This window comes from Rhineura floridana, chromosome 3 (genome assembly GCF_030035675.1).
Source record: "Rhineura floridana isolate rRhiFlo1 chromosome 3, rRhiFlo1.hap2, whole genome shotgun sequence".
NCBI lineage: Eukaryota > Metazoa > Chordata > Lepidosauria > Squamata > Rhineuridae > Rhineura > Rhineura floridana.
In genome coordinates, this window is record NC_084482.1 from 213,467,670 (window position 1) to 213,534,816 (window position 67,147).

Here is a 67,147-nt window from a genome sequence, read left to right on the forward strand (position 1 = left end):
ACATTTGTCCATTTTTAAAAAAAAAATGCAGCTAAAAGCAGACAATGTAAGCTGATATTGGGAGCTGGAGGGTCACAGGTTCCCTATTCTTGCCCGTTCATACTTACCTGGGAGTAAGTGCCATTGAAGTAAATGGAGCTTAAATCTGAGCACACATAAGATTGCAGCATACTCCAAAACACAGGAGCATAGCTCTGTGTGGAATCTGACTCTGGGTCCAGCTCGGTATTGTCCACACTGACTGGCAGCATCTCTCCAGGTGTTCACACCTAGTTTTATTTATTTATTTATTTATTACATTTACATACCGCCCCATACCCGAAGCTCTCTGGGCAGTTTACAGCAATTAAAAACATTAAAAGCAAATATACATGTTTTTAGACACCAAAAACAAAAACACAATTTTTTAAAAAAAGAAAAAGAATTTAAAACACATGCTAAAATGCCTGGGAGAAGAAGAAAGTCTTGATCTGGTGCCGGAAAGATAATGGTGTTGGTGCCAGGCACACCTTGTCAGACAGATCATTTTATAATTTGGGGGCCGCCACTAAGAAGGCCCTCTCCCTTGTTGCCAGCCTCCAAGCTTCCCTCAGAGTAGGCACCTGGAAGAGGGCCTTGGATGTTGAGTGTAGCGTACAGGTGGGTTAGTGTCGGGAGAGGCGTTCCATCAGGTATTGTGGTCCTAAGCCGTGTAAGGTTCTCTCCCATCCTTACCTGAAGATGCTATGGATTGAACCTGGAACCTTCTGCATGCAAATTAGATACTGCTGTGCCACAGGACTCCCCGCTCAAAACTTTATCTTATATTAAAATGAGGCACACACTAGTTTAGCCTCAATAGTGACTGATTGTTTGATGTTTCAATATCATTGGGTATTCCCATCATGTTGAATCAATGGTGTAGGGGTGATATGTTTGAACCAGTGTCAAACATGGGTCAGCCCGGGATAAGCATCTAGGCATCTACAGAAGCTTTGAAATGAACTGTTGCACAGCTTAGCACTGGGAAACATTTCAGAAATCACCTTTGATTGCTAATATATATCATATTTCATTTGTGCTTCAATTAAAAATTAAACTGGGCCCTTTGTGTGTTATTTCAGGTTCCTCTCCATTCGTCCAAGATGGCCCTTTGTGAAAACAGCATCTGCAACTCTGCCCTCTGCAGGATCAACCCATCCTGTGTCTCGCAACTCCTGCCTTCAGAAGTGGTGATCCAGCCTCCACCCTTTGTGGTGACCATACCAGGCCCTGTCCTCTCTGCCAGCTGCGAGCCGGTCACTGTGGGACAAAATGTTCCATGTGCTACTGGATGTGGAGGATATTCCACTTACAAGGGATCTAGATCTAGTTATGGATGTGGGTATGGATATGGGAAAAGACACCATTATGGGTCTTCTTACCCCTGTTCTTATCCTCGTTATTTCCGAAGGTGCAGCTGCAGTAGCTGTGGACCATGCTAAATGGCTGAGGATTCTGGGAAAACCACAAATGAAAGCACAGGCCCATCTCTTAGCTTCCAGGCAATAATGTCAGAAAGAGTGCGCAACTCTCTACACTCCTGAAGTCTATGATAGCTGGAGAGGGCTTCCCATCTTCTGAAATGTCATCCCACATAAGCCCACATTTCTTTAAGTCTGTGCTTATCATTTCCAAGTTTACACCATACGTTTGAGTTTTTCTGCAATCTTGTGAGATGAGTTGCACCGTCTTTCATATTTTCTGTTTCTTTTTTGGGGGGGTCAGTAACCCTGTGTCCCCGCCCCACAACTCATTCCCTTCATTTCTCAACATGCAATTCGCCCTGTTGGAAATTTTCAGTTCACCTAATTACATTGGGTCTTATTACCCATTAAAGCTTCGCCTTTGCCTTTGAATATTGGTCTTCTGGAGTTCTTGTTGCAGCAGTTATCTCCCCTGACCTCCAATATTTAATAGGGGGGGGACCTTTGTCAACCAGAGGGCCACATTACCTTCTGGGCAACCTTACTGGTGGGGGACATGCTAGTGGTGGGTGGAGCCAGAAGCCAAAATGTGTGAAGCAATACATATAAGTTTTACATCCCGCTTTCTATCCTCCACCCAGGCAAGCCAGAGGCAGGATCAGAGGGAAAGGACCACATCCCAGCCTATCCAAAGCATTCAAGGAGGGTACAAAGCACGGTCTGTGAGGTGTGTGGCCTGGGGAAAGGTTGTATGGCTGCATATGGGGTGTGGCCTGGGGGGGAGTCCCAGAGGTCCATATAGATAATGCCCAGGTGGACATATTTGGGCCCCAGACCTGAGGATCCCCTCCTTTGCTTCATCAGATGAAAATAGATTTGTGTTGTTGGAACATTGTTAATTCTCACTGCCAAGGATGCTTGGGGAGATCTACTCTCTTCCATTTTCATTGGCCTGTCCTCCATGGTGACCATGATCTACCTCCACTGTTGAAGTGGTGACCTATGATAAGGCAATTATTGTTTTGGCAGATCTTTCTCAGAGGACAACCAGAACATAAGGGTAGTCTGGCTGCTGGATCGGGCCAGTGGCCTATCTTGCCCAGCATCCTGTTCTCACAGTGGCCAACCAGATGCCTCTGAGAAGCCCACAAGGACAGCATGAACAGGATACCTCTATATACTAGTTGCTAGAGATCACAAGTGAGGAGTGTTGCTGTTGTGTTCATTGCCTCCTTATGGGCTTCTCAGAAACATCTGGTTGGCCACTGTGAGACCAGGATGCTGCTGGACAAGATGGACCCCTGGCCTGATCCAGGAGCCAGGCTATTTCCTATGTTCTGGTTGATCTTCTGAGAAAGATCTACCAAAACAATAGTTGCCTTGTAATAGGTTACAACTTCAAACTTTCCAACTTTTTTATTTTTTTTATAACTTTCCCCAGGCACCTGGTTGGCCACTGTGAGAACAGGATGCTGGACTAGATGGGCCACTGGCCTGATCCAGCAGGCTCTTCTTATGTTCTTATGTTCTTATGCCTCAGCTGAAGCGTGTGGAATGGCAAGCTCTGCACTTGAAGCTGTATCCAAAATTGCATTCCAATAGCTGGTGCAAGATTATTTTGCCCCATTTCAAGCAAGTCCTGCCTCCCATTGCAACCCTATATGGCATGCCCCATTATATCTGGTTGACCCAACCCTCTGGATATGTTACAGGGTGGTGTTTGAAGGGTGTGTGCGTCAGGGTGCTGCAGGAGAGAAGAAGGGCAAAGAACAGAGTCACTGTGGCTGGTAGCCATTGATATTAGCTCCCATCAACAGCCCACAGAAAGATGTTGTGATGACCACCAACTTGAATGGCTTTTAAAGAGAATAATGCAAGCTCATGTAGGACAAGGTTATGAATGGCCATTAGCCACAATGGCTATGTTCTATTTCCACTGTCAGAAGCCATATACCTCTGAATTAGGGATGTTGGAAAATTCCAACAAAAATGGAAAAGGAATCAGAAACTGCTGCCGCTTGTGTGTTCCTCTGCAGTCAGAAATGGAATGGATTGGTCAGGAATGGAAATCAGTCAAGTGAATATGATTATTTGTTCACGTCATTGCTGTTTTTTAAGTCCACAAATGACACATCAATTAATTACTTTTTAAAAACATCTTACTGGCATTTCCTTCTCACTTGGATGGATGTAACTTAAGTAAGTTACATAAATAGGTAAGTCACATAACTTTTGTGACTTATGTTAAGTAGAGGGATGATTAATGTAGCATTTGGTGGAAACCAAACCGCAGCGGAATGGAAATAATGTGGATTGTGATGAATGCAAGTCAGAATGGAAGCCACTGCTTTCTTACACACCTACTCAGAATGCAAGTTGCTGGGAATCACAACTGGGGAGAGTTACTCTTGTGCTCAGGTCCTGATTGCAGGCTTCCCATTGGGGCATCTGCCTGGCCACCGTGAGAACAGGATGCTGGACTAGATGGGTCTTTGGTCTGATCCAGCCATAGGGCTCTCCTTATACTCTTAAGGATCACGGGCTCATATCTGAGTGGAACATTATGGTCTCCCAAGACACAAATTGCAAACTTCACCTGCAATCCTAACCACCCATCAGATATGGAGAAGGTTCTCATGGAACATAAGAAATCTATGGATGTGAACTGGCACCAGAGGAACATGCTGTAGCCATAGTATTCAACAGTAGGTGGTTTTATACGGTGACTCGGGCTCCTTTGGGGCTATGGGATGAGCTCTTAATGAAATCCCAGCTGCTGTTTTGCCTCCATGAGGAAGTCTTCATGCCACTCTTTCCCACAGACTTTTACAAAAATCTCTTGCAATCCTTTTTTAATAGGCATATAGTTACACCCTGGAGTGGCCTCTCATTTGACGGATTTTTTCATTATTATCTTTAATGGCCCTCCCAGCATCCTTTTTCGTGGTTCTCTCAGAATCATGGGAGCAATGAAGAGCTTGGCCTTATTTTAGTTTAACGAGGATAGCTTGACAGACATATCCCAGTTCAAACATCGCCAAGAGCTGTACAGATAGAGGTGCAATACGCAGGTAATGAATTGGTTAGGTAAATAAATTAGAAAGCTCATAATTAATCAGATGACTTTTTTTTTTAAAAAAAGGTTTAATTATATATATATTAAAGCACCTGACCACCATCCACTGGACAGAGAAGGAACTGCCATAGGTTGAAGTCTGACCAGAGGAGTGAGGCGTAGGGTCCATAGGATTGTGTTGATTTCCCTCTCAGTGGGCAAAGAGAGTCATCCTCCTTCAGACAGGGGCGTCGAAGGCCTCCCTACAGAAGCGGATAAGTCAGTTTCTCTGTTTCTCTGCTGTTAGTGCTCCAAGGAAGGCGAAAGGGGAAGGGGGCACTCTGGAGGAATATGGGGGGACAGGTTGGGGAGGTTTGGGCTCCACTGGATCAAAAGCCCTACAATGCCTCCAACATGCCTCCCCCCCCCCCAGCAAGGGGGAATTATACTGAGCCTAAGGCTGGCATTGGTATTTTTTAAAGAGTCTGTTAAAAGAAGGGGGAAGAAAGACTGATATCCTCTCCACCCGTGTGCCTGAGCACACACACACACACACACGCACACACACACACACCTTTCTGCTGGCAGCATGAGCCCAACTGGTTGCTGGATATGGTAGTTCATCTGCCACTGTTCCTCCCTTCTTTGCCTGGTAGGAATGCTCGTCCGTAAACATAACTCTGATATAGCACAACAATTCAGGAAATCAGAAGAATAACAAGGATATCAGAGCTGGAACAGAAATGGCATCATTCCATCCAGGTTCATAATAGCATAATTCCATCCACACCCATCCCTACTCACAACAGAGTGGCAGAAACATCCTCCGGCAGCTAAAACCACACCTTGGCCACCATGAAAATCAAGAGTATAAAATACAAATATTAAAAAGGTTTAGATGGCATTAAAATGATGCTAGGAGGTGTGAAATAAGGAAGACCTCACCTGGTACCAAAAGGAGTAGATGCCAAGCAACCCTCTCTAGAACTGATGGGAGTTGCAGTTCACAACCTGTGGCCTATTGCTGAAAAGGTGTTTAGATGTTCATGAATTGTCTAAAAATCATATCTATCTATGTATGTACGTATATGCACACATATGAAAATGCACACAGATTTAATCCAGTAGCTGATTAATTCATGTGATTCATTTATCAATTCTGTAACGACCTTAGCTTAATTGAACAATTTATGTAGCGGTGTAATTGATGGTAAATTGTTGTTGTTGCTGTTGCTGTTGTTGTTGTTGTTAGTAGTAGTAGTATGCTTTTTTCACATAAATGTTCCCAAAGACACTCACAAAATAACAGCAAAGGAACACATATCAATTCATTGTTCTAGTAGCCTAGCACAAATGTATTTCAAAACATTTTCCTAATAAACACATTTTTGCAAGCCATTTCTCTTAACAGAATGAATTTTTGTATGTTATTTTCATGAATATCTTCATTTTGATGCACATCTCCTAATACCTTGTTCTTCAACCTTGGGTCCCCACATGTTGTTGGACTATAACTCCCATCATCATTGTGCATTGGCTAAATTGTCTGGGATTGATGGGAGTTGTAGTCCAACAATATCCAGCGACCCAAGGTGGAAGAACAATATTCATTGTTGTAAACACAGTTTTTGTATGCAGCTTTGACTAATGCACACATTTTTGCAAGCAATTTCTTCTAATAAAATGCATTTTTGTATGTTATTTACACTGATATAATCATTTCTATGCACACTTCCCCCTAATATATGGATTTTTGTGAACATTGCTTGGTTGGAGAACTGAATTGCAAAATTCGGATAAGTGAGGATTTCAAAGGATGGCTGTGTTTCGGTTCTCATAGTTTTTTTCAAAAAGTGTGAATTTAATAGATTTGGCTTTAAATGCAGACTGAATCAAATTTGTCCTCTATCCCTAGATACAACCCATTAGGATTATTAATAGATACCCAACATTAGGTATACTCAGAATGTTGTTGTTGTTGTTATGTGCCTTCAAGTCGATTACGACTTATGGCGACCCTGTGAATCAGCAACCTCCAAGAGCATCTGTCATGAACCACCCTGTTCAGATCTTGTAAGTGCAGGTCGGTGGCTTCCTTTATGGAATCAATCCATCTCTTGTTTGGCCTTCCTCCTTTTCTACTCCCTGCTGTTTTCCCCAGCATTATCATCTTTTCTAGTGAATCACGTCTTCTCATTATGGGTCCAAAGTATGATAACCTCCATTTCATCATTTTAGCTTCTAGTGACGGTTCTGGTTTAATTTGTTCTAACACCCAATTATTTGTCTTTTTCGCAGTCCATGGTATGCACAAAGCTCTCCTCCAGCACCACATTTCAAATGAATACTTAGAATAGATCCATTGAAATCAACAGACTTGTGTTACTTAATTTCATTTACTGCAACAACAACAGACATTATTTAGATGTGAGTCTTGCCTTTCCTTCTAGCTGATAGGTCTGTCTCTAACCCTGCATTTTGAAATGCAAAGATTTTTATTTTAGGCTAACAAAAAAGAAACAATGAGCTTCTTCAGAGGCCAGATGGGAGCAGGTGTCCTGAATGAGCCACAAATGTTTTAACCACCCATCACTTAGGCTTCCAACCTGGTTTGCGTAACAATTAAAGTAATCACAGCTCATTGCTTTATGCGTAATTGGCACTGATGAGTGTTTATGAACAACCAGGATTAAAAAATAATAATCCCCAAACAAAACAACGCAATTATCTTGGAAACTTTCCACTGCCTTCTTACCACAATGGCCAAAACATATACACACACAATCAAAACCCCAAATGCATTGTATTAATTTTATGGAATCCGGATGTTGCTGGGTGGAGAGTTATTTAGCAGAGGTAGCCTAGGGAGATAGTAGTCTATCAATGGCTATGAGGCATGCTCTACCTCCACTGCTGGAGGCAGTGTGTCTCTGAGTACTGGTTGCTGTGTATCACACGTTGGGAGAGCTGCTGTTGCAGTCAAATCCTGCTTGTGGGCTTTCCAGAGACATCTAGCTGACCACTGTAAGATCAGTATTCTTCTTATGGGTACCAGTGAGGGAGGAGTCTTGCCTTCAGGCCCTGCTTGTGGGTTTCCTGGAGGAATCTGGTTGGCCACTGTGAGAACAAGATGCTGGATTAGAAGGTTCCTTTGGCCTGATGCAGGAGACTTTTCTTATGTACTTATTGGGGAGATATGCAACAGGGCACTTGGTGCTGGGACCACCATAGTCCCAAACTCACATAAATCAGATCCCAGTGCTGAATTAGCTGCGATCTTAGGTTCAGTCCCTTCGATATCTACTTTCTGGTGATGCCTTTTAAGAACATAAGGAGAGACGCATCTCATCCATCCATCCATCCATCCATCCACCCACCCACCCACCCACTTCCACTTCCACTTCCACTTCCTATGTTGTGTGGGATGGACCTCCTGATTGGGATGGACCTCCTGATTGGAGGGTATCTGCAGGAGGCCCTCACCTGCAGAGCACAGTGATCGACTGGGTATATAAGGGATAAGATGGTCTTTATTTGCAAGACCGTCTTACCCTAAATGTGGCTGCCCAAGCACTTTGCTCTGCAGAACAGGAGCTGTTAACAGGTGCTGCATAATACTCATTCTGCACTTATAAGAAATTGCTCTTTTAGTGCGGCGTCACCTACTTTTTGGAACTCCCTGCCTACTGGCCTCAGGCGGACACCTTTGCTGCATTCCTTTTGGTGCCTACTTAAAACTTTTCTGTTTGCGCAAGCCTTTCCAGGCATATAGATGTTGCTCTGTTTTAAAGCATTTTAGTGAGCAGCTGTAAGTTGGTTGGCCCAGCAAATTTCTCCAGAATCCCCAGTAGTGACTCCAGATGACTGTTGGATATTGCAAAAAAACAAAATCCAAAGGGAATGTGGTGCATGCTCCGCAGGTGAAGTTCTGAGGGTGAGAGCAACAATATTAGCTGAAATGAAGCTCTCAATTGGTCTTTATTCATTTAAGCTAGCACTGCTTCTTGGGGGTGGGGTGGGGTGGGGTGGGGTGGGGGTATCTGTGCATCATCGCTCTTTGCTGACACCACATCTCTCTGCTTTTAATGCGCCTCCATTTGACTGCTCCTGCAAGGCAAAGCTACACCCAAGAGAGTGAGTGTCAGTCAGGGCTTTTTGCAATGAGTCTTATAAACATCTTTATTGCTGTTATACAGGCCAAAAAAATAAAAAAGGATGTCATTAATGCAGTTTCTTCCCCCTGAAGTCATACACCCTCATCTTGACAAATGGCAACACCTCTCAAACCCGCTCATATCCATTTGCATGATTGCTGTGAAATTTAAATCCCTTTATGATTAACGGCGTCGGCATCTGAGACTCTTTAATTGTTTGGCAGCCCTAATAAGTTGATCCTTGTTTTATTTTTGTAAATAAGTTGTTTTATTTGTCAACCTCTCTGCTGTGATATCTAGTTGTTGGCAAGTTTAATGCTTCTCGAACCAGAAGTTTGGGGGGCTGAGAGTAGGGATGGGTGAGAATTTTGATTCAGTTTGCATTTCAAGCAAAATTTATCAAATTCACACTTTCTGAAACAATATGAGAACCGAAACACAGCCATCCTTTGAAATTCACATTTATTCGAATTTTGGGATACAGTTCGCCAACTAAACAACATTTACAAAAATGCATATATTAGGGGAATGTGTGCATACAAATGAATATATGAGTGAAAATAACATGCAAAAAGGCATGATGTGACGAGAAATGGCTTGCAAAAGTGTGTACCTTTCTCAAAACTGCCTACAAAAATGTGTGTCTTTGGAGAAATCTGCACTAAAATGGTGAATTGTCAGGATTTTTTTTTTTTTAAGCAGATTGCTGCAGAAATGTGGAGAACTGAATTTAACATTAGAAAAGTGAGAAACTGAGAGAACTGGAATTGACAGATCTTTTCATCTCTAGTCGAGTGAGGGGTTAGGCTTTAAGTTGGATTCCTGCATTGAGCAGGGGTTGGACTCGATGGCCTTATAGGCCCCTTCCAACGCTATGATACTGTGATTCCCATCAGTCCCAGCCACTGTCACAGAGCTACAATTCCCTGAGTGGTTTAACATGCCATCCCTTTCCCCAGGGTAATCTGGGAATTGTAGTCCTGGGAGGGGTCTAGGGGACTTTTCTCAGCACCCTTCACAAACAACCCTCCCCAGGATTCTTTGGGAGAAGCCATGACTGTTTAAAGCAGTACAATACTGCTTTTAATGCATGGGATGGATGTAGCCCTAAATAGGATAAAATTAGCTGTGAAGACCATCCCTAATCTAAATTCTTTCCCCTTCTCTCTTTCCCTCCTCAGGTGTAACTATGCTTAGAAGGAAATGGACTGCCTTCAAGTCCATCCCGACTTATGGCGACCCTATGAACAGGGTTTTCATGGTAAGCGGCATTCAGAGGGGGTTTCCCATCGCCTTCCTCTGAGGTGGAGAGGCAGTGACTGGCCCAAGGTCACCCAGTGAGCTTTGTGGCTGTGTCGGGATTCAAACCCTGGTCTTCCAGGTCGTAGTCCAGTACCTTAACCACTACAACACACTGGCTCATTGATATCAATTTCCACATTCTCCCATTTCTTATCAGATGTGCCACTTAGAAACGGGAAATGATGCTAATGCCTTTAAAAAATACCTATTTTTAGCTTCCTTTGACATGCCTATAGACAGGTTTGCTTTGCATTTGCCCAAGCAGGCTTTCCAATATTCTCCTTGACATTTACTGTAGGCAGCATTCACTTGCTTGTTCAACATTGCCTGAGTGACATTGAAACACCAGCAATCTTCTCAGGCTGGAGGGGAAGGATTAGACACATTCCTTGGCATGGCAATCAAAGTTCTTAATGTGTTTTTTTTTCTCCTAATGCAAGAATGACCCATTACTGTGTATATATATATATATTGTTTGTTTTATCTTTTATGTACACCGCCCAGAGAGCCTTTTTGGCTTAGGGCGGTATATAAATTAAATTAAATAAATAAAATAAATAAAATCTTCAAACTGCAGGGTGGAACATTCCTGGGCAGGAGAGATAGTCTAATGGGTGCAAAAAAAAAAAAAAATTGAAAGGAAGGCAAACAGAATTGAGAACCATTTGATACATGATGCATCAGCATGTTTTCCCTCACCCTTAAAGATGTAATTAAGGTAAGATGCATGGAACACCAGAGAAAACTGTATAAAAGGGTTGCAACCCGGTGCATTTTCAACAACAGCTCTTTCTCCTTCCTTCTGCTTCTGAAGCACTTCTCCACAGACAACCAGGTGAGCCAGATTTGATGCCATCTCCCTGCAAATGCTCTGAAATTGTATTCTCTGTGTTGGTGATGTTACTCTCTTTCTCTCCCCGCTTAAGACTTTACCATTCATTTCCCCTTTTAACTCTTTTTCCCCATGAGACGTGTTTTCCCCTCCCCTGAGCTAATGCAGCCTAGCTTAGAACACCAGATGACCACTGCTGGATCAGACCATGGGGCTATCTAATCTAGCATGCTGCTTCCCACAACTTTTAAAAATACAGAAGACCTCTTGGTTGCCAGGACCAGCCTCCAAGAGGTCTTTTGCATCTTGAAAAGTTGTGCAGGGAGGAGGGAGAATTCCACCTTGTGGTTTTTTCCCATTACAGCGTTGCAAGGACACCTGCACTTGGCTGACTTTCTCTTCTCCTAAAGATACAGGATCAGTCTCAGGCCTTGAACCTTGCAACCCTAGTAAGGACCACCTTTCTGGGTCAGAGAAAAGTCCAGCATCCTGTTTTTGGCTGGGCTAGCTTAGATGCCCACAGCCAGGGGCTGAAAGCGAAGACCTTTCTTGTTCTTGTTCTGCAGTGACTCGTATTTGAAGGTAGGCTGAACATGGAATCTCATAGAGGCCTCACAATGGAAAGTCACTGAGAACTGTGAAGAGGCAGAGCTATAACTCAGAACCACTGGTTCAAATATTATTTGTCTAAATCCTGTCTTTTCTGACCATTGGCAATGCTGGTTGGGGCTGATGGGAATTGTAGTCCAACAACTCCAGGGGGGCTACAACTTCTCCCACCTTGTAATATTTATTATTTTGTATTGTTTGTATGATGTTCTATGTTTTATGGTATATTTTATTGTATATTTGGTATGTTTCTTTGTTTTTTTCTATGAACTGCCATTTATCTTAGTGTCTATTCATAAAAACACACTTTAAGTTGTTTTTATGATGATGTAAGCAGTTTTTGATGATGATGCAAGCAGTTCCCAGGTCCCTTCTTTGTTGCAAGATTCTGGGGGGGTGAATGGTGTTTGGGTCCTGGCCAAGAGCCAGGATGGATGGATGGAGTCCTGCGTGAGAGCCAGGAGCCTGAAAGGGTGCGTATGTTAAAAGTAGAAAGAATTGATATGGGTTCTATTTATTAGTAATTTCTATTCATGAGACACTTGTATACATAATACTATGTATTTTTGTAACATTTGTTGTTTAAGTTTATTTTGTATTATTTTGTATCCTGTAGCATTATAGGATGATTACTTCTGTATATTTTTGTCATTTCTATGGTTGTAAACTACCGTGAGTGCAGTGATGCAGAAAGGTGGTATACAAATTAAAAAATGAAATGAAATGAAAATATCTGCCTTCATATATTAATCAGATTTAAGTTTTCCGAATGTCCCATTTTAGGGAGCCGCCTTCTACTGTGTAGGACCAGCTAGTTCAGTACTGCTGACTCTGGCAGGCAGAGGTCTTTCCCATTACCTTCCTGCATGCAGAAGGCCCCAGGTTTCATCGCCAATGGCATCTCCAGCGAGGATGGGAGAGACCTGTGCCTGAAACCCTGGAGTGCTGCTGCCAATTCAGTCCTCATTTCAAGCTGAAGCAATCAATTTTACTCTTTCTGAAACAATATGAGAAGCGAAACACAGCCATCCTTTGGAATCCGCATGCTTCCAAATTTTCAACCAACCAATGTTTACAAAAAAATGCATAGGGGAAAGTGTGCATAAAAAAATAAATATAGGAGCAAAAATAGCATGCAAAAATCAATGATAGGATGAGAAATGGCATGCATGCATGCATGCACAGCAGGCGTCTATCGATATTCGTGGCCTGTAGTTTTTCCCAAAGTCTCTCCCGAGGTATAAGATCGAATGCTGATTTAAGATCGATAAAAGCAGTGAAAAGTGCTCCCCCCATGTGGGAGGAATGTTTAATGGCATGCAAAGATGTGCACATGATTCAACGCTGCTGACGAAAACTTGCTTATTAGGAGAAATTTGCATGAAAACCCTGGAGAATTTTCATGCAAATTGCTGCAGAAACATGAAGAACTGAATTTAAGATGGGGAAAATGATAAAATAAGAGAACCAGAATTGACAGATCTTTCCATCCCTAGATGGAACTCTTGGTCCGTCTACCACAAAACTGACAGGAAGCATCTCTAGAGGGTCTTTCCTAGTCAGGTTGCCTGAGAGCCTTTTAGCTGGAGATGTTTAGAACTGAGACTGAAGCCTTCTGTTTGCAAAGCATACGCTCTACCCCTGAGCTATAGACCTCTCAAAGCCTTCCTCTCCCACCTGGCCAATTTTAACTTTGCAAGAACTCTGCCTTTTCTTCTTCGTGGTATGCACTGCTTATTTGCTTACCCTTCCTGGCACTTTCTTTCCCCCAGATCTCATCCCACCCTGTCAAGATGACTTACTGCAGAACTGCCAGCAGCGTGCCTTATGGCTCAGGCTCCGGTTTTGGCTCCTGCTATGGTGGAGGAGGATCTGTAGGATCGTGTGGATTGGCCCCAGCCTATGGGGTCGGCTCTCTCTCTGGCGCCGGCGGCAGGCTCGGCATCATTGATGCAGGCTTCAGTTATGGTCCTGCAGCTTGCTCCAGTCAGCTTCCAGGGTCAGAGGTGGTGATCCAGCCCCCACCCTGTACCGTGTCTATCCCAGCACCATGCCTGTCTCTATCTGCAGAGCCTGTTTCTGTGAGCCAGGTCCCATCAGGTAGCTACCCGGCTCTGGACTCCTCTGGTGGGTCTTCTAGTGGATCTCCATACGGAGGGTACGGCGGAGTAGGATATGGTGGAGGGTATGGTGGAGGGTATTGCAACTACGGTGGCTACAGTGGCTGCAAAAGATACTTCAGAAGATACCTGCCTTCCTACTGTGGACCCTGTTAAATGCTGACACTTGCCTTGCACAGATAGGATTTACATGAAAATGACGACGAGATGCCAATCTAGGACGGTGAACACCTGTCCTGGGATGGAATGTCAGACATGCTGATCGCCACTCTTTTCCTGCTTTAAGACGGGTGAGAGTTGGGGTGCACAGCGCTCCTGAAGGATCAAGGCTGATTATTTTCTTACTCTGTTTCTCCTTGACCTGCTCCTCTTTCTTTCAGTATTTTTTTTTAATGCCACCATCATCTCAATAGCGTTGGCAAGGCCACTGTTGAATACCTCCTTCAGTGGGTGTGGAACCATGCACGCACACTGTCCACTTTTCTATGTAGACTGTCACCTGCCATCTTATGTGTATAATGTGCATCACCATCTCATACCATTTCCTTAGTGCTCCTCTGTTCACCTCTCTTTTTCATAATAAAGCTTAATGCTGTATCATCATTGTTGCGTTCTATATTTTGTGGGGGGGGAGAGGTTGGGGGCAGCCTTTTTATTCTTATGTGTATACAGTAAAATCTCAGTTAAAGAAGTGCGTGCATTCCTGGGCATTACTTCTTTAACAGAAACTTTGGTACCGGAGGTAAGAATAACATGGAAAGAAAAGGGATAGATCCCTACATCACAAAAAAGACGAGCAATTCAACACATTTCAGCAAACATTTTTATTCAAGACTATCAATACGAGTGTCACCAACCAGGTCTGGTACAGACACCTTGAAGGCTTCTTCCAAAATGCGCTCAGGGATGCCCGCCTTGCCTTTTTTGGGTTTAGCATGTAGCATCTTGCTACAGCAATCTAAAGCTTTGAGCACAGTTCTTCTCTCCGTACACTTGAGCAGGCGGGCAAGGAGCATGCCCCCTATTCATGGGGACAGTTCCAAAGGCTCTGGTTGGTGAAAAATCCTGCATTCCAGACAGTTGATGAGGACAGATTATTGCCAGCACATTCACTCCAGCACTCAAAAGCTTGCATGGGTTGCTCATGATCTACCAGGCCAGGTTCAAGATTCTTTCATTCATTTACAAAGCCCTTAATGATTTGGGTCCAGGATATCTCAGGGACTGTCTGCTTCATTATATACTTGCCTGATCACTGGGGTCTTTGGGGGAATCGCTATTAGTGGTCTCCCATGGCTTGGATGCACAGCTAAAGTCCACCAGGAGCTGAGTTCAGTACCGTAGGCTCAGTTTTATGGAACTCCCTTCCAGCTGAGGTCAGACAGGCTCCCTCTCCCTGTTGAGCTGCCAACATTTACTGAAGACCCTTAAAGAAAACCCAGAAGTGTTTAGAATTAATTGTGATTTTATAGTTTCAACTCATTTTTAGATTCATGGCATTGTGTCTCCTGTACACCCCTTAGAGAAGACCGTAATTAAGCAGTATGTAAATTGTTAAAATAAATAAGTAATGGGGGGCACACGGTCCTCTGACTCACTATTATAAACACACACATGTTGCTTGTGAGGTAATCCCAGGCTATCAGGGATCATGGCACAGATGCACAATGATGCCTTGGTGTCCTAAATAAAATCTGATCTGGTTCTGTGATGACATCTGTGGGGTCAAATGAGGTCAAACCCTTTCTCCCAGTCCTAGCTTAACATGGAAGGAGCTGGTGCTTCCTGTTTTGCCAGCCTGGATTATGACAGATTCACTGGTGCAGTACAGGAAAATCAAAAGCATGGTCCCAGTTGCCATCCTCTCTTCTTAATGGTAAGGCTGGCTCTGGAGCAGAGGGATGAATATGTATTTCCTGATACAGTAATGCTCAGTTAATGAATCCTCCAGGAAATAAGCTCCTTTTAACAAGTCTTTTTTTGGGTACGGGGGTTGATATAGTCAGAATGTGGCTCCTTATCTACTGGACTGCAGCTACTGCTCTCTTACACATGGCTAGAATGGTGCTCCTTGCCAGGTACTTCCCATAGTAAATGGTGCTTTGGGTGCCCTGGAAGCGCTATTTGCTGCAGACATGTCTGCTTGAGTGTAGGGGAGGGTGGAAGAGAGAGGGAGAAACAGAAACCAAGCACGCTGTTAAAAAGATGGTGACATATATATATATATATATATATATGTATAAAAAGGTTTTCACCTGGCGCCGAAAAGATAGCAGCGTCAGCGCCAGGCGCACCTCATCAGGGAGACCATTCCACCGTTCGGGAGCCACAACCGAAAAGGCCCTATTTCTAGTCACCATCCTCCGAGCTTCTTGATGGGATGGTACTCGGAGGAAGGCCTTAGATGTTGAGCGCAGTGTACAGGTAGTTTCATATTGGGAGAGGCGTTCCACCAGGTATTGCGGTCCCATGCCATGTAAGGCTTTATAGGTCAAAACCAGCACTTTGAATTTAGCCCGGAAACAAATAGGAAGCCAGTGCAGACGGGCCAAAACAGGTGTTATATGAGCGGACCTTCTGGTCCGCGTCAACAATCTGGCCGCTGCATTCTGGACTAACTGTAGTTTCCGAACTATCTTCAAGCACAGCCCAACGTAGAGCGCATTGCAGTAGTCCAATCTAGAAGTTACCAGAGCATGAACGACTGAGGCGAGGTCGTCACTGTCCAGATAGGGACATAGCTGGGCTACCAATCGGAGATGGCAGAAAGCATTCCGTGCCACTGAGGCTACCTGAGCCTCAAGAGACAGGGAATGGTCAAAAAGAACTCCCAAGCTACGAACCTGTTCTTTCAAGGGGAGTGTAACCCCATCCAGAACAGGGTGAACATCCACCATCTGGGCAGAGAAGGCACTCACTAACAGCGTCTCGGTCTTGTCTGGATTAAGCTTCAGTCTGTTAGCTCCCATCCAGTCCATTATCGCGGCATCAATGCATATGGACTGGACTCCTCCTCCCCCCCCCAGATTTCCTACTCTCCTCAAGTATGGTAGGGAGTTCTGTTCAGTGACCAGTGCTGAAATAAGTTTCAGTTGCCAATCATAGAATAGTAGAGTTGGAAGGGGCTTATAAGGTCATCAAGTCCAACCCCCTGCTCAATGCACGAATCCAACTGGGGGAATGGTTGCCTTGTCCTTCCTCTCTCTAAGGCAGCAAAATGTCTGCAGCCAGCCCTGTCCTGCTCAGTGCAGGATTTGGTGCCAGACTCTAGGTCCTCCAAGGATGAACAAGACGTCCCACATGTGAAGGACTTTGAGGAGCAGGCAGGGCCCCCTGAATCCAATGCAGAGGATTCCCTTGAGGGGCCCTCTGGGTTGATACCTCAAGGTGAACATCTGGCAAGGTCAGAGGAGGAAGTGGAGCCATCCCTGATGACTCAAGAGCCAGCGTTTTTAAGAAAAACGCACAGAAGTGAAACTCAATGTCACAAGGCCTAGAGAAGTGACATGCCCTGCTGAAGCTTATCAGCAAGAATACGTGCTGGGAAGCTGTTGTGTGAAGGCTAGCTTGGAATGCAGATATGGGTGGAGAAATTAATGTGCTGGGTGCATAAGAAATGATGGGCATGCATAAGTTAGAAGATGAACCAATGGAAAGGTGGCAGGATGGCATTAGGGGGCCAACTAGAATGTGTCATGAATTTTTGCTTGTATTGTATAAAAGTGTAGCAACCCCCCATAAGGGGTGTGCTTGTTTTGCAAATTAAAGCCTTGCACCTCTTCTGGCCAGAATGAAATAAAGCTTGTTGGACCCTTCAACCTGGGTGTGGTCTTTTGGCTGTACTGCGCACCGGGCAACGAACCCATTTGTGAGACAACAATAGGACAAGCAGAACATGTTACATCAAACAGAACGTCACCTGCAGGTCCTGCAATATCCCTGAGTCATCGAATGCAAAAGACCAAGACGTCTTTCCATGAGGATTTTTTCTTAAAAAAATGGAAAATTGCTGCAGAACTGTTGTGAACTAAATGTAAGATTAGAAAAATGAGAAACTCAGAGGACCATAATTGACAGAGTCTTCAATCCCTATATATGAAAAATCTCAGAATGTTTCCAGAAAATACTTTCTCAGGTTTTTCCCCCCCTCAGCTCAAGTTTGAACATCTTAGTCAGCTAGCTGAGCAGTCCATACCCTGGAACATCATTCCTCTGAATTCTAACATCACATCTATGCAGAGCTTGGAAAAGTTACTTTTTTGAACTACAGCTCCCATCAGCCCCAGCCAGTATGGCCACTGGATTGGGTTGATGGGAGTTGTAGTTCAAAAAAGTAACTTTTCCAAGCTGTGCATATATGCTGATCATAGTATAAGATCCTGCCTTGGTTTGTAAAAGAGCAAGCACAGCACCATCACTGCACATAAAATGTTATACTCTTGTGTTGGGTCAGCGGGACAGACTGGGGATTCTGTTGTTGTACCGCCCACCCCACTGCCCAACAGTCTCCCTAGCAGAGCTGACGGAGGTGGTCCCAGGTGTATTGTTGAGATCCCCCAGATTGTTGGTTCTGGGGGATGTCAACATCCATGCTGAGGCCACCTTATCTGGGGCGGCTCAGGATTTCATAGTCTCCATGACAACCATGGGACTGTCCCGATATGCCATTGGCCCAACACATGTAGCAGGACATACTCTAGACTTGGTTTTTGCAACTGGACATGGAGATGGTGATCTGAATGTGGGGGGCCTTGCATCAGTCCCTCTGAAATTGCTGATCTGCTAACTAAAATATGTAACTTGTCCCTCGGGTCCTCCTCTGTGCCTGAGGACTGGAAAGTGGCAAATGTAACGCCAATCTTCAAAAAGGGATCCAGAGGGGATCCCGGAAATTACAGGCCAGTTAGCTTAACTTCTGTCCCTGGAAAACTGGTAGAAAGTATGATTAAAGCTAGATTAACTAAGCACATAGAAGAACAAGCCTTGCTGAAGCAGAGCCAGCATGGCTTCTGCAAGGGAAAGTCCTGTCTCAGTAACCTATTAGAATTCTTTGAGAGTGTCAACAAGCATATAGATAGAGGTGATCCAGTGGACATAGTGTACTTAGACTTTCAAAAAGCGTTTGACAAGGTACCTCACCAAAGGCTTCTGAGGAAGCTTAGCAGTCATGGAATAAGAGGAGAGGTCCTCTTGTGGATAAGGAATTGGTTAAGAAGCAGAAAGCAGAGAGTAGGAATAAACGGACAGTTCTCCCAATGGAGGGCTGTAGAAAGTGGAGTCCCTCAAGGATCGGTATTGGGACCTGTACTTTTCAACTTGTTCATTAATGACCTAGAATTAGGAGTGAGCAGTGAAGTGGCCAAGTTTGCTGACGACACTAAATTGTTCAGGGTTGTTAAAACAAAAAGGGATTGCGAAGAGCTCCAAAACGATTTCTCCAAACTGAGTGAATGGGCGGAAAAATGGCAAATGCAATTCAATATAAACAAGTGTAAAATTATGCATATTGGAGCAAACAATCTTAATTTCACATATACGCTCATGGGGTCTGAACAGGCGGTGACCGACCAGGAGAGAGACCTCGGGGTTGTAGTGGACAGCACGATGAAAATGTCGACCCAGTGTGCGGCAGCTGTGAAAAAGGCAAATTCCATGCTAGCAATAATTAGGAAAGGTATTGAAAATAAAACACCCGATATCATAATGCCGTTGTATAAATCTATGGTGCGGCCGCATTTGGAATACAGTGTACAGTTCTGGTCGCCTCATCTCAAAAAGGATATGATAGAGTTGGAAAAGGTTCAGAAGAGGGCAACCAGAATGATCAAGGGGATGGAGCGACTCCCTTACGAGGAAAGGTTGCAGCATTTGGGGCTTTTTAGTTTAGAGAAAAGGCGGGTCAGAGGAGACATGATAGAAGTGTATAAAATTATGCATGGCATTGAGAAAGTGGATAGAGAAAAGTTCTTCTCCCTCTCTCATAATACTAGAACTCGTGGACATTCAAAGAAGCTGAATGTTGGAAGATTCAGGACAGACAAAAGGAAGTACTTCTTTACTCAGCGCATAGTTAAACTATGGAATTTGCTCCTACAAGATGCAGTAATGGCCACCAGCTTGGATGGCTTTAAAAGAAGATTAGACAAATTCATGGAGGACAGGGCTATCAATGGCTACTAGCCATGATGGCTGTGCTCTGCCACCCTAGTCAGAGGCAGCATGCTTCTGAAAACCAGTTGCCGGAAGCCTCAGGAGGGGAGAGTGTTCTTGCACTCGGGTCCTGCTTGCGGGCTTCCCCCAGGCACCTGGTAGGCCACTGTGAGAACAGGATGCTGGACTAGATGGGCCGCTGGCCTGATCCAGCAGGCTCTTCTTATGTTGTTATGTTCTTATGACAGATCACTGCTTGTTGGAGTTCAGACTTACAGCGGTTTGTCCCCTCTGCAAGGGTGGGGGACCTATTAAGTTTGTCCGCCCACAGAGACTAATGGATCCAGATGGTTTCCAAAGGGCTCTGGGGAGTTTTCCAGCTGATAGGGCTGGCACTCCTGTTGAAACCCTGTTTCAACTGTGGAGTACAGAAATGACCCGGGCGGTTGACATGATTACTCCTGAGCACCCTCTCCTGTGAAGAGCTCGTACAGCTCCATGGTATACCCTAGAGCTGAGATCGATGAAACAATATAGGAGACAGCTTGAGTGCAGATGGAGACAAACTCCTGGTGGATGCAATTACACACTGGTAAGTGCCTATGGTAAGCTGTATTTAAGGGCAGTGTGCGCAGAAAAAAATTTTTTGCTGCCACTTTAAAATCATCAATCTGCCACACAGTGCAGCTCTTCAGAATTGTCCAGGGGCTATTACGCACTGGCCCCAAGGACATGGTAGAACCTTCTGCGGCCTGCTGTAATGAGTTTGCTGGGCACTTCCAGGATAAAATCTTTAGCATCCACCAGGACTTAGCCTCCAGTGTTCTAGCAGGTGAATCAAGTGGAATATCCAGAGCACAGCCTTGTCCTGATTTCTTCGATGAGTTTCAGTTGGTACAGCTTGAGGATGTTGACAAGGTGCTTGGACAGGTTTGTGCAACCACTTCTGTGCTGGATCCTTGCCCTTCTTGGCTAATAAAAGCTAGCAGGGATGGAACAGCTGGCTGGGCCAAGGAAGTGATTAATGCCTCTCTGCGAGAGGGGGTGGTCCCTGGCTGCCTGAAAGAGGCGGTAGTGAGACCACTCCTGAAGAAACCCTCCCTGGACCCAGACAACCTTAATAACTATAGGCCAGTAGCAAATGTTCCATTCCTGGGCAATGTCCTTGAATGAGTGGTGGCAGGCCAGCTCCAGACACTCTTGGATGAGACCAATTATCTGGATCCATTTCAGTCGGGTTTCAGGCCTGGTTTTGGCATGGAAACAGCCTTGGTCACCCCATGTGATGACCTCTGTCAGGAGAGAGACAGGGGAGTGTGACCCTGTTGAGAAGGAAGGACGTGTTTGCTTCCACTCAGTCAGCCTTTTCCCGGTGGTATCCCTTAGTTAAAACATCTTTTGGGTTTGAACAATATTTCGTCTATCTGACCTCCACTGCTTTAAGAAAGGCCTTTATGGCCTTACGCTTTCAGACTATGCCCTCCGCTTTTTTGGAGGGGTGATACGCAAAATGCCCTATTCATCAAAGACTCTGTATTTGTGAATTTCCTGAAGTGGAGGACATCGCACACTATTTACTACGATGTGCGCTGTATACTGAGCCTAGAAGAAAATTCCTTGCCGCCATTTTACACTCCTGGAGATACAGACCACCTTTGCAGCAAACATGTGCTCTTCTTGCTCCCTCGGATCCATGGGTAACACTTCAAGCGGCAAAATTTGCCTTGGAGGCAGGGAAGTTGAGAGCTGGTCATTTAGCAACTGTGGGTATGCGTCCGGAGCCCGCCCCTGACTAGTCTATTTTAACTATAAGCCCCTTGGCTTGTTTTTCTTTTAATGCATTTTAGGCATTGTGTGTGATCTCTTGTAAGAGGAGTCTTTTATCGTTTATATGGTTTTATTTGCCTTTTCCTATTTGATTGGTTGCACTATATTGTGATGGCCACTGGCTACAAACAATAAAATTTACCTACCCTCCCATCTCTTAGACCAGGATGGGGAACCATCCATATGTTCAGACAGATTCACACCACACATTTGAAACACATTCAGTGCACAATGAACACACATTGTTTATTGAATGTGTATCCCACCCTTCCTTTTGAAAGGAATGGAGGACAGCAAAGATAAACAAAACCATTTAACAAAAAGAACACCAAAAAAATGACTAAAAGAAACTATAACTGAATTAAACCACAACAGATAATTGTCATGCAGATAGAGAACATTCTCTTTCTAGAAACGGTTATGCCTCAATCCAGTTTTCAACAAAAAACCCTGAGGGGGACCTTGAAATTGAAAGCCTGAGTAAATAATTATAAACATTGATTTGGAATTTTAATCTGGAATGTTGAATGTAAGGGTCACATAAGAAGGAAGGAAGCATAAATGGATAATTCTTCCATCTGGGTCATCTGAAAATTGCATCTGCCTTGAGCACACATACCCCCGGCTAACGTGAGCTTCACCCTGATTGCCCACAATGACTAAAAGAAACTATAACTGAATTAAACCACAACAGATAATTGTCATGCAGATAGAGAACATTTATTGTAGGGAGGAAAGGAATGCATGAAAGCATTTCTAAGGTGAGCAGCTTCAAAAAAGTCAACAAGCCATTTTGTGCAGGAGAGTGAAAGTCTGTTTTTATGATGTTTTAAAGTGTTTTTAGTGCTTTTGTTTGCCTCTTTGGGCTCCTGCTTGGAGGACAGGTGGGATATAAATCTAATAAAAAATAAACAATAAATAAATAAATAAATTTTCAGGTATATTACCAGAGTGAATTAATGATGAGAAATTTCAACTAGGATCAAGGGTTTTCCTGGAAGGAATATTTATTCGTGTATTTATTTTTTTGAAAGAAGAGGAAAAGTTTCTATCAATTCCTCCAGGAGTGGATGAAAAGTGCAGGCATGGCCATCCCTACTGAGGTTGTGAAGTCTGCCAAATTTCAGAAATATTCGTACTTTTCTCATAAGGATAGACTTAAATATTTGGAAAGGGAAACCAGAAGAAGAAATTACTTTTCCTCCCTTAGTTTGTTTCTGGGCAATCAGACTGAGAACTGGGGCCATGCGGGAGGTGCCCCAGGGTAAGAAATATATCAAAGTTCAGACAAATAGGTCCAGGGGTTAAGATGCGGTGCAATTTCACCTTTGTGATAAAGAAACTAGGAATGTCACAGATTGTTCTGTCACATGCTCTTTGCCAAAAGTATCCTCTTGGAAGTAAAATGAGATCACACTGTGAAATTTACTTGTATGCAATGAAAATCAATAATTGGGAAAGAGTTATGCCATCCCAGTAGGCTAATGCCCCCTCTTAAAACCGACTGTCATATCCAAAGCTAGGAAGCAAATGCCACCCCTGTCCCTTCAACCAGGGTGAATTTCCCTCCCATGATTAGAGGAGGAAGTCTGCAGAAGTTTCTTCCATCAGGAGGAGCAGGTGAGAACCTCTTTGGACCAGCAGGGAGAATCATACCTGGGCTATTGTTTGGGTTAAGGTGCCACCCCACTCACTTCTCCTCTAAGAAGTTCAGAGCCCTGGCCACCCACCCTTGGGCAGCGAGGGCGCTGCAATTTCCTTTTTTAAAAGTAGGAATTGTTGGGGGTGTTCCCCTTGGCCATTGCTGCCTCTCTCTTTTTTTAGCCTTATGTGATTGTCTCACAGTGGCCAGACTTAGGAGGATAGAAACATGTTTTCTACTGGGCCAGACCCATTGGTGCATCCATACTGAGCACCATCAGCTCTCCAGGAATTCATGCAGGGGTCTGTCCCAGCTCAACCTGGAGATGCCAGGGGTTGAACGTGACACCTTCTGCATGCAGAACAGCTGAGCTACGGACCATTCCTCATATCTCTCTCCAGATCTCCTCATCGCTCCCAGCTTCATGTAGATGTGAAATAGCATCTGAGACAAGATAGTGCCCTGGGGCACCCCAGAAGCTTTTGGGGGGCAAGGGGACCAAGAAAAACTCAGCCAATACTACCTTCTGGGATGCTCATCTCTTGTGCATCAAGCCCAACCTAACTACATATGGGGGGAACAGTAAGAACATGTTTATTGGAAAGAGTTGGTTTTTTAAAAAAAAATCCCAGCCACATAAGTTTGTGCATATACGTATGCAACAAAGACAACAACACTCCCAGACTCACCAAGGATAGGTCTTCTGACAGTCAAAAGGCAAGCGGAAAGGAGGGGAAGGAGAAGGGCTGTAGCAGCAGATGCACTGTAAGCTGTGCTCATGAGGAAATCCCAGGTCAAATTCTAACAAACAGTCATCTCATCTTGCTCTTAAAGCCCATCCTCAACAAACTCCTATATGAGGGGAAAGGTCAGAATACCATTGTTCCCCCCACATTAATTAGGAATCATCATGAAAATAATACATTTAAGACGTTCAAACTGTTTACACAAAAAAGAAAGCAAACATTGTGCATTACACCTTGTTTATTGGATAGAGTTTTTTTAAAAAAAAATGGAACAGCTCTCTGTCACCACCATAGTATATACGCGTACATAACAAAAACAGCAAGATCCTCCGTGGCGCAGAGTAGTAAGCGGCGGTAATGCAGTCGAACCTCTGCTCATGGCCGGAGGTCGATTCCAACGGAAGGAGGAAGTCGAATCTCCAGTAAAAGGGGTCGAGGTCCACTCAGCCTTCCATCCATCATTGGTCAGTAAAATGAGTACCCGTCATATGCTGGGGGGTAAAGAAAGGCCGGGGATGGAACTGGCAATCCCACCACATGTATACAGTCTGCCTTGTAAACGTCGCAAGATGTCACCCTAAGAGTCGGAAACGACTCGCACTATAATTGTGGGGACACCTTGACCTTTAACAAAAACAGCAACACTCAAACAGCGTCACTGAACATGACAGATCTGACTTCCAGGTGGGAGGTGAGGAGGAAGGAGAGGGGCTGGAGCGAGTGGGGCATTGTGCCACCCCGGCTGGATGAAGGGTTTGTGTTGCCCTATATGAAACCTTCCTGTGGAGTCCATTTGCACATGAGTGCTGACCCTCAGCCATGCACATGTGAATGTGTATTCCGCCACACAGACACAACATTTCTACTTTCTGAAATTGACCCAAACAGCATTAGCTGAAGGACTCCTGGAAGTTCAAACCTCTACATATTTGTCTTCTTTGGTGATTATCATCAAATATTTTGTGAGTTCCATGAATCTTATTTGAGGTGGCCTAGGAAACACATCTTTCTTTATACAAAGTTCTGGCTGCCATTGTGTGCAGAGACCTGGTTGTGGGGTTAAGGGGCTGGCCCTGGCAAGGAAGGGGAAGAATCCATGGCTGGTGGTGCCTTGACCTGCAGAAGTGCTGGTGCAGCACCTTCCCAGATCTCCTCCTTGGATCCCCTTCTTTGTGAAATTCACCCAATCCACCCACCCTTGGGGTCCAGCTCCTGCTGAGACTTTATGGGGTCTCCGGTTAACAGGGTCAGAAAGGATTTTTTCCTCTCCCATGGGGAGGGTTGTTCTTCCTTTCCCTCAGTGAACAGCTAGAACTATCACACATTACTTATAATTTTTCACAACTTTTGGAAGGGGCGGAAATGGCATTGGGCAGGAGAATTAACATCACCTTGGAGGGAAGTTCATAGTATGGGCTTCTCTTGGTGACCCGATCTGAAGCCAACTAACCTCAGTTGATAGCGTGGCTCCAGATGCCTGGAAAGCACCAGACTGGATCCATTTTACTCTTGCCAACTGCCCGGGTTTCCTCAATAGTCATTCTGAGGCAGTTGTCAATCAACAGGCAGGTGGTTTGAGGAGACTTCGACCCTATCTCCACGGCCATGCCAACACCAATTAGTTGTGGTATTTATTAAGGTTGCATCCTGTTTCCACCCACAACTGTCTTTGGTTCCGCTATTTCCCAAACCTGCCCCCCAGAGGGCAGCACAAGGCGGATACCCCACAAACACTTTGGCAACCACAATGCGCCTTGGGACACATGACGTTCCATTTGATGAATCTTATATTCTTTGTGTGGGATCCCTAGGTGCAGAATGTTCCAGATGAAACTGAAAGTGTTTTTAATGTTTTGTGTGTGTTTTAAAAGTTGTGTATTTGTTCTTATTGTTTTTAATTGCTGTAAACTGCCCAGAGAGCCTTAGCTATGGGACTGTATATGAATGCAAGCAAGCAAGCAAGCAATAATGGAACACAATGTCAAAGCACATTCATCCATTGAGGATCAGCTTAGAGAATGCTAGAGGGAATCTCTTGCTAGAAATGGTGATGCCTCAATCCAATTTCAGCAACAATCCTGAGAGGTACCTTGACATTGAGGGGAAATAGTTGGACTAAGCTCAGCTCTGGTCGTAATATCTGAGGAAGGAGAGTTCAACCCAGATGTTTAATCCTTTTGAAAAGGGTGCTGGAATTGAACTTTGAGACCTTACTCAAACAGGGACCAATCACTGAGACTTTACCCTTTTAGTGTTGATAGCTCTATCTTTCCTAAAATCACTTCTATCTTGAGCAATCCTCACCCAACCGGAATCTAAACCTGATTGCCCCGAAGGAGTAAAACATAAGAGGACCACAACAGATCGTTTTGATGCAGATAGATGAGGTTTATTGTAGGGGAAAGAGGAGTGCAGGGAAGCCTTTCCATGTTGAGCAGCTTCAGAAAGGTGAACAATACATTTTGTGCAGAAGAGTGAAATGACAGATGAATGAGGAGTAAAATGAGACAAGGCATAAGTACACAGAGAATGACAGCTTCTCAGGAAAATGGAAGCATCATAAATCTTGCAGACCTGAGGAATATTCAGAGATACATCAAAGAATGAGCAGTGAATTTGGGATCCCTTGAATTTTGGTCAGAATGCCTTCAGGTTGGCTTGAAAGAAAGGAAGCAAAAAACTCCATATCGAAGAGAGTTGGAGGGAAACCTGAGAGGTGCTTTGAGCAGGCAGGTGTAGGTATGAGTGACAGATGTGATGATCCAGTCTGCTCTTGTTTATCTGGATGGAGAGGCTCAACATTTCTGGCACCAAAACCCATACAATCATCACCTGTGAATCTATTTTGTGCAATTCGGGTACCGTTCTGTTCCATTCCTGTGATGATCATGTTCCCATTCAATGAAGGGGTGATCTTGTTCCGGGATTGTAAAGAAATGAGCATGGTTGCATCAGTGGTGGCAAATGAATTTCAGACCAAAGTTGAGGAAAGCTAAAACCTGAGGACCCTCCATATCTCTGCTCCGGTTTGTTGCTCAGGAGAAATGGGGATGTGCCAACTTCCAAAATTGTTATGGGGACTCGACCAGACAGGAGAGGATTCAGGTATGGTCCAGTGGGATAGCGATAATCCTCATGAATTGTAAATTTTAAGGGCACATATATTCTCCCTGATGGGATCACTTCCATCACTCTGATGTTGATAGATGACTTTCCAGTCGAGAAAAAATCTGGGGGAAAAGGGAGTGGAATCATTTAAGCTTGTGAATGTTGACGTGCACTTTAATACTTGTTTGATTTTCATCATTATTATTCAATTTATAACCTGATCTTCCTCCGAGAAGGAGACCAGGGCAGTAACAAAAACACGAAAAGCACCCTAAAACATATGAAAACAAAACATCTTAAAAAACACATTGAAACAGCTTTAAAAACTAATCAAATCCAATCTTATTTTAAGAAGATACCCAGCTTTAAAAATATTTTGAAAAGCAATTCCAAGACAGACTCAGACTAGGAAGGCATCTATGTAAAAGGCTTGTTGAAAGTGGAAGGTCTTCAGTAGGTGCCGAAAATATAACAGAGACTGCGTCTGTCTAATATTTAAGGGAAGGGAATCCCAAAGGGTCGGTGCCACCACACTAAATGTCTGCTTCCTATGTTATGCTGAACAGACAGCAGCAAGGGCAAGGCAAGATTGCACTGGAGGAGGGAGCTCTTTGGCATTCACTGGATGGGGGTGCGGTGTGGTGGAGAGCAAGGAGGTATATTGGTAAAGCGTTGGAGCCTCTCTTTTCCTTCCTGTGCAAGGGTGTGGTGTGAAGTATCACAGGAGTGGAAACTGGTGACATTTCAGATTGAGACCCACAGGGGTTCTCCTGGATGGAAAATGTAATACTTTTCAAGTCTGTACAACAGTATTCAAAGGGAGTAAGTAGGGGTGGTGAAGGTTGCGGTTGGCAAAGGTCACCAAAAGATGTCACCTTTCACACACCTCCAATGTTGACGGGTGGAGTCTGCTCTCCAGCATGGACTTGTGAGAAGACATCCTCGTCATGCTGGCAGAGATCGCTCCCCCAACTGACCTGTGTAAGGGAAAGTGGGTGGGGGGGGTAGAAACACAGTACCTCCCATTTTAAATGTGGGGGCATCTGAGTCCAGCTGGAGATGCGCTGTTAAAGGTTCAGTCCAACTCGGACATGTGAAAGCCTCACTTGAATCACCCCATTCCTCTTGCAGAGCATGCAGTGCACAGAACTGATGCCCACCTGTCATCATGAATTTCTTGCCCCTGGATTAGGTCATAAACTAAGGATAAAACAAATCCATCACACTGTTCCTGCAACAATCATATGCTTACATTTTCATTTTCATGTCCTATGGCAAGGGGAGGGGGTGCAGCACATACCTGCCTCACAACACACATGCTCCAATGGTGATTTCTACTGCTCCTCTTTCCATTCATCTAGGGCATGCCTGCAAACTCACTTCTCTTCCTCTGATTTTCTTGCTTCCCTCCACCTACCCTTTGGCCAGTTCCCTCCCCTCCAGCACCTGCTCTGGAAACCCCCATTCTCTGGAATCCGAGTCAGAAATGACTTTTTGCAGAACCATTGGCTGTGTGTTCATCACCTGTGGCTAATAATGTGAATCCCATCAGGTGTTCATTGTAGCTGCAAGAACACGGTGACTAAGTTTCCCTACATTAAATTCAATGGGGCTTACTGCATGGTTGAATGGGTTTCAGATTGCATCTTGAGGCAGTGTAAAAAGCCTCCTGCTTAATATTGGAAGGTGAGGGAGATATCAAATGGCTAAATTGTGTCAGCAAATGCTAATCCCTAAAGGGCAGGAAGGCAGGGGTCTCAAAGCATGTCTTGCTTTTACAGAGAGATTAGGGCTGCCTCTCCGTGATGGGTTCCTTTCAAAATGCCTCCTGTATTTTTGGTTGACTCCGTGATGGAAATATGTATATATATATAAATATATATATGCAGTGATCCTCAGTGGTCTGAGCTGCGTGTGTGCCAGTATGTGTTTTTATGTAAATAGCAGGCTTTTACCCTGCATTTCGACCACTGAGATATGACTTAGCACATTGAAAAAGCTACGTTATAGAAATGCATAGTAGATAGGAAAAGTATACCTAGTTCTAACTAACTAACTAAATTGGAGGTGCAATGCCCAGACTTGGGTATTGCCCTCATGGCTCAGGAGAGAGAGCAAAGTCAAAGTTGTCTCCTCTCTCCTCGAACAGAAGAAGAAGAAGAAGACAAAGGAAGGAGGGGCAGGTCAGCTTCCCTGAGTATATCAGTTTAGAATGGAAGGAAGTTCGGTAGAGAAGAGCACAGGTAAAGGTAGGCAAACCTAGTCAGCTGCAGGACCCTAACTCTCTCTCCCTTCTAGAATACAAACAAAAGAACCCAAACAGGAGTTGCTCTTGCCCCACATCCAGCAACTCCTTTATTTTGTAGAGCAGAAACAGCCTCCTAATACACCACTCTTTTACCATCAAAGATTTTCCTTTGCTTGTTGTTTGGAAGATGCAAACTGGAGCGCTCTGTGCCCACATAAAGGAAGCTTCCATATCGCTTGCAGATATTCCTAGATTGACAGTGAAATCCTACCTATGCCTACTCAGAAGCAAACCTCATTGAGCTGAATGGAGCTTGCTCTAGGTAGGGATGCCCATTGCTAACAACGGATTTGATGCCACTGGATCAGGTCACACACCCAGGTAGAATGAAACATATCACACTGTTCCAGTGATCATCATGTTCTTCCATTTTTACGGTGAGCCACACCAAGTCTGTCAGTCGAATCTCAAAATACCCTAGTTTTCTCATTTGCCTCTTCCCAAATTCAATTTCCCAATCTAATATTCCAAACAAATATGATGTAGAGGCACAGAGTGCCTTCACATCCTTTTCTCAGAAAGGATTTATGAAAGACAATTTACCAACAGCAGGAAAAGGTGAGCCCCAAAAATCATGGGACGCCAAAAGACACTGGTGGAAATAACTGAAATGGTGAGAGCATTTATACTATTTCCCGACTTCCATATATTGCATCAGCACTGTTCTTAGAAAACATTTGGATCATTAAGGTATTAAAATCTTAAGAGCACACTGGAAATCCAGCCCAAGACAAGATTGGGACAGGATACAGCATCAACCTGTCTGCTGTAATTAACAACCTAATTGATAGTATTTTAATAGGAAAATGTGACATTCTTTTCTTTGATTATATCCCATTGCTGGTGTACCATTTCAAGATGCTGAATGACACTCCAAAACACTTTAGCTATATAGTTTCATTAAAAATAAATGTGCCTGTAGGAAGTCCTTAAAATGCCAACTCAGGATGTCGATATCAGGACGTTGCCAGGAGGCTGTTGCTATCCTTAACCAAGAGGGAGAGTGGCACTGTGCCATCACTGAACTTCCACCACATCTGAATCTCTCAGTTAGCAGCAGTGGCTCCATGTAGGAAGCCAAGTGAGCAATGGCACGTCACTCTGTCCCACCAAGTGCTACTGGAGTTAAGTCTTCCCCATCCAATGGAGACCTCCCACAAATCTTTGCAGAGATGGAGGTGTACTCCTGGAAATTTAGTAGTACTGTGTCGTACAGAGAGATGCAAAAATCTGTCAGTTATGTTTCCCTCCATTTCTCATTTTTCCAGTCTTAAATTCACTTCTCCAGGTTTCAACAGTAACAAAAATTCCCAAACATTTTCCTGTGAATTTCTCCAGTTGACACTAATGTACACAATTTTGCAAGAGATTCCCTTCGCACAATGCATATTTGCATGTTATTTTCTTGCATGTATTCATTTTGATGACAGTTTCCCTTCACATAATTGGTATTCGTAAAACACTGGTTGGTTAGACTGCATAGAAAAGAACACAGAGAAGTGGGGATTTTGAAATATGGCCGTGTTTCAGTTCTCATATCATTTTGGAAAATGTGAATTTGATAAATTCAGCATTAAAGGTGAATTGAGTTGAGTTTCTCAGCCATTCCTAGTCAGAGCTTGGAAAAGTTGCTGGCCGGGGCTGATGGGAGTTGTAGTTCAAAAAAGTAACTTTTCCAAGCTCTGTCCCTAGTCCTGTTCACTTTCCCTTCCCTTTGTCTCTGCTCGAAACATTTTGGATCACAAGGACTCTAAAAACTAAGGAAGAGAAGGCTTCCAATTTCCCCCCTTTTCCCCCTTACGCTAATTGGCAAGTTACAGGAACCCTGTGCCATCATGCATCTAGCATGACTTCTTCAATAATCTCCTGTATGTCCCCACCTTCCTTCCAATACCGGAGGGAACTGGTGAATACCAACAGGTGAGATTGATATATCCAAAATCCATCATTGTAAGAGAAATGGACAAATAAAACCATCATCATCAACAACAACAACAACAAAACAACCTAGATCAGATTGAAAATCAAGGTACCATTGAAGATCTTGTTCTAACGGCATCTGCTAAAAATCTTGCAGATATTTCCGGCACCTTCTGGTCTTGGTCTGCACAAGTAAAACCACATCAAAGTTAGTTGAAGGCCCTGGGAAGGATAATGTTACGGCACGTGCTCTTGGGAGCCTGAGTGTGTGAACGTGCCACCCACATGGCCCATGAAACACACCTCCTTGAGAGGAGGGGGATCTTTTGCTAGGGATAAAAACAAGCAGGTTGCCCTGAAAAGTGACTGAATGGTGCATATATAACCCCCAAATGCAGGTCCACACCAGAGTAAAGCAAAGCTTTCTTTTATTGAGAAAAAGAGAAGGATAGCATTACAAAGTTACTTTTGTGAGTGGCAGCATTAATCATTAATATCCTAACCCATTCATAACTTTAAACTAAACAGATCAAAGAACCCTATTACTATAAAGAGTGACAGGTAGGAGAGATCAGGGCCGGCTCCAGGCATGCGGGGGCCCTTGTGCATCAGCTTGTCGTGAGCACCGGTGGGTGGGTGGGTGTGCGCACGCACACACACCCTGTGCCCCCTACCTGTCTAGTCTTTACCATTGCCCTTACTGAAGATGGCGGCCCTGGTTTCCCTACGGGGAATGAAGCCTCCACCACCATCTTTGTTGATGGCACACATGCGTGCTATGCGCACAGATCTCTCCCATCGATTAAGAAGGCGGCAGCGGCTTCAGTACCTTAGGGAAGCTGTGGCCACCATCTTCATTAAGGGCAATGCTAAAAAGCCGGCTGACAGGTAAGGGGGGGCATGGGGGGGCATGGGGGAGCATGGATCACGGAAGGGGAGCAGAGAGCCCCTCAAGGACTGCTCAGGGGCTCCTGTAGATCCAGGGCCCTCGGGCCAGTGCCCAACCTGGCCGCTCTTTAGAACCCGCCCTGGGAGAGAAGACCTATCCTAGACCCGGAATGGGCAGATGAATGCAGCTGGAGAGAGGTATAAGACCTCTGAACCAAAACCATGAAAAAATCTCTTATTCTCAAGGTTTGCACCGAGACCCTGACTCTCTCCTCGGATCTCTCCCTGCAGTCCTGCCTTGAGAGTGTTGTTTTAGAGTGTGGCTATACGTGTCGGAGCGCAGACCACCATTGCCCCCCCTTCTCCTCTCCTTCTCAGCTTCTTTTCCTAGATTCAAGCCTCCGTCTTAAAAATACTTTTTCTCTCTTCCCCTCCTGCCATGGAGGGGTCTGAGCATCTGGTGAGTTTGTGGTGTGTGTGTGTGTGTGTATGTCTCTTGCTGACCCTGAAAAACTTAGGCTACTTTCTTTGGACAATAGGACTATTCTACTGTGCTGGAGGGAACTCTGCCAAGGAGAACATTTATCCAGTCGCTCTTAGTTAATTTTTGTTTCTTAACGCTCCCTTGTTGTTCTTTGCACAACACCTCTGGAACACATAACCACCCATACCATTCTGTGTGTGTGTGTGAGAGAGAGAGAGAGAGAGAGTGGGGGTGGGAGTTATAGTTCCCGACCTTGAACCTCCTGGGTTCCACTTGAACCAAAATGGAGTTAGGCTATCAAAAGTAACAATAACAGTGGAGTAATCAGCTCACTTCTCAAATCTCTAAGGAAAGGACAGAATACCATTACATGGGCTACTGTTCCAACACTACCAACTCTACATGGGCATACACCATTTTACAGTGGAATTCTTCTACAACGCCCTTTTAATATGACTGATGATAATCTGTTCAATCTTGCTCTAGGAAAAGCTCTTTTACATTTAATTCATTCATTAATTTTGTAAATACGGTCCCAGTGAATTCAGATGACTAAGCGGAAAACTGTTACACTATGGGCAGAAATTTCTTATAGCAGCCAAATTGCTTTGTTGTTCAATGTCATAGAGGTGCTCTTTTATGAGAACTCTTGCTTTGTTAGCCCCTAAGATTGCTGCGGTGTTAAACCATAAGAGCAAAGCCTTAAGGAGATGCCAAGTATGTCTGCACTCTGCAGAGACATGGACCCGGACAAGGCTGAGTTGGCAAACACCACACCCTCCACGTGAAACTTTGCAGTCATCCAGCAGTTGTTATGGCTCTGAAGCAGCAAGGACAACATGAATGATGCTCAAAAGTCATTGACGAGAACGCCGAGACTCCCAAAATGAAATAGAAGACAAAAGGTACTTATCTCTTAGATCAAAATGAAAGGGAATGTTCTTGGAACCCAATCTATGGGACTCCCAGCAACCTGGGCTGTGATTGCAGAGATGCTAATTAGTATGAACTAAGCTGGATGCATGCAAAGTTTGCTCTTTGGGAGGGTGGATCAAGCTGCCGAAGGTCTGAAAGAAAACATATCAAAATCTCTGCCCCAGAAGATCTTCTTAACACTGTTATTCACCAACTCTTGTCTCCAGAATCTCTGAGAGACGACCATGTCTGCACTTTTCACCCTCTCCTGGAGGAACTGCTAGAAACTTTTCCTCTTTTTTTAAAAAAATAAATAAATACATGAATAAATATTCCTTCCATGAAAACCATGGATCTAGTTGAAATTTGTCGTGCTTAATCCACTCTGGTCAGAAAGTGGCAAACAGAAGCTCTAAAAACAGTTTAGAATATCATACAAACAGAAGTAAAACACTGATATGTTACCAAAATGCAGAGAATGTCCCCTTGTCATCCCTTCATAGAGCTCTGAATATTCTTCAGGCCTGCAAAAGTGATGATGCTTCCAGTTTCCAGGCAAGGACTGACTTGCTTGCATATCTTTGCAAAAATTTATAATGGTGGAAGACCATTCACATGAGCTACCCTTGACCCTGGGATGCAACCCTAACCACAAGTGAGAATCATGTCATGGCTTGTTAATCCACTCATCCAGTAGTGTAGTGGCAAATTCGGAACGGCCGGGTCCCTGCATGATAGTCACAGCCACACCCCTCCCTCTGCCCCTTTTTTGCTGCTGGGTTGAGAATGAGATCCTTGTTCATGCCTTCTCCCACATCAACAAACGCTGTAGGAGCTAATCAGCATGAAAGGAGAGAGTGTTAGCTACTGAAGAAAGTCTTCAGAGAATTGGTGACATTCAAGTGGTGGACATCTTAGAAGGGCTGGTGTGAGACTGAATCAACTTACTTGGGTGTGAGTTCATTTGTAACAGCTAAAGAAATTGGTTAGGAAGGTTAATGCTGACATCTAATCAGACTCCCATGTGAAAATTTGTTTTTAATTGTGCATTGACACACCAGAATAGAAGGGAATTAGGGTGTGAAATCTGGAATAGGACACCGATGCACAATTCAACTTTCTATAAAAATAAATGGGAAAGTACAGAAATTATTTTTGGAGGGGAAGCATCTTAAAATTATTTATTTGAGGGTTTTTTTCAGAAAAACACCACAATATAACAATATTGGAAAGGTGTTGCTTGAAATAATTGAAAGGAGACACAAGAATGACCATGGGAACATAGGATTTATAGTCTCATATATGACCACGGGAATATATTATTAAGAACATGGATTCTGATGTACAGAAAAAATATGGACTACCTATGTAATGAGAAATTTCTATCAGAAATCAGGATTAAGCTAGGACTGGGGAGGGCTGCTATGAGAGAACTAGAAAAGGTCCTGATATGCAAAGATGTATCACTGAACAAGTCAGGATTATTTAGACCATGTCATTCCCAATTTTTATGTATGGATGTGAGAGTTGGACTGTGAAAAAAGCAGATAAGAAAAAATTCAACCCATTTGAAATGTGGTGTTGGAGGAGAGCTTTGTGCATATTATGGACTGCAAAAAAGATAAAGAATTGGGTGTTAGAACAAATTAAACCTGTGCTATCACTAGAAGCTAAAATGATGCAACTGAGGTTATCATACTTTGGACACATAATGAGAAGACGTGATTCACTAGGAAAGACAGTAATGGTGGGAAAAACAGAAGAGAGTAGAAAGAGGAAGGCCAAACAAGAGATGGATGGATTCCATGAAGGGATCATAGTATAACATCCTGCCTTGAGTTTCTGAAAGAGCAATCTCAGCACCATCACTGCACATAAATAGTTATACTCACCCAATATTAACACAAACTCAGTATTTTGCATACAAACATTCTGTATGCATTTGTCAATGGTTCTTGTCACCAAATGTGGAAAATTCCAGTTCATCTTCAATGGTCTCAAATGCAGAACAGCTGAAATTATCCTCTAGTTTCAATAACCTGCATATTTGAAAGTCACCACCATCCTATTCCAAAGGGTTCATCAAACCTGTTCATTATTTCTCAAGAAATTATTATTGTTAAATTTTCTACCTCTGCCTTCCAGAGAGAGCCGAGGAAAGCAAACAATAGACAGAACACACACAAAAAACACTGAAAACATCTCAAAAACAATATATAATAAAATCATATTAAAATATATTTTAAAAAAGAAGTAACTATCTATAAAAACAATTTTAAAAGCATTTCCAACACAGACACAGACTGGGATAAGGTCTCTACTTAAAAGGCTTGTTGAAAGATGAAGATCTTCAGTAGGCACTGAAAAGACAACAGAGATGGAGTCTGTATAATATTTAAGGGGAGGGAATTCCAAAGCGTCGGTGCCACTACACTCAAGGTCCACTTCCTATATTGTGCAGAGTGGACCTTTGGATAACTTGGTGTCTGCAGGAGGCCCTCACCTGCAGAGCGCAGTGATCAACAGGATATGTAAGGGGTAAGATGACCTTTCAAGTAACCTTGTCCCAAGTTGTGTAGGGCTCCGTACACCAAAACCAGCACCTTGCTTTTAATTTCTTCATGTATCCTGGCAACTACAGCATCAAAACCATTGAACCCTTGACCCATGAATCTTTGAACTGGGTTTGAAATATTTTCAATTTCATTTGCACATGACCTTCCTGTCCTCTAAGAGTCAGCAGAATAATATGCATGTCTCTTCAAAAGTGATTCCCACAGAGTTCAGTGGGAACGACACACATCTATATATACGAAGCCACCTCTCAGCAATCCTGGGTTTCTTCCTTGTCACTGCAAACGCTGTATCACCTGTATGTCCCTCAGGGAGACAGCTACCTTCAAAAGCAATAGGACAAGCAGAACATGTTACATCAAGCCCAAGATCACCCTGAGCTAGGAGCCAAATCCTAAAAGAACCTATATCTTAGGAGACAGATCCTAGGAGAAGGAAGCCTATAGAAAGCTAGTTTTCAACACCACCCTAGCAGGAAAGCTTCAGGGGACACTGTAAACAAGGCTAAATTCCAGTCGGAGAGAAGGGGGAAAAGGAAACTCCACCGACACATACAGGGAGAGAGTCAGCTCAGTCCTTGCTAAAAAGGGCAGCTTCAGCCTTCCTGAAACACAACCACAAGCTCTGTTTCCCTAGGTTAAATAAAGGTCAGGCTGTTCTAGGTGGGAAAACAACAAACAAAAAAGACTTGCCTGGAAGGTGCAGCCCCTTGCTTAGATTAAAAGCAACCAAAAGCTTAAACAGCCCTGCCCCTTGCTCAGGAAGGAAGCCTGCCTTCCTGCCTTCAAAGGAAGGAAGTCTGAGATAATCCTAAAGAGGTAAGCCCCAGCTGATAGTTGAGCCATCAGCCTCAAGTAACACATCACTGGCTGGCAGCAGTAGCTGGGAGGAACCAGCCACACATATAAAGTCAGAGCACCCTAGCGAGGGAGCCTGCTCCACGAGCTAGAGGGAGCCCCAGCTGATGAAGCATCAAGGCCCCAGCTGACAAAGCATCAAGGCGAGTTAAGCAGCAGAGCGAAAAGAGGGTAAGTAGCTCCCATTTATTCCATTATTTAATTGAAGTAAAACAGCTCAGAGCAATAAGTAATAAGGGCAGCCCAAGGTCACCCTGAGCTAGGAGCCAAATCCTGAAAGAACCTATATCTTAGGAGACAGATCCTAGGAGAAGGAAGCCTATAGAAAGCTAGTTTTCAACACCACCCTAGCAGGAAAGCTTCAGGAGACACTGTAAACAAGGCTAAATTCCAGTCGGAGAGAAGGGGGAAAAGGAAACTCCACCGACACATACAGGGAGAGAGTCAGCTCAGTCCTTGCTAAAGCATCAAGGCCCCAGCTGACAAAGCGTCAAGGCGAGTTAAGCAGCAGAGCGAGTTCGGCAGCAGGGCGAGGAGGCCAGGGCCCCCCACTCTGCCCGTCTGTTCCCTGACCTCAACTAAACCGCAGTCTCCAACCCATTGACGTAATAAACCTTAAACAAAACTATGCAGGTAAGAAGCCAACAGGGGTGTGGGGGCTTTCCAGTGTTTTGCACCGCCTGCAGCATGTACGACTATCTGCCTGTTGGACAGAAGTCGTGGGTGTGCTCTCGGTGCAATGAGCTCCTGGCTCTCCGGGAACGACTTCATTTCCTTGAGGCCAAGGTGGCGGACCTGGAAAAGCTGAGAGAGGCAGAGAGGTGTGTGGAGGAGGCCTTCAGGGACGTTATAGCTGTGTCCCACTCCAACGATGATAGCTCTCCTGCTATCATGGACAACGATGGTCTCGGGGAAGGAGAGCATCCAGCTGAGGAAGAGGGAAACGATCCCTTAGAAGGGACCCATTCCTTGGGGGATGAGCAGCTATCCTCTTGTGCCGAGGATATATCTCCAGGGGGTGGAGGGATCCTTGTAGTGGGTGATTCGACCATTAGGAACATAGACAGTGGGGTGTGTGATGGGCGTGTAGACCGCAAGGTGTTTTGCCTGCCTGGTGCGAAGGTTGCGGATATCGCCCGTCGTTTAGATAGTTTGGTACACAGTGCTGGGAAGGAGTCAGTGGTCGTGGTGCACGTTGGCACCAACGACATGGGGAAATGCAGCCGTGAGGTCCTGGAAGCAAAATTTAGGTTGCTAGGTAGGATGCTGAAAGCCAGGACCTCCAAGGTGGCTTTCTCTGAAATGCTACCAGTTCCACGCACAGGACCAGCCAGACAGGCCCAGCTTCGCAGTCTCAATGCGTGGATGAGACGATGGTGTCGGGTGGAAGGGTTCGGATTTGTTAGGCACTGGGGAACATTTTGGGACAAGCCGGGCCTGTACAAAAGGGACGGGCTCCACTTGAACCAGAATGGAACCAAACTGCTGGCACTTAAAATTAAAAGGTAGCAGAGCAGCTTTTAAACTAACTGAGGGGGGAAACCCGACAGGAGCTGAGAAAGGTCCGGTTTGGAATAAACCTCCCCCCTGGGATAAAGACCAAAGAAATGATGAAATTTTAAAAGGGGTAGGCCTAGAAGTAGGCATTGTGAGAGCAGGGGCACAGGATATAAATTCAGAAGAGCAAAATTACCACAGGCCTAACCACAAGTGCCAAAGACACTTGAAGAGAGACACTGCTTACAAGTGCCTGTACGCTAATGCTAGGAGCCTCCGAACCAAGATGGGAGAACTGGAGTGCTTGGTCTTAGAGAAGAGCATTGATATAGTGAGCATAACCGAGACCTGGTGGAATGGAGAAAGCCAGTGGGATACAGTTATCCCTGGATATAAACTATATCGGAAGGACAGGGAAGGACGTATTGGTGGCGGAGTCGCTCTATACGTGAAAGAAGGCATTGAATCCAGCAAGCTCGAAACCCCAAAAGAGGCAGACTCCTCCACAGAATCGTTGTGGGTGGTGATACCGTGCCCCAGGAGGGACTTAATACTGGGAACGATCTATCGTCCCCCTGATCAAAATGCTCAGGGAGACCTTGAGATGAGATATGAAATTGAGGAAGCATCCAAACTAGGAAATGTGGTAGTAATGGGTGACTTCAACTACCCGGACATAGACTGGCTGCATATGTGTTCCAGTCATGACAAAGAAGCAAAGTTTCTAGATATTCTAAATGACTATTCCCTAGATCAGTTGGTCATGGAACCGACCAGAGGGACGGCAACCCTGGACTTAATCCTCAGTGGGACCGGGACCTGGTGCGAGATGTAAGTGTTGTTGAACCGATTGGGAGCAGTGACCACAGTGCTATTAAATTAAACATACATGTAACTGGCCAATTGCCAAGAAAATCCAAGACGGTCACATTTGACTTCAAAAGAGGAAACTTCACAAAAATGAGGGGATTGGTAAAAAGAAAGCTGAAAAACAAAGTCCAGAGGGTCACATCACTCGAAAATGCTTGGAAGTTGTTTAAAAACACTATATTAGAAGCTCAACTGGAGTGCACACCACAGATCAGAAAAGGTACCGCCAGGGCCAAGGAGATGCCAGCATGGTTAACGAGCAAAGTCAAGGAAGCTCTTAGAGGCAAAAAGTCTTCCTTCAGAAAATGGAAGTCTTGTCCGAATGAAGAAAATAAAAAAGAACATAAACTCTGGCAAAAGAAATGCAAGAAGACAATAAGGGATGCTAAAAAAGATTTTGAGGAGCACATTGCTAAGAACATAAAAACCAACAACAAAAAATTCTATAAATACATTCAAAGCAGGAGACCATCTAGGGAGACAATTGGACCCTTGGATGATAAGGGAGTCAAAGGTGTACTAAAGAACGATAAGGAGATTGCAGAGAAGCTAAATGAATTCTTTGCATCTGTCTTCACAGTGGAAGATATAGGGCAGATCCCTGAACCTGAACTAACATTTGCAGGAAGGGATTCTGAGGAACTGAGACAAATAGTGGTAACGAGAGAGGAAGTTCTAGGCTTAATGGACAATATAAAAACTGACAAATCACCGGGCCCAGATGGCATCCACCCGAGAGTTCTCAAAGAACTCAAAGGTGAAATTGCTGATCTGCTAACTAAAATATGTAACTTGTCCCTTGGGTCCTCCTCCGTGCCTGAGGACTGGAAAGTGGCAAATGTAACGCCAATCTTCAAAAAGGGATCCAGAGGGGATCCCGGAAATTACAGGCCAGTTAGCTTAACTTCTGTCCCTGGAAAACTGGTAGAAAGTATAATTAAAGCTAGATTAACTAAGCACATAGAAGAACAAGCCTTGCTGAAGCAGAGCCAGCATGGCTTCTGCAAGGGAAAGTCCTGTCTCAGTAACCTATTAGAATTCTTTGAGAGTGTCAACAAGCATACAGATAGAGGTGATCCAGTGGACATAGTGTACTTAGACTTTCAAAAAGCATTTGACAAGGTACCTCACCAAAGGCTTCTGAGGAAGCTTAGCAGTCATGGAATAAGAGGAGAGGTCCTCTTGTGGATAAGGAATTGGTTAAGAAGCAGAAAGCAGAGAGTAGGAATCAACGGACAATTCTCCCAATGGAGGGCTGTAGAAAGTGGAGTCCCTCAAGGATCGGTATTGGGACCTGTACTTTTCAACTTGTTCATTAATGACCTAGAATTAGGAGTGAGCAGTGAAGTGGCCAAGTTTGCTGACGACACTAAATTGTTCAGGGTTGTTAAAACAAAAAGGGATTGCGAAGAGCTCCAAAAAGACCTCTCCAAACTGAGTGAATGGGCAGAAAAATGGCAAATGCAATTCAATATAAACAAGTGTAAAATTATGCATATTGGAGCAAAAAATCTGAATTTCACATATACGCTCATGGGGTCTGAACTGGCGGTGACCGACCAGGAGAGAGACCTCGGGGTTGTAGTGGACAGCACGATGAAAATGTCGACCCAGTGTGCGGCAGCTGTGAAAAAGGCAAATTCCATGCTAGCGATAATTAGGAAAGGTATTGAAAATAAAACAGCCGATATCATAATGCCGTTGTATAAATCTATGGTGCGGCCGCATTTGGAATACTGTGTACAGTTCTGGTCGCCTCATCTCAAAAAGGATATTATAGAGTTGGAAAAGGTTCAGAAGAGGGCAACCAGAATGATCAAGGGGATGGAGCGACTCCCTTACGAGGAAAGGTTGCAGCATTTGGGGCTTTTTAGTTTAGAGAAAAGGCGGGTCAGAGGAGACATGATAGAAGTGTATAAAATTATGCATGGCATTGAGAAAGTGGATAGAGAAAAGTTCTTCTCCCTCTCTCATAATACTAGAACTCGTGGACATTCAAAGAAGCTGAATGTTGGAAGATTCAGGACAGACAAAAGGAAGTACTTCTTTACTCAGCGCATAGTTAAACTATGGAATTTGCTCCCACAAGATGCAGTAATGGCCACCAGCTTGGATGGCTTTAAAAGAAGATTAGACAAATTCATGGAGGACAGGGCTATCAATGGCTACTAGCCATGATGGCTGTGCTCTGCCACCCTAGTCAGAGGCAGCATGCTTCTGAAAACCAGTTGCCGGAAGCCTCAGGAGGGGAGAATGTTCTTGCACTCAGCTCCTGCTTGCGGGCTTTCCCCAGGCACCTGGTTGGCCACTGTGAGAACAGGGTGCTGGACTAGATGGGCCACTGGCCTGATCCAGCAGGCTCTTCTTATGTTCTTATGTTAAACAGAACGTCACCTGCAGGTCCTGGAATATCCCTGAGTCATCGAATGCAAAAGACCAAGACGTCTTTCCATGAGGATTTTTTCTTAAAAAAATGGAAAATTGCTGCAGAACTGTTGTGAACTAAATGTAAGATTAGAAAAATGAGAAACTCAGAGGACCATCATTGACAGAATCTTCAATCCCTATATATGACAAATCTCAGAATGTTTCCAGAAAATACTTTCTCAGGTTTTTCCCCCCCTCAGCTCAAGTTTGAACATCTTAGCTAGCTGAGCACTCCATACCCTGGAACACCATTCCTCTGAATTCTATCATCACATATATGCTGATCATAGTATAAGATCCTGCCTTGGTTTCTGAAAGAGCAATCACAGCACCATCACTGCACATCAAATGTTATACTCTTGTGTTGGGTTAGCGGGACAGACTGGGGATTCTGTTGGTGTACCGCCCACCCCGCTGCCCAACAGTCTCCCTAGCTGAGCTGACGGAGGTGGTCCCGGGTGTACTGTTGAGATCCCCCAGACTGTTGGTAGGCAAGTCTAGCCACCTGGAGGACCCTAACTCTCTCTTCCTTCTGGAATACAAACAAAAGAACCCAAACAGGATTTGCTCTTGCCCCACTTCCAGCAACTCCTTTTTTTTTGTAGAGCAGAAACAACCTCCTAATACAACACTCTTTTACCTTTGCTTGTTGTTTGGAAGATGCAATCTGGACCGCCTTGTGCCTGCATGAGGGAAGGTTGCATATCCCTTGCAGATATTCCTAGACTGGCAGTGAAATCCTACCTATGCCTACTCAGAAGCAAACCTCATTGAGTTGAATGGAGCTTGATCTAAGTAGGGATGCCCATTGCTAATAATGGACTTGATGCCACTGGATCAGGTCGCACACCCAGGTTGAATCAAGTGCATCACACTGTTCCAGTGATCAGCATGTTCTTCCGTTTTCTCGGTGGGTCACACCTAATATGTGAGTCGAATCTCAAAATACCCTAGTTTTCTCATTTGCCTCTTCCCAAATTCAGTTTCAAATACCAAAATCCCAAGCAAATATGCTCCAGAGGCACAGAGTACCTTCCCACCCTCTTCTCACAAAGCATTTATGTAAAGACAACTTACCAACAGCAGGAAAAGATGAGCCCCAAAAACTGCAGCAAGCCAAAAGACACTGGTGGAAATAGCTGAAATGGTGAGAGCATTTATACTGTTTCCCGACTTCCATATATTGCGTTAGCACTGCTCTGAGAAAACATCCGGATCATTATAATTTTAAGAGCACATTGTAAATCCAGCCCATGACAAGATTGGGACAGGATACAGCATCAACCTGTCTGCTGTAATTAACAACCTAAATTATAGTATTTTAATTGGAAAAAGTGACATTCTTTCCCTTGAAGTTATGCCATTGTTGGTGTACCATTTCAAGATGCTGAATGACACTCTGAAGCACTTTAGATATATAGTTTCATGAAAAGTAAATGTTCATCTAGAAAGACCTTAAAATGCCAACTGTGGATGTCGATATCAGGACGTTGCCAGGAGGCTGTTGCTATCCTTAACCAAGAGGGAGAGTGGCACTGTGCCATCACTGAACTTCCACCACGTCTGAATCTCTCAGTTAGCAGCAGTGGCTCCATGTAGGAAGCCAAGTGAGCAATGGCACGTCACTCTGTCCCACCAAGTGCTACTGGATTTAAGTCTTCCCCATCCAATGGAGACCTCCCACAAATCTTGTGCAGAGATGGAGGTGTACTCCTAGACATTTAGTAGTACTGAATGATATGAAGGAGGGAAATCCCTCTAAATGCTTTACAAAGAATATAAAATATAAACTGAAATCAGAGCTTGGAAGTAACTCGTTATATTTAACGAGTTACTTATAATTCGTTACAATTTTAAGTAACGAGTGGGTAATTCCATTACATTTGGCAAGTAACGGAACGACTAGTAATTTCCCTACTTTTCAGCTGCAACTCTAACGTTTCCACGTTAGGTTGCACGTTACTTGGGGGCGGGAACAAGGGGAAGTCAGCTCCTGGCTGTGATTGGTGAACACAAGACATGTGCCTCGCACTGATTGGACCTCTGCGCAGACTCTCTCTTCCCTCGTGATCTGTGTTAGGATGCACGAGGGAAGAGGTGAATAGGCTGAGAGGACAAAATGGACGCCGGAGGAAAAAGCCAGGGCAAGGACAATGGAGGAGAAGGCAGCAGCAGAATGACGAAGAGCTGTGGAGGTGAGTGACAATGATTTGTGTGTGTGTGTGTGTGTGTGTGCCCCCCCCCGCAGCACCTTCTGCCTACTCAGAGCAGAGTAGGAACTTCGGCCTAGAGCTTGGAAAAGTTACTTTTTTGAACTACAACTCCCATCAGCCCTGGGCAACGTGGCCACTGGATTAGGCTGATGGGAGCTGTAGTTCAAAAAATTAACTTTTCCAAGCTCTACGCTTCCTTCCCCCCTTTTTGAACTCTCCCCCTTGTTCCCATGCATACATGTGTGCTGTATTTATCCAGACAGAGCACTCCTGCCTTTTAAAATGCCGGCTAGCTTTTTATTGTATATTTATTTGAACTCCATCTTTCATTTTATTTGTATTTTTGTCCTGTTTAATCACAAGACTGAATTGTATGTGGGACAAAAACTGTCTCAGTAATAATAATAATAATAATAATAATAAAAAAACATCATTAGGCGTATAAGAAATGGCTTAAGGCTGATTTTTTTGTTCTTGGCAGAGATGAGGTGAGAAGTAGGGTCCTTGCAGCTCCTCCTCTCAGTCCCCCAGCTCTCAAACTCATGTTCTGTGAGAAAGAGAGAGATTCCCAGTCCCAGAGAGAGACAACTCCTGTAAACCCCATTGTCATTTGAATTTGGCTAATGAATGCTTTATTCTTTCATCAGAACTTTAGCAGTAGTACTAAAATATTAATAAAAAAGAAAAGGGAAAGAAAAAATACTTTACATACATCATTCAGCTGTATTTGCTAATTATAGATATAGATATAAAAGATAAACGGCATTTTGTCAAAAGTATTTTTGTCTACATTTTATACCTCATCCTTGGTTTTCCAAGCTTGGCATGGAATGCTTCTCATACAGAATTAATTTGAAATGCTGCATATTTATTATCATAATCATCATATTCAAAATAAAAAATATATGTACCACCTTCAAGTTGATTCCAACTTATGGTGACCCTATGAATAGGGTTTTCATGAGGCTGAGAGGCAGTGACTGGCCCAAGGTCACCCAGTGAGCTTCATGGCTATGTGGGGATTTGAACCCTAGTCTCATTTTGTTCTCACAACAACCCTGTGAGATAGTAGGTTAGACTGGTCCAGGCAGGGTTATTCAGTGAGCAAAACTGATGCAAATAGGATCTCTTTTAATTGTGCTATCAACCTGCTTACTTCCACTCTGACTGGGGGATCTTGCAGCATGAGGAAGAGATGGGGGCACATCACAGCTGAAGTTCACCCATATAGGAGCATTATCTCTTGTTTATTACAGAGACGCCTGTTGCAGGTTTTGCTGCTGAGAGCAGCAGTCAGTTAGTGCGGCTACTTGAGTCACAGCTTGTTGATCCTGAGGAGGCAAAACTAGAAAGTGAGGTTCAGAAAGGAGGCCCTGTGCATGAGGAGGAGGAGGGCATGAAGCAGTGCCAGTTGCCCACAGCCACATCTGCAGAACAGCAAGTACCATGGTTTGGCTTTGAGAAAGCTTGTACATTTGTGAGCCAGAGTGGGAAAAATGTTGTGGTACGATGCAATTACTGCCTTCCAAGGATCAAAAATCTGAGATCAGCTGTTTCCTCCTCATCCAATGTGAAGAAACATTTTGAGGTAAGCCTTTGTCATGCTGGTCCTCAAAGAGTGTCCATTGTCTATTTATGTTTAAATTGTGAAGTTCCTCTTCCATTTTTTCTTGGATTCATGCTTTGTTCTTCTTCCTCAGAGGGCACACCCTGAGAAGCTGAGAGCAATTGAAGAAGCAATAAAGGCAAGGAGACGTGGCCTTCCTGAACCAATGCATGACACCCCTCCTCCCAAAATGCTGAAGCAGCAGCAGACAACCCTTGAGAGGTGGGGATCTGGCAGGGAGCCTGTCACCCAGAGCAATCTCGACAGGAGAATCATTGATTTCATTGTAGAGGAGACATTACCTCTTCAGACTGTGGACAAACCATCACTCATTAATCTGGTTTGCATTGGACTCCCCAAAGATCTCACCATCATATGTGCCAAGACTCTGAGAGACAGAATTGAGAAGAGAGCATGCCACATGAGAGAAACTCTTGCAAACCGAATGGGTGCTGTGGCATATATAGCAACCACTGCAGATTGTTGGACCAATGGCAAGAAGAGTTACTTTGGGGTAACAGCCCACTGGATCAACCCAACTACCCTGAAACGTGAGGTCGGGGCCTTGGCTTGTAAGCGTCTGAAGGGGCGCCATACATACGATGTCCTTTCAAAAGCACTGCATGATGTACATGTGCAGTACAGGATCCACAACAAAGTTATGTGCACTACTACAGACAATGGCTCCAACTTTGTGAAAGCGTTCAGAGTTTTCATGGCCAAAGAACCAGTGGAAGCTGCAGGCACCAGTGACGATGATGGTGATAACCAGGAGGAGGAGGAGGCTGAGGTGGAGTTTGTGCCTATCTGTGAGATCCTGGACACAGGACCTGAGGCAGAGGAAGAAGCTGCAGACTCAGGAGAGGATTTTGTTTTACCACCACACCAGAGATGTGCTAGCCACACCCTCAACCTTGTGGCAACACAAGACATAGAGGCCATGCTTTCTGACTCCTCCAAAAGTAGTCTTCTTGGTCCTTTCAAGAAACAGTTTCGTTCCTTGATGGGAAAGTGCAGCAAGTTGTGGTCCAAGCAGAACCAGTCAGCCCAGATTGCTGAGTATATCCATGCGCAATGTGGTGTGTATCTGAAGGTACCGAATAAGACCAGGTGGAATTCCACCTTTGATGTGTTGAAGCAACTACATGAGCTCCTGTCAACTGTGCCACTAAAAATGCATGCCATAATGGACCGCTGCTCCTTGTCCAGGATCACAGCTGCTGAGATTGAAGTGGTACAGGAATACACAGAGATTATGGAGCCACTAGCCCAGTCCCTAGATATCCTGCAACGGGAGAACGGCATGTTCATGGGGTATTTGCTACCAACGCTCTGCAATCTGGACCACAAGTTAGAAGGACTGGAAAACAAACCTGAGAGGTACACATACTGTTTTCAGCTGCTGAGAGGTGTGCGCGAAGCCCTAAGAAAGCGGTTTGCAGCTATCTGGGAGGACAAGAGGCTTCTTCTGGCAGCCTGCCTACACCCTCGCTTCAAACTAGATTGGCTGGAATCGTGTCAGGCCACCACCCATACCAACAAGTAAAAACATTAGGGAAGCCCTTTGGGTGGATTACTCCAAGGGAAATGTTGTCTCAAGGGAGGCATCAGAGGGCTTAAGGTGGCAGGCAGGGGCTGGTCCTTTTCTTCCTGGGGCTCCTCATCACAACCTTGGGTTGCTGCAGGTAATCCTTAAGGGTCTGCTGTGCTGCCCCATGAGTGTGGTGACTTGGTCACCTTCCTACCTTCCATGTCATCATCCACAGGCTCAGGCTGGACCCTGAACCAGGGGACATGACAAGCATCAGGAAATGAAGAGCAGATGATGGTTTCCTAACATATATGTGTTAACATATCCTCTCTCTTTCTTAGATACACAATGGAAGCCTTGCTGAAAGCTGAAATAAAGATGGGTGTACTTAATGAGGACAGTGATCAGTCTTCAGATAAAGACCAGGAAGGAGATGACTTAGAAGATGATTTCTTTAACTTTCTGCAAGAAGTCAGCAGTGCACACTGCTGAGGAGGAACTGGTGAGGTACCTGAGGTCTCCCAGCAGGGAAGTGTCATCACTCCATGGCTTTCCACGTGTGCTGCGGTGTTTTTTGCAGCACAACACAGGCATGCCTTCAAGCGCCGCAGTAGTACGCCTGTTCAGTACTGGTGGCAACGTAATGACTGTAAAAAGACATTCCTTGTCTGACATGCTCTTTGAGCATCTTGTTCTTTTGAGACATAACAGAAACATATTATAAAAGCATTTCAAGTGTAAAATTTGATTTCAAGAGTTGGGGTATCTCCATTGCTTGGGGGGATGTGAGATTCTGTTATGCCATTATGTTAATCTTATGGATAATTTTTTTAATTCTACTACCCCCTGTGTGTGTGTTTATTTTTAATATTGTTTTAGGCTTCTTAGATGTGCAGCAGCCAAGGCCAGCACCTTGTAGGAGTTTTTTTAAAAAAGTAACTGAAATGTAATTGTAGTGATTACTTTTGAGAAAAAGTAAAGTAATCAGTTACTTTCAGAGCAATTGTAATTGTAACGGCAATTACTACTTTTTGGGGCCAAGTAATTGTAACTGTAATTTATTACTTTTTAGAAGTAATCTTCCAAGCTCTGACTGAAATTCTCAATCAAAGTCAACATTTTTGAATGTATAGTGTGCTAGAGTTTCACATTATTAAAACAAGACAGTGCCTTAGCCCTCCCCCGCACTCTCCTACCACCTTTTGCCCTCATGCCCCACTTTTTTTGAGGGGAAGGGATGTTTACAACATTTTCATTTCTGACGCTCAGTCGTTTGGCATGTTTTCCAGTGTTAGTGTTCCTTTGCTCAGATAAGTGTTAAGTTTTGGTCCTCTGAAAATGGTTCTGTTAGGGGAAAGTGTGCAAATAAATAAATATATGAGTCAAAATTACATATGAGTTCCTGCTGGGAGGAAGGGCGGAATATCAACCAAATAATAAATAAATAAATAAATAAATAAATTAAAATGTGCTCATTAGGAGAAATTTGCACTAATATACAGGAGAATTTCCATGAGGACTTTTTTTTTTAAGAAATAGAAAATTGCTGCAAAAATGTTGAGAACTAAATGTAAGGTTGGAAAAATGAGAAACTCAGAGGACCAAAACTGACAGCATTTTCAATCCCTCTATATGAAAAATCTCAGAATGTTTCCAGAAAACGGCTTCTCAGAATGATTGCCTCAGCTCAAGTTTGAACATCTTCGTGAGCTGGCTGAGCATCCATACCCTAGAACATCACTCCTCTGAATTCCACCACCACCTTACATGCAGATCATGGTCTAAGGTCCTGCCTTAGGTTTCTGAAAGAGCAACCACACCACCACCACTGCACATACAATGTTATACTCGCCCTATGTTAACAGAAACTCTGTATTTTGCATGCGGACCATCAGTTTGCATTCGTCCATGATTTTTGTCAGCGAATGGGGAGAATTCCAGTTCATCTAAATGGTCTCAAGTCACCTGGTCCCAAGCTGTGTAGGGCTTTGCACACCAACACCAGCACCTTGTTTGTTATTCCTTCATGTATCCTGGCAACTACAACATCAAAACCATTGAATCCTTGACCTGTGAATCTTTCAAATATTTTCAATTTCATTTGCAGATGACCTTCCTGTCCTCTAAGAATCAGCAGAATAATAGGCATCTCTCTACAAAAGAGATTCCCACGGTGGGAATGTGTATATATACATACACTTACCTAGAGTAGGAAGAGCAGATATTCCGGAGACAAGAGTTGGTGAATGACACTGTTAAGAAGACCTTCTGTGGCAGTGACTTTTATATGTTTTCTTTCAGACCTTCGACAGCTTGATCCACCCTCCGAAAGTGCAAACTTTGCACGCATCCAGCTTAGATCATACTAATTAGCGTCTCTGGAACCACAGCCCAGGCCGCTGGGAGTCCCATAGATTGGGCTCCAAGAACATTCCCTTTGATTTTGATCTAAGAGATAAGTACCTTTTGTGTTCTATTTCATTTTGGGCGGCGTTCTCGTCAATTACTTTTGAGCATCATTCATGTTGTCCTTGCTGCTTCAGAGCCATAACAACTGCTGGATGACCGCAAAGTTTCACGTGGAGGGTGTGGCGTTTGCCAACTCAGCCCTTTCCTGGTCCATGTTTCTGCAGAGTGCAGATATACTTGGCGTCTCCTTAAGGCACTCCTCGTATGGTTTATCACCACAGCAATCTAAGGGGCTAACAAAGCAAGAGTTCTAATTAAACTGCGCCTCTATGACATTGAACAACAAAGCAATTTGGCTGCTATAAGAAAATTCTGCCCATAGTGTAACAGTTTTCTGCTCAGTCATCTGAATTCACTGGCACCCTATTTACAAAATCTAATAATTCTTAAATATAGAAGAGCTTTTCCTAGAGCAAGATTGAATATACTACCGTCAGCCATAGTAAAAGGGCATTTTAAAAGAATTCCAGTGCAAAATTGTGTATGCCTATGTGGAGATGGTAGTGTTGAAACAGGAGCCCATGCAATGCTATTCTGCTCTTCCTAGAAAGTTTTGAGAAGTGAGCTGATTACTCCATTGTTGTCATCTTTCCCAGGGCCTTCAACTAACTTGTATGTGTCTTTTTGTGTTGCAGACCAAGAGGAGAGGTGTCAGAAGTGCCTGCAAAATGTTTAGCAGATGCCATTAGAATGACATCTACAGTGGTACCTTGAGTTTTAATCTGATATAGGTTTTTTGGTTTTTTAGTTGATGGTTCATTCATTCATTCATTCATTCTTTATTCGACCAATAGGTCAGCTTAAAACATAGTAAAATAAAACATACATGTAGCAATATGCTATATGGCATTTTAGTTAATACACAGTTTTAAATTTGAACATTAATGAATAAAAAGGTATAAAACATTAAAAGACTTTGATTTGTTAATTGGTTTCTATAAAATCAAAGTTAAACCTTAAGTAACTGTATTAATAACCATTTATTAATTTGTTTATTAATCATTAAATAACATAACATAACATCCAAGGATTAACTATAACCTATTATGTGGAGCTCTATTATTTATTAAGGAATCACCATATTTAACACTAAATATCAACCAATATATCAGATTATGATTTTTTGTTTTCAGTGAGAAAGGTTTTTATGATATCAGATCGTAAGTTTTGTACGGCTACACTAAATTTTGCTACTTGGTTCGTTATTTTAGAGGACGTATCCCCAAGGAGATATTCCATCTGATCAGATTCAGATTTATAAGGAATGATCGCTAACAAAGGAGTAATAATTTCTTGTCTTAAAATCTTGTAGAGAGGGCAGTGGAGAAATATGTGTACATTGTTCTCCACTGCATCTTCGCCGCAAAGACATACACGTTCTTTATAAGGTATTTTAAGTAGTCGACCATCCATAACTTCTGAAGGCAATACATCTAATCGTATCTTAGAAAAGGCTTTTCAATATTTAGCACAATTGAGCTGTTTGATCTCTCCCTCCCCTTCCAATATTAAGCAGACGGCTTTGTACACTGCCTCAAGATGCAATCTGAAACCCATTCAACCCTGGAGTAAGCTCCATTGAATTTAATATAGGGACATTTAGACACCGTGTTCTTGCAGCTACAATGAACACCAGATGAGATTCACATTATTAGCCACAGCTGATGAACACACAGCCAATGGTTCTGCAAAAAGTCATTTCTGAATCGGCTTCCGGAGAATGCGGATTTCCAGAGCAGGCGCTGGAGGGGAGGGAACTGGCCAAAGGGTAGGTGGAGGGAAGCAAGAAAATCAGAGGAAGAGAAGTGAGTTCGTAGGCATGCCCAAGGTGAATGGAAAGAGGAGCAGTAGAAATCACCATTGGAGCATGTGTGTTGTGAGGCAGGTATGTACTGCACCCTCTCCCCTTGCCATAATATACAGGAGAATTTCCATGAGGACTTTTCTTTTTAAGAAATGGAAAATTGCTGCAAAAATGTTGAGAACTAAATGTAAGGTTGGAAAAATGAGAAACTCAGAGGACCAAAACTTAACACTTATCTGAGCAAAGGAACCCTAACACTGCACAACATGCCAAACGACTGAGCATCAGAAATGAAAATGTTGTAAACATCCCTTCCCCTCAAAAAAAAGTAGGGCATGAGGGCACAAGGTGGTAGGAGAGTGCGGGGGAGGGCTAAGGCACTGTCGGATCCTAGTGCACATCAGGATTCATCAGCCTGTATGATTCCACTATTTTCCCCTCTACAGATTTATACCTGTCTCACTACTATGTCCACCTGTGGAATGCCATCTATGTATACCCCACCAAACGTGGTGAGGATCAACCCAATTCCCTTTAATATTACCGTCCACGGACCAATATGGGCATCCAGAAGATATGAAGGCCCTCTGAGAAACAACCCTGCCCAGAGATATGGAGCAGTCTCTGCTTTTGGCCTTTTTCATCCTTTATCTAACGGTCAGTCGTCATCACTGATGCAACCAAACTCCTTTATTTACAGTTCCAGAACTAGCTCTCATCTCCTCTGGTGACAAGTGCTGTGCTGCGTGCAGGATGAGCCGGTCCCTCTTTGACAAGCATATGTCATTCACTCTTTGCTATCCCTCAAATTCTGTTGAAAGTGCATTCAGGTTGCCTTGACAGAATAAGCAAAAAGGTCAAGGGTGTAGCAACTGGGGGGGGGGAATGAGGTCATTTCCCCCCAATGATAATTCTACCCCCCAGTGAAATTTTCCTTCAGTCCCCAAATTTCTAGCATTGCAGTAACTTAAAAGTTCAGCTGAGCTTTTGGAAATACAGTTTAGCCATCCAAAGAGAGGGTCAGGGCAACGTTACCAAGTGAATGTGACCGCATCAAATACAAGAGTTAAGGGTTTGAGTGAAGTGAACAGAAGTCTTGGTGGATGGGAGAGGGAGCTGGCAAACCTAAGAGTTTGCAATTGGAGGAAGGGAAGGCAGGAAGGACAGTATTGCTGTGCACTGTAGAGCGTGTCCCCGTCTTCTGTAGTGCTCAGCCTGTAGGTGGTGGTCTTATTCATTCATTTGACGGGTGTGCCTAGGCTTTGGGGCATAAGACTGTACAGCAGCCTAGCCTAATCCAGGACAGGACGTGAGAAGAAGCAGAGAGGTGAGTGAGCTGTTTGTCCCAGGAAGCCTAATGAGATCTTACTAACTTAGCCCAGGCAATGGGGAGCTGGCATATTGTGTGTGTGTGCAAGCACATATGTCTGGGAGGCATTTCTTCCTTAGTTTGTTAAAACAGTTAAAAATATCCCCTTTCCATCCTTTCAGGCTGGTTCTATTTCAAAGTGGTTTTGAAACGTATAATATGGCTAGAGCCTTAGTTCCTACAGTTTTTGACCTGCTACCAACTATGCAAATAATCATCATAAACAATTAATCTTATCTAACATCTCATGCGAACTTATGTACTACCGAAATAGGGTGTGTGAGGTTTAGGGTGTGTGGCATTGCCATCAGAGGCAGCGTTAGCAGGCTGGCTCAGGGCTTTTCTGCCAAACAGAAATTGCCACCACACCAAAAGAAGACTCGTGACAAAGATGGAACAATGTTATATTTATTAAAATATAACAACTGTTTAAACTTCAACCAATTCAACCAATTCACCAAATAGAAACTTCTTTGGGCAGGTGAGGATAAAATTGGTAAGTTGATTTGCTTTTTTGTAAACTTCACAAGTCGTAGTGCTTAAATCAGGGGTGTATTTTTCTCATTGTCTATGAACAGCTTTTCCCCAAAAAAGCTTTTTCCTCTTTTATAGTGACCGATGGGCCAACCCTTCTGCCCGCCCCCGTTTTTTGTCTCTGCTCACCCAATGAAAATGGTCTTGCTACACTCCTGGAAAAGGTGCAGGTCTAAGAAAGATGGAAGGGAAACTATAAGGAGCCTTGAGCAGGTAGGTCTTGGCATGACTGTCAGAGGTGCTGAAAAATCATTGATCCGGTCAGTTCTGGCTTGTCTGGATAGAGAGGCATTTCTGATCTTTGGGTCCATACATTAATCAGCCATTAATCCATTTTATGCATTTTAAGTACAATCCCCCCCTTTCCTGTGAGGATTGTGCTGCCATTCAAAAGAGAGACCAGATCACCCTGCTCTTATTACAGGAGCAGTCGACAAAGGAGACGGGTGCTGAACCATGCCTGATCTAGTCCACTTCTAGTTCTAATTTGAATCCATGTTGTGACTTTTTCTGCGGTTGTCCGCATGGTTGCCACGCAACATTGGAAACAGGTACAAACAACTTATGGAAGAGTGTTCCCAACCAATGTGCAACTTGGCTTTACTGGGGAAAAATATACATAGCAAACATGTCTGAGGCATGATCTTAATAGAAAAAAACACACATTTCACATCAAATGCTTCATCATCACATAGGAATACTGTTGTACAGACTCGCAAAGTGTTACATTTTTCCCTCCAGGAGTATCGGTGCAGGTCTCACACTGAAATTTCACCAGATTCCACTCCTGTGATACTTCGCACCCTTGCACAGGAAGGAAAAGAGAGGCTCCAGTGCTTTACCAGTCTACCTCCTTGCTCCCCACCACACCACACCCCCATCCAGTGAATGCCAAAGAGCTCCTTCATCCTTTATAATCTTGCCTTGCCCCTTGCTGCTGTCTGTTCCGCACAACATAGGGAGCTGACTTTTAGTGTGGTGGCACCGACCCTCCCCTTAAATGTTAGACAGATGCCATGTCTGTTATCTTTTTGGTGCCTACTGAAGACCTTCCTCTTTCAACAAGCCTCTTACGTAGACACGGTATCCTAGGCTGCTTTCACACATGGGGCTGATTGCGTTAGTTTAACGGATTTAAAAGGTAGCACTTCTGTCCCAATTTCTAAAATCCCTTTCACACTGCACTACCCGTTGCATTAAGGAACAGCAGCTTTTTCAGCTGATATACCGGCATTTTGCGCAACTGTCTTTCACACATCTTATTTTTGTCCCTCATCTATGCACACTGTTCCTCACTGTGTAGGAGGTCTAAGATCTCGTCCTGTCACCATGAAAGCCCTCTCCCTTTAGGAACTGACTTTTTACATTGTTTCAAGACAGGGGTATGTGTGGGAAATGTTGCTGGTATCTGCACCGATGCCGGAATACCGGTACAACATTCAGCAGGCAAAAAAAACAAAACCCACTCAACTAAAGGGCAGGGATGCACTGCATGCTGGGATGCCTGTTACATGAGCGGCTGCAGCTACGGATAAACTCCTGCAATCTACCAAGTTCCCAGCCTTGCTAAGAGATTATTTCTCGTATCTGCTTTTTTAGTACTTTTTAAAGCTGTTTCATTTTAATGTATTTTTAAAGAGATGTTGTTTTAATATGTTTTAAAGTTTTTTTGCTTGTTATGAAGATGTCTTAGGGTGCTTTTAGTGTTTTGCTTGCAGCCCTGGGCTCTATCTGGGAGGAAGGGCAGGATGTAAATTTAACAAATAAACAATTAACAAGTAAACTAGTATTCAAGTGCACAGAAACATTAATCAGCCTAAATGATTCCACTCTGTTTTCCCCACAGATTCCTTCTGGACTGGAAGGTCATCTATCAACATTGGAGTGAGGGAAATGCTCTAGTCGTGGCCATTGTGAACACCCTTTCATTTTTATATTCCTCATCTCTACCCACCATCCCCACATCCTCCCCTGTCTGTTGCAGTCCCTGTATCAATTTTGGATGTTGGGAGATCCCTATTCCTCCTGAGTAACAATCCTGCCCAGAGATATGGAGGGTTCTCAGGCCATAGTGTTCCTCATCCTTCATCTGAAATTCATTTGCCACCCATAGTGCAACCAAACTCCTTTTTTTGTAATCCTGGAATAAGCTCACATCTCCTCTGGTGACAGGTCCTGCGCTGCGTGCAGGATAAGCTGGCCCCTTCATTGAATGGGGGCATGATCATCACAGGAATGGAACAAAATGGCACTCAGATTGCACAAAATGGTTTAACAGCAGATGATTGTATGGGTTTTGGTGTCAGACATGTTGAGCCTCTCCATCCAGAGAAACAAGAGCACACTGGATCCATGATTGCTCATCACCTCTGACACTCATACCTACACCTGCCTGCTCAAAGCTTCAGTTAGGTTTCCCTCCAATTCTCTTAGATATGGAGTTTTTTCTTCCTTTCTTTCAAGGCAACCTGAAGGCACTTTGATCAACATTCAAGGGATCCCAAATTCACTGCTCATTCTTTGATGCATCTCTGAATATTCCTCAGGACTGCAAGATTTATGATGCTTCCATTTTCCTGAGAAGCTGTCATTCTCTGTGTACTTATGCCTTGTCTCATTTTACTCCTCATTCATCTGTCATTTCACTCTTCTGCACAAAATGTATTGTTCACCTTTCTGAAGCTGCTCAACATGGAAAGGCTTCCCTGCACTCCTCTTTCCCCTACAATAAACCTCATCTATCTGCATCCAAATGATCTGTTGTGGTCCTCTTATGTTTTACTCCTTTGGGGCAATCAGGTTTAGATTCCGGTTGGGTGAGGATTGCTCAAGATAGAAGTGATTTTAGGAAAGATACAGTTTTTGGAGTTCAGCACTAAAAAGGTAAAGTCTTAGTGATTGGTCACTGTTTGAATAAGGTCTCAAAGTTCAATTCCAGCATCCTTTTCAAAAGGATTAAAAATCTGGGTTGAACTCTCCTTCCTCAGTTATTATGACCTGAGCTGCGCTTAGCCCAATTATTTCCCTTCAGTGTCAAGGTACCTGTCAGGATTGTTGCTGAAATTGAATTGAGCCATCACGATTTCTAGAAAGAGATTCCCTCTAATATTCTGTAAGCTAGTCCTCAATGGATGAATGTGCTTTGACATTCTGTTCTAGAATACAATCCAATTTCGTCTGGAACATTCTGCACCTAGGGATCCCACACAAAGAATATAAGATTCATCAAATGGAACATCATGTGTCCCAAGGCTGACTTGTGGTTGCCAACATATTTGTGGGGTATATGCCTTGTGCTGCCCTCTGGGGGGCAGGTTTGGAAAACAGCAGACCCAAAGACAGGTGTGGGTTGAAACAGGATGCAACCTTATGAAATACCACAACTAATTTGTGCCGGCATGGCACTGGACATAGGGTCGAAGTCTCCTTCAACCACCTGTCTGTTGATTGACAACTGCCTCAGAATGACTATTGAGGGAACCTGGGCAGTTGGCAAGAGTAAAATGGATCCAGTCTGGTGCTTTCCAGTCATCTGGAGCCACGCTATCAACTGAGGTTAGTTGGCTTCAGATCGGGTCACCAAGAGAAGCCCATACTATGAACTGCCCTCCAAGGTGATGTTAATTCTCCTGTCCAATGCCATTTCCACTCCTTCCAAAAGTTGTGAAAAATTATAAGTAATGTGTAATAGTTCTAGCTGTTCACTGAGGGAAAGGAGGAACAACCCTCCCCATGCGAGAGGAAAAAATCCTTTCTGACCCTGCTAACTGGAGACCCTAGAAAGCCTCAGCAGGAGCTGGACCCCAAGGGTGGGTGGATTGGGCGAATTTCATAAAGGAGGGGATACAAGGAGGGGATCTGGGGAGGTGCTGTACCAGCACTTCTGCAGGTCAATATGGAGCAAGGTGGAGGCAATACAAGTGTGGCCTATCCCCTTAACCAAAAAACAAGTTAGGGCATTTCTAGGTGTGGCTGGGTTTTATAGAAAGTTTGTGAAAGATTTTGGGGAAATCGCAACCCCCTTGCATGAATTGACAAAGAAAAAGTGTTCTGAGCGTGTGGTATGGACGGATGAATGTCAGAAGGCTTTTGATCTGCTGAAGCAAGCCTTGTGCCAAGGACCCATATTAATAGCACCAGACTATGAGCAACCATTCATCATGGCTACAGATGCGTCAGACCTCGCGCTGGGAGTCGTCTTGCTGCAGGAGAGAGAAGGCACCAGACATCCAGTGGCGTATCTGAGTCGCAAGCTGACGCCGAGGGAGAAGAATTATTCGTCGGTCCAAAAGGAGTGCCTAGCGGTCGTGTGGGGACTGAACAAGTTGCGCCCATACGTGTGGGGACGAAGATTCACAGTAACAATGGATCATCGGGCCTTGTTATGGTTACAGACTATGAAAAACCATAACACTATGCTGCAGAGGTGGTCTTGGGCCCTACAAGACTACCAAGTGGACTTCCAGTTCATAAAAGGCAAGGACAATGTACTGGCCGATGGACTTTCCAGGCAAGTGGCCGGGACTGCAGTGACGTGACCCAGACGAAGGAACAAAAAAGACATTTTCCCCATAGACTTGTTATATTGGTAACGCAACGTATAAATCCTGGAACAGGAATAATACTCTGCCGTTGTTTTAAGGGGGGGGGAAATGTGATGTTCCTCTATATTAGTGTATATATGGTAAGTGCTGTTTGAATAGGAGATACATGGTAGTAGAATGAAAGAGGAGGGGGGAGTGAATGGGCAGTAGAATGCTGGATGATTGGCTGAATGTTTTAAAATGGCTGAGAGTATAAATGGAAGGATGTCAGGTAAATCTGGGTGGAAGTTGGGTGGACGTTTGTGGACAGTGGATGTGAGGTGGAAGTTAGTGGATTGCTGGAGAGAGTGGACGTTGGTGGGTTTATGAGAGGAGAGTGTGGAGTTCGGATTAATACTAAGACCAGTACCTCAGGAATAGATGTAACCATATGCTTAAGTGCCTTTTAAAGTAATCTTTGTTATCTTTGTTATTTAATAAATACTTTTGGTTTACCAAAGGCCTGATCCTTGGCTGGGGTTTCATAGACCAGAAGGGAGGGTAAGGTAAATACCAAGGCTGAAGGGTAACAAATGGTGGCAGCGGGGAAGGGAAGAATAACACCACAAGTATTCAGAGCAAACCAGAAATAGATGTATCTGCATTGATACAAAGGGAGTGGGACAGCTTGAGCACGCAGTCACAGAGGTAACCTGATTGAGAGAGACTCAGGCAGAGTCTCTGGGGATATGGGTTATAGAACGTGACTGGTGGTGCTGCCTAGCAGGGGGATCTGGTGAGGTCTATGCTAGAGCGGAGAGAGAAAACATAAAAAAGAGACGGTCTGGACTGGTGGAGTCCCTGGTGGTGCCTAGTGACAGGCAGTAACCACGAGCAGGTAGGAACCTGACAGGGAGTGCCAGGAAAGGACGCCTCACAGAAGTCTGCAGACATTTCTTCCATCAGGAGGAGCAGGTGAGAACCTCTTTGGACCAGCAGGGAGAATCATACCTGGGCTATTGTTTGAGTTACTGTGCCACCCCACTCACTTTTTCTTTAAGAAGTTCAGAGTCCAGGACACCCACCCTTGGGCAGCGAGGGCGTTGCAATTTTCTTTTTTAAAAGTAGGAATTGTTGGGGGTGTTCCCTGTGATGTTCCTATATTACTGTATATATGGTAAGTGTTGGTTGTTTAGAAAATACATGGTAAGTAGTGAAAGAGGAGGGGGAGTGAATGGGCAGTAGAATGTGAGATGATTGGCTGAATGTTTAAAATGGCTGAATGTATAAAAGGAAGAGTGTGAGTGGAATTGGGGGGGGAGAAGAGAACTGAGTGGGTTGCTTGGTGGGGTTTGAGAGAGTTGTTTTGCCAGGAGAGAGTGAAGAAGGAGGGAGGTGGAGTTCGGATTAGTATTGAGTAAAACCATATGCTTATGTGCCTTAAGAAGAAATCTTGTTAATCTTGTTAGCTTTGTTATCTTTAATAAATACTTAATTTGGTTTACCAAAAGCCTGATCCTTGACTGGGGTTTCACAGACCAGAAGGGAGGGTAAGGTAATGACCAAGGCTGAAGGGGAACTGTAACAAATGGTGGCAGCGATGAAGAGAATAACAATACCAGTATTCAGAGTCTCTGGGAATACTAGTATTAGGACGTGACTGGTGGTTGCCTAGCAGGGGGATCTGTTGAGATCTGTGCTAGAGCGGGGAGAGAAAAAATAAAAAAGGACAGTCCGGACTGGTGGAGTCCCTGGTGGTGCCTAGTGACAGGCAGTAGCCACGCGCAGGTAGGAACCTGACAGGGAGAGCCAGGGAAGGACGCCACATTCCCCTTGGCCATTGCTGCCTCTCTCTTTTTTTAGCCTTATGTGATTGTCTCACAGTGGCCAGACTTCGGAGGATAGAAACATGTTTTCTACTGGGCCAGACCCATTGGTGCATCCATACTGAGCACCATCAGCTCTCCAGGAATTCATGCAGGGGTCTGTCCCAGCTCAACCTGGAGATGCCAGGGGTTGAACTTGACACCTTCTGCATGCAGAACAGCTGCTGTACCACTGAGCTACGGCCCATTCCTCATATCTCCCTCCAAATCTCCTGATTGCTCCCAGCTTCATGTAGATGTGAAATAGCATTTGAGAGAGTGTAATGCCCTGGGGCATGTCATAAGCCTCCAGGGGCCAGGGGTTCAAGAAATTCTCAGCCAGTACTAGCTTCTGGAATCTCTGGAATCTCTTGCTGGGCACCAAGCACAGCATTAAAAAATAAAGAAGCATATGTGAGGTAAGGACACCGTGTTTATTGGAAAGGTTTTTAAAAATAAAATCAAAGAGCTCCCACCCATGTAACTTTGTGCATGCACATATGCAACAAAGACAACAACACTCACACAGACCCACCAAGGATAGTCTTCTGACAGTGAAATGACAAGCGGAGAGGAGGGGAAGGAGAAGGGCTGTAGCAGCAGATGCTGTGCTCATGAGAAAGTCCAAGTTCCGTTTGTAACAAACCATCATCTCATCTTGCGCTTAAAGCCCATTCTCAAAAACTCCAATATGAGGGGAAACGTCAGAACACCATGGTTTCCCCCCATTAATTTGAAATCATGATGAAAATGATACATTTAAGATGTTTGAACTGTTTTTATAAAAAAGAACAAAAAAACATTATGCATTGCACTCTGTTTATTGGATAGATTTTTAAAAAAATAAAAAATTGAGCAGCTCTGTCACACACACCATAACACATTCTTTGCTCTGTTGAACCATCTTTGATGTTTTGTGGGGGATTCCTAGTTGCAGGATGTTCCAGATGAAATTGGATTCTATACTAGAACAGAATGTCAAACCACATTGATCCGTTGAGTGCCACCTTACAGAATACTAGCAGGAATCTCTTTCTAGAAGAAAGGTTGGGTGAGAATTGCTCGAGATAGAAGTGATTTTAGGAAAGAGAGTGTTGAGAGTTCAACACTAAAAGGGTAAAGTCATCGTGTCTGATCATAGTGTAAGGTCCCAAAGTCCAATTCCAGCATCCTCTTCAAAAGAATTAAACATCTGGGTTGAACTCTCCCTCCTCAGATATTAAGACCTGAACTGAGTTTTGTCGAATTATTTCCCCTCATTGTCAAGGTATCTCTCAGGACTGTTGTTGAAATTGGATCAAGGCATCACCATTTCTAGAAAGAGATTCCTGCTAGTATTCTGTAAGGTGGCACTCAACGGATCAATGTGGTTTGACATTCTGTTCTAGTATAGAATCCAATTTCATCTGGAACATCCTGCAACTAGGAATCCCCCACAAAACATCAAAGATGGTTCAACAGAGCAAAGAATGTGTTATGGTGTGTGTGACAGAGCTGCTCAATTTTTTATTTTTTTAAAAATCTATCCAATAAACAGAGTGCAATGCATAATGTTTTTTTGTTCTTTTTTATAAAAACAGTTCAAACATCTTAAATGTATCATTTTCATCATGATTTCAAATTAATGGGGGGAAACCATGGTGTTCTGACGTTTCCCCTCATATTGGAGTTTTTGAGAATGGGCTTTAAGCGCAAGATGAGATGATGGTTTGTTACAAACGGAACTTGGACTTTCTCATGAGCACAGCATCTGCTGCTACAGCCCTTCTCCTTCCCCTCCTCACACTCTTCCTTTTATACATTCAGCCATTTTAAACATTCAGCAAATCATCTTGCATTCTACTGCCCATTCACTCCCCCTCCTCTTTCACTACTTACCATGTATTTTCTAAACAACCAATACTTACCATATATACAGTAATATAGGAACATCACATTTCCCCCCCCTTAAACAACGGCAGAGTATTATTCCTGTTCCAGGATTTATACGTCGCGTTAACAAATACAAGTCACTATGGGGAAAATGTCTTTCTTTGTTCCTCCGTCTGGTCATGTCACTGCAGTCCCAGCCATTTGCCTGGAAAGTCCATCAGCCAGTACATTGTCCTTGCCTTTTATGAACTGGAAGTCCACTTGATAGTCCTGTAGGGCCCAGGACCACCTCTGCAGCATAGTGTTATGGTTTTTCATAGTCTGCAACCATAACAAGGCCCGATGATCCGTAGTCACTGTGAATCTTCGTCCCCACACGTATGGGCGCAACTTGTTCAGTCCCCACACGACCGCTAGGCACTCCTTCTGGACCGACGAATAGTTTTTCTCCCTCGGCGTCAGCTTGCGACTCAGGTACGCCACTGGATGTCTGGTGCCTTCTCTCTCCTGTAGCAAGACGACTCCCAGCGCCAGGTCCGACGCATCTGTAGCCACGATGAATGGTTTCTCATAGTCTGGTGCTATTAATATGGGTCCTTGGCACAAGGCTTGCTTCAGTAGATCAAAAGCCTTCTGACATTCATCCATCCATACCACACGCTCAGAACACTTCTTCTTTGTTAATTCATGCAAGGGGGTTGCTATTTCCCCAAAATTTCTCACAAACTTCCTATAAAATCCAGCCACACCCAGAAATGCCCTTCCTTGTTTTTTGGTTAAGGGGATCGGCCACGTTTGTATTGCCTCCACCTTGCTCCATAAGGGGGTGATTTTCCCACTCCCCACCTTATGTCCTAAATAGATTACTTCCTTTAGTCCAAACTGGCATTTCTTAGCTTTTATTCTGAGGCCTGCTTTTCTTAAGGCCTCCAATACTGTTGTCAGGTGTTGGACATGCTCAGGCACCGACTTGCTAAAAATGGCCACGTCATCAATATAGGCCACTGCAAAATCTGACATGCCTCGCAACACAGTATTGATTAGCCTCTGAAATGAACTTGGTGAGTTCCTTAGTCCCATGGGTAAGGTCACAAACTCATATAACCCATCTGGTGTACTGAAGGCAGTTTTGGCTCTGGATTGCTCATCTAGTTCCATTTGCCAAAATCCTTTACAGAGATCTAGTGTAGAGATAATGGTTGCTGCCCCCAATAACTCTAACATTGCGTCTACCCTAGGCATAGGATACGCATCTGGGACAGTAATTTTATTGATTAGCCGATAATCAATGCAAAACCTTGTCGTTCTATCTTTTTTCGGAACCAGGACAATACTTGAGGCCCAGGGACTGATGGATTCCCTGATCACTCCTAATCCCAGCATATCTTCCACCTCCTTTTTGATCTCATTCAAAACTTTCCCATTCACACGGTACGGAACAGATCTGATTGGGGCATGATCTCCAGTATCAATGGAATGTATAACTATACTGGTTCGGCCAGGTTTGTTGCTAAAAAGATTCCTATAGGTTTTCAAAACTCTCAGAATCTCTTCTTTTACTTCCTCCTTCACCTCCTCTGACCATTCCACTTGATCTACCCCTCCTTTGTCCTTCCTTTCCTGTACCAAATCTGGAAGTTCAGGCCCACTTCCCTCAGGGAATAAGGTAACTTGCAACACCTGTACATCACTGGTATGGTAAGGCTTCAACATATTTACATGAACCACTTTGCTTTTGTTTAATTGGTCTGTGGTGATTACATACATCACTGTGTCAGGCCTTTCTCTGATGGTATATGGTCCTTCCCAGTTAGCCTGTAATTTGTCATGTTTCCTGGGTATGAACGCCATAACCATATCTCCCACATCATACACATGTTCCCTGGCTGTTCTGTCATACCAGTAACTTTGCTTCTGCTGAGCTTGACTGAGATTCTCTTTCACCACTTCCATCATTTGTTTCACTGGTTCACATTCATCCTTTCTCTCAGCAGGCATCCACAGTCTATATAAAATCCCATTCTCACACACAACTTGATTCCTCAGTTTGTCAGTGAAAGGAATCTGTTGGGTCAGAGCTTGTTCCTTTATTTGATTCAAACTGATATCTTTATGCAGCTTTTCCCTGAATTGCTCTGCTTCTTTCTTATCAGAGACCACTTGATACAGTTTGTCTCCTTCAGCAGGCCTGCTAGTGGTTGCTATGGTGACCTGAGGCTGGTTAACAGATTCCACCCTGTTTGTTTCAGCCCCCCTTAATATGGCTTCTTTTTCTCTGCCAATTTGCTGTCTGGTCACTACATAGATCTTTCCTTGGGCGCCCATTACATCTCTTCACAGTATTACTGGTTTTTGTTGCTGGGCATTAATGCCTACTTTATATCGGCCCTCTCGGCCTCTCCAAGTCATTTCCACCAGGGCCACAGGCAAACTTTCTGGTTGACCCCTCACTCCTTGGATAGTCACTGTTTCCTGAGGTAATATTACCTCAGATTTTATTAAATCTGGCCTCAGTAATGTCTGAGCGGCACCAGTATCAAGCAATGCCCAATAATTTGCCCCTTGTACACTCACTTCCTCTCTCAGACTTGAATCAAGGTCTGTTACTCCTGTCCAGTTTATCTGGCAGAACTGAACCTTTTTCGCTGTTTCTAAAGCCTTGGGCTCTATTTTCACTGCCCTTCTCTGAGCAGGATTACTAATGGGGTTGGCAACCTCACATTGAAAACGTAGGTGCCCCGGTCTACCACATTTGTAGCATAATTTCTCCTCACTTTTAGGGTACACAGATCCACTCTGGGGTGTCCTGTGCCCTTCAGATTTTACTGGAGGACTCACTCGCTGTGGTACCACATCCCTTCTGCCACCATTATATGGTCTGGGTTTAAACTCTCTTGATGTTTTCCCAACCCAGCCAGTTCTGTTGGAGGCGAAGTGATCCGCCATCTCTGCGGCCTCCTGCACCGATGTAGGGGAACGGTCTTTGACCAGGAGCCTTATTTCGGGTGGCAATTGATGGTACAACTGATCCAATATCATGAGGTTTTTCACCTCCTCCACAGACTGAGCTTTTGCACTTGTCAGCCATTTCCCAAATATGTCCATCAGTTTTGCCCCCAGCTCCACGAAAGACCTCCCTGTCTGTATCTGGCAGTTTCTGAAAAGCTTTCTAAAATAATCAGGCCCCAGTCTGAATCTTTTAAACACTGCTTCTTTGAATTCAGCATATGTTACTGGCCTGTCTGAGGGGAAGTACTGATATACCTCTGCCAATTCCCCTTTAATCAAATTTGATAAATACTGCATGTATTTATCTTCAGGTAGCCCCCACAACTGAGCTGCCTTTTCAAAGGTTGTGAGATAAATTTGAGGATCTTGACCAGGCTCATACACAGCAAAGTCCTTTGGAGTAATTTTTATTTTTGCTCCATTTCTGTCTTTCCTTGTCTCCTCAGAGTGAAATTTCTCTCTATCCAATTTTAATTTTTCTGCCTGTAATTCCGCATTCACTCTCATTCTCTCAGTTTCCATCCTCAATCTCTCAATTTCCAACTCCCTCTGCTTGTCTTTTTCCTCAGCTTCCATCCTCAATCTCTCAGCTTCCAACTCCCTCTGCTTGTCTTTTTCCTCAGCCTCCATCCTCAATCTCTCAGCTTCCAACTCCCTCTGCTTGTCTTTTTCCTCAGCCTCCCTCCTCAATCTCTCAGTTTCCAACTCATGTTCCCATCTCAACTTTTCTCTCAAATACTCTATATAAGCGGGATTGCTTGAGTATCCTTGTGAGGTCGCTTCCCTGACAGGTTGTTTTTGCTGGGCAGTTGCAAATCCTATAAGTCCTACCCTCAATTCATCTACCCCTTTACCCTCGTGAGGTAAATTGAATGTTATGCACTTCTCCACCAGCTCCTCTCTTTTCATTTTTATGTATTCAGCCATGGTCACTCACTCTTTGCCACACACTCTTTGCCAGTCACTCTCACAAGTAATCTTGTTTTTTTATTTCTGTTTGCCACACCACTGTTAGGGATTCTCCAGTATTCGTATCTCACTGCTACAGCCAACACCTGTGACGTATTCTCCTGTGTTCGTATCCCACCTCTGCCACCACGTGTGGCGTCCTTCCCTGGCTCTCCCTGTCAGGTTCCTACCTGCGCGTGGCTACTGCCTGTCACTAGGCACCACCAGGGACTCCACCAGTCCGGACTGTCCTTTTTTATTTTTTCTCTCCCCGCTCTAGCACAGATCTCAACAGATCCCCCTGCTAGGCAACCACCAGTCACGTCCTAATACTAGTATTCCCAGAGACTCTGAATACTGGTATTGTTATTCTCTTCATCGCTGCCACCATTTGTTACAGTTCCCCTTCAGCCTTGGTCATTACCTTACCCTCCCTTCTGGTCTGTGAAACCCCAGCCAAGGATCAGGCTTTTGGTAAACCAAATTAAGTATTTATTAAAGATAACAAAGCTAACAAGATTAACAAGATTTCTTCTTAAGGCACATAAGCATATGGTTTTACTCAATACTAATCCGAACTCCACCTCCCTCCTTCTTCACTCTCTCCTGGCAAAACAACTCTCTCAAACCCCACCAAGCAACCCACTCAGTTCTCTTCTCCCCCCCCAATTCCACTCACACTCTTCCTTTTATACATTCAGCCATTTTAAACATTCAGCCAATCATCTCGCATTCTACTGCCCATTCACTCCCCCTCCTCTTTCACTACTTACCATGTATTTTCTAAACAACCAACACTTACCATATATACAGTAATATAGGAACATCACAGGGAACACCCCCAACAATTCCTACTTTTAAAAAAGAAAATTGCAACACCCTCGCTGCCCAAGAGTGGGTGGCCAGGACTCTGAACTTCTTAAAGAAAAAGTGAGTGGGGTGGCACAGTAACTCAAACAATAGCCCAGGTATGATTCTCCCTGCTGGTCCAAAGAGGTTCTCACCTGCTCCTCCTGATGGAAGAAATGTCTGCAGACTTCTCTGAGGCGTCCTTTCCTGGCACTCCCTGTCAGGTTCCTACCTGCTCGTGGTTACTGCCTGTCACTAGGCACCACCAGGGACTCCACCAGTCCAGACCGTCCTTTTTTATGGTTTCTCTCTCCGCTCTAGCAGAGACCTCACCAAATCCCCCTGCTAGGCAGCACCACCAGTCACGTTCTATAACCCATATCCCCAGAGACTCTGCCTGAGTCTCTCTCAATCAGGTTACCTCTGTGACTGCGTGCTCAAGCTGTCCCACTCCCTTTGTATCAATGCAGATACATCTATTTCTGGTTTGCTCTGAATACTTGTGGTGTTATTCTTCCCTTCCCCGCTGCCACCATTTGTTACCCTTCAGCCTTGGTATTTACCTTACCCTCCCTTCTGGTCTATGAAACCCCAGCCAAGGATCAGGCCTTTGGTAAACCAAAAGTATTTATTAAATAACAAAGATAACAAAGATTACTTTAAAAGGCACTTAAGCATATGGTTACATCTATTCCTGAGGTACTGGTCTTAGTATTAATCCGAACTCCACACTCTCCTCTCATAAACCCACCAACGTCCACTCTCTCCAGCAATCCACTAACTTCCACCTCACATCCACTGTCCACAAACGTCCACCCAACTTCC

General features: G+C 44.1%; 2 long non-coding RNA genes across 2 annotated transcripts; one reads left to right on the forward strand and one right to left on the reverse strand.

The window, feature by feature from the left end:
- The first annotated feature begins 10,700 nt into the window (after nucleotides 1-10,700).
- Nucleotides 10,701-14,120, forward strand: LOC133382444 (uncharacterized). The gene is made up of 2 exons (XR_009761968.1): nucleotides 10,701-10,791; nucleotides 13,170-14,120. It is a non-coding gene; the product is annotated as an uncharacterized LOC133382444 (long non-coding RNA).
- Nucleotides 14,121-26,246: 12,126 nt separating this feature from the next.
- Nucleotides 26,247-49,462, reverse strand: LOC133382445 (uncharacterized). The gene is made up of 2 exons (XR_009761969.1): nucleotides 49,284-49,462; nucleotides 26,247-27,112 (listed from the first exon to the last, which is right to left on the reverse strand). It is a non-coding gene; the product is annotated as an uncharacterized LOC133382445 (long non-coding RNA).
- Nucleotides 49,463-67,147: the final 17,685 nt, after the last annotated feature.